The sequence below is a fragment of the Mytilus edulis genome, chromosome 11 (assembly GCF_963676685.1).
Source record: "Mytilus edulis chromosome 11, xbMytEdul2.2, whole genome shotgun sequence".
In the NCBI taxonomy this organism is placed as follows: domain Eukaryota; kingdom Metazoa; phylum Mollusca; class Bivalvia; order Mytilida; family Mytilidae; genus Mytilus; species Mytilus edulis.
Window position 1 is genome coordinate 64,692,194 of NC_092354.1, and position 60,948 is coordinate 64,753,141.

The following is a 60,948-nucleotide window of genomic DNA, read 5'->3' on the forward strand; positions in this document are numbered from 1 at the left end:
TGTTATTGATACAATTGCAAAATTCACTATACTCCTTAGGGCAGGAACCATAATCGTTGCTTTGTCCATCGTTAGGACTTATATTGTTCTGCCATCTTTTCATTGCTATTCCATACAATAAAACGTCCGATAATTGATCATATCCTTTTTCAGATGAAAAATATTTGTACATTTTCCTGGAAGCAAAGTCCTTTAACATTTCGAGCGATTCTGATAATCCATATTTATCAGCTTCAATTATACCTTCAATAACATATTCACTCTGGCATTTTCCATATGTTTTTTCTTTTATATGTGTCTGCCAAAAATGTGTCTGCTTTATTCAGCATTGTCTCTACTTAATATTCATGTGCTAATGGAATTATTATATGAACATTTTCGTCTGCAAATAAAACAAAGAAGATTTAAAGTTTTATCTTAAATAGAACCATTTATTGATAGAGTGTAACTTACTGGCTGTTTCTGAATTCGCCTGTTAAAGAATCGAGTTAACCTGTATTGGAACCGTGACTCGAAGAGTCAAGGCCAATAAAGCTGATCGAGAATCTATAACAAGGTCAATGCAGAAATATAAATTGATCACAATTTTATTGAATAATTAAAATTCTTTGAATATAATAAGAAACTTACGTGAAGATGATACAGAAATTCATAACTAAATTTAGTCTTTTTGCAGTCCCAATAGATTTTTGTCAACCGTGATGTAACACAGTGTAATTCATGATATCTCGCTATCAACAGAATCAAAAAGTAATAATAGATTTTTTACCAGAAAAGACTTTGAACTATTCCTGTTTCTAGACATTGAGAAGGTTTGGTACCATTAAAATGTTTAATCCCGCTGCAAATGTTTGCACCTGTCCTAAGTCATGAATTTGATGTACAATAGTTGTCGTTTGTTTATGTAATTTATACGTGTTTCTCGTTTCTCGTTTTTTTATATAGATTAGACCGTTGGTTTTCCCGTTTGAATGGTTTTACACTAGTAATTTTGGGGCTCTTCATAGCTTGTTGTTCGATGTGAGCCAAGGCTCCGTGTTGAAGGCCGTACCTTGACCTATAATTGTTTACTTTTATAAATTGTTATTTGGTTGAAGAGTTATCTCATTGGCACTCATACCACATCTTCCTATATCCATGACAAAACGTGAAACATCATTCAACCTTTTATTGTGTTATTTTAAGTTTTAAAAAAATGTGTATTTTATGCAGACTGATACGTCCTAGGTTAAGTTAGATAAGTCGTAAGAAAATTCAAACTGGAGTGTACGCCCAGTATAACCCCATGGGCTATACGGCCTTTTCCATATTGGACCGGTCAAATAAACGATATTTACTCTGACTTGATTTATTGATAGGGCAATGTCATCGGTATTGCACATTACTTTGAGAACGGATTTATTCATATTATTTAGGAGATAACCGCACTGTATTATAATCTCTGACGGCATCGATTTGTGATTTGATGGTCGCAAATTTAGTTTACTGTAACGCATTAGCGAAGTACGTAAACGGGTATTTACGAAAATCAAATCACCAGTTGAAGCCGTGAGATCTTATAATCCTGAAAACCTGTTATTTCCGTTCTTATGACACTGACAGAAAGCAACGTGTAATCATACATATTTTGTTTAATCATTATCGTACTGTTTTTATTTATTTAAAGGAAGGAGTAGTATGAAAAGAAAATTATTTCAAAATTATTTCAATCTATTTGACCTTGAAATTGTAAAAATGTATTTAAGTATTCAAAAATGCTTTGAACTGTATTAATAAATAAACAGGTACATTTTATCTTTACACGTTAGGGCAGAAAGTTCTCTCGTGTTGTATGAGCAATAGTTTTCCCCAAAAGATAATACATACACATTGGAATCTTCGAAAAAGAAAGTGTAGTAAAAAAAGAGAGAAAAAAAACTTGGGTACTCTAGTAAAAATATTAAAGAATTATTACTTGTCCAGTTCCAATAAGGAAGCTACAAAGTGTGTTTTTTCTATTTTGCACTAACAGTAAGAGCCTTGGAGCCCTAACGTCAATATGTAATACAAAATGCTGAAACATAGTTACTAATGTCCATCAGATTAATGTGCTGTGAAAATTTGATGGCTATCATTTAGAAGGTTTTGTCCATTTTTGTAACAAGCGGATCAAAAAATCGTCATTCTCAAATTCCAGATAAGCACCTCTGAATCATTCATTCAATAAAGTGTGTTTTAATCGCACTTGACTTCGTACATGTTTCTGTTCAAAACTAGCTAGTATTTTTTATTAAAACTTGTCGCTTGCAAACGATTTGTTCACCTCAAAACAGGTATAAATGTTGTCTAATACATCCGGCTATAGTCTGTGATATACGATGTACACCATGTTCGCATTAATGCGTATTTGCAATGCATTAATTGTGTAAGGAACTTGCATGAGTGTATCGACTGACAAGGTATTTAAGGTTCATCATAACAAGTGGACAAATATGGCCGTATTTGCACCCAAAAAACTACTCTGTGTACAGACTTACCTGTGCAGTTTTGAAAGTGTTATGGCCTGGCATCCACAAGATAAATAAAAGTTAAACTTATTTTACATTTCAGAAAGATAAAATCGTTTTTGGATTTTGATGGGCATTTTTTTTATCCTTCCTGCGGAGTTTTCTTTTTTTTATAAAAGTCCAAAGTTTGGGTAGGGTTACCCTTCCATCCCCTTTCTTTAATTCATAAACAATACCGACGGCAAAGCTTTTGTCCATACAAGGTAAAAGTGATAGGCAATTACCAAAACTTGCCTGGACCTAAAGACCCGGGTGGATAAAGATACGGAACTTTTTTGATTGAAGTCCAAAGTTGGAATAGGGTGACCATCCCCCTTCTGTGATTCATAACAAAAAATCTCTACGGCAAATCTTTTGTCCACACTAGGTTCAAATGATAGGCAATTGCCCAAGGTAACCTGGACCTAGAGACCAAGGTGGGTAAAATTACGGAAATTACGTAACTTTTTTGATTGAGGTCAAAAGTTTTGGTAGGTTGACCCTACCAACCCCCTTCTTTAATTAAAAAAAAGTCCCTATGGCAAAGCATTTATCCACACTAGGTAACAATGAAAAATGATAGGCAATTAACCAAAATTGCCTGAACCAAAAGACCCAGGTGGATAAAGATACAGGAGGTTTTTTTTTTTTATTGAAGTCCAAAGTTAGAGTAGGGTGACCCTTCCATCCCTCTCCTTTAATTCTTAAAAAAAATCCATACGGCAAAGCTTTTGTCCACACAAGGTAAAAAAAGATAGGCAATTACCCAAAGTTGCCTGGACCCAAAGACCCGGGTGGATAAAAATACGGAACTTTTTTGATTGAAGTCAAAACTTTTGGTAGGGGTAACCCTACCAACCCCCTTCTTTAATTCATCAAAAGAGTCCCTATGGCAAAGCATTTTTCCACACTAGGTAACAATGTTAGGCAGTTGCCAAAGGTTGCCTGGACCCAAAGACCCAGGTGGATAAAGATATGGAACTTTTTTTTTATTGAGGTCCAAAGTTGGGGTAAGGTGACTCTTCCATCTCCCTTCTTTAATTCATAAAAAAAATCTTCGCGAGCCTGCCATACGGCAGGGGGTATGGGGCCGCTCAAGGCCCCCAGAAGCTCTGGGGTTCATAGCGTTAAAATCCTGCATTCTGGGCGTTTCCTGGAACTAAAAATCGTTTTTGAAAAGCCGCATTTTTTTACTCGACAATTTGAAAAAAAATATATATATTAATGTCTGTGTCTTGCGGATATTATAGTTTGTTTACCATTTTTGTGTCATTTACAAAGCATGCAATTATTGCGCAAAATTCATGATTTGTAAGAAATTTCTGTCAGTTTATTTGATATAAAATCTTAATATTTTTTTCAAAATAAAACAATTAAAATGCAGCTAACAACTATTGAACAGAACTCAGGAACGTGTCTACTGTCAAAATAATACGCGAATCCTCAGACATTGGAGTAGACTGCAGCCAGCCCAGAAACAACGATGTAAACCGGTTCAGAGGAATGTTAACCCTCAGTCTAGACTCCATAACACACAAAAGAACTAAAATTGAAAACAATACGAGAAAAAAAGGCCATAGGTTTCTTGCTACAAGTAAGAACAGGCGCAAAATTTCTGTGGAGTTAATGTGAACTTTTAAGACAACCACTTCGTCAGTAGGGGGATGTCTTGGCCTTGTAAGTTATATGTTTTTGAAAATTGTCAAGACGAAATACTTAAATAAAGGGCGCACTACGTTTGCGCGCATTTGGGGATTAAAATGTTTTACGTTTGCGCGCAGCTTTTGATTACATTTGCGCGCATTCATTTTACAGGTAAACTCTGGTAAAAAAATAAATAAAAATAAATTATACCTGTTTTTTTTAAATTTTCATAATAAATATGACTATCAACTGTACACTTTTCGTGGATTTAAATAGGAACATTATGGACCACTAAAGGAAATTTATACTGTTTTGCTTAACATGATATCTTCATACTGTACAGACAGGAACATTATGCTAAAACAAAGGATCGTAAAAATTGACTTTGAAATTGCAATGCACAATGCATTTCTTGATCCTACAACAGTTGGTGATTGTTTTGCAGGGGAAATGTATGAAGATAAACCAAATGATCTGCATTGTGTGAAGTTTGCAGATTATTTAGTCGAAACTTACATTACACCAGAATCCATATTTCCCCCAATGCATCACTACCATCAGCAAACAGCCATGAATCATTTCATGTTCACTGTAATGAGCAATTCTACTCTGCACATCCATGTTTTTTTAATAAATAAATAAATATTATTACCTGCATTTTACCTCAGTTTACCTGAGTTTATCTGTCAAAAATGTTAATGATCTGCACGCAAATGTAATCAAAAGCTGCGCGCAAATGTAATGGTGATTCGCGCAAAAGTAATGCACCGTAAATAAATCACTATGTTCTTGATATAATTTTCATCTTGTTTATGTGTATTGTGTACGATTTTGTCATATGCACATTACCTAGAGAGCCTGTCGCAATTACTGTGATGTTTTGGACAGCGGTTGTCAGGCAAGAAGGACCTGCGTAACCATTCTGGAGTACCTGATGTCACACCAATTCATTCAGGTTCCGTGTTTACAGTTTTCATTTTTGAATGGTTTTGTTTGTCCTTGGGTGTTTTATTTGTTCCCTGGTTTGTCTTTTGTCCTTCGATCGCGATTCTATGTAAATAAATACAATGCATTTTCTACAGAAATTCTTCACCATTCCTTTAGTTTTTTCTAAATTATTGTAATAAAAAATGGAAAGCGTAAATCGACCGTCTCGCGAAAGCTATACACATGTGAAATAATTGTGATTTATGCTTGGGGTTTATGTTACGGAAGGTTCCTTAAAGAAAGGCACACTGCTGAAAGGAGTAGGAAGGTGTCTCGAACATAACCAATCCCGACTTTTAAAGACAATTATGGAGTCCTTATAAAGGATATATCCCCCTTTTACAATACTGTATTTAACATTATATAAATAACCTCACCTCCGATTTCAATTGACATTATGCTTATTTTGAACTTGACTGGTATTGCTTTATTAAAAAAAAACGAGTGAAATCATTACATTGATCAGTTAACTGGTGAACCTAAGAATATGGCTTGTATAAAAAAATAATATGTCCAGTTGTTTTGATTGCTATGAGGCTTGTTTGTGCATCATCTGGAATTAAAACTTGCGACAATGCACCAAAAGTAAAAACTGCCAGCTTCTTCGACCGTGGAATTGTTTCCAAGCTTTAGCGTTAAGCTTGAAGTACTAGCAAAATTTAATGGCGATTGTTGCTGGCTATAGTATTCTTTAGATTATCCATCATGGCATTTCAGTGTATTCAGTCTGTGTCAGATTAAAGCACGAACCAATAGCCCAACATTATTCTCAACAGCATCCCAAAACAATCCCGATTAACTAATAATTAATTGCTAATCAATAAACCGATACTAATACAGTACTGCGGTTACGTACAGTACACACAGAGAGGATGTAATCTCAAACTCCCAACACTAATTCTGGTGTAACACAGTGTCATACTGTGAAACACAGATTTCCCCTTCCAAAAACACCAAGTAATTACTCCCATCTGGGAGGGTTTTATGACCTGTTGATTGCAGGTAAAAGTAATAAAAATCATCAAAGCATGACTGCATGGTCATGACAGTGACACATAATTACATGTCAACTATTCTCTCACTTCTTCCTATTTCAATCATTTCCTATTTAGTTTTATTTCTGAAATCTATAGAAAAGGTTAATGAAATGATTTTAAAAAATTATATACAAAAAGTATTTTTAGATTGGAAAATTATTTACATTCTTTGATAATCTCATAATTAAGAATGGCAACTTGATATTTACAATAAGTTGTATTTATAGTCAGTTTAAACATATAGATATTAATATATAATACATGGTTTAAAAATAATAGTAATGATACAAAAAAAATGAAAATAATAAAATAATGTAGATTAATTTCATACATATCATATTTATATAATCTTCATTTATTATTTAAATTTATCAAAATAAAATTCAATTAAAATATATGTCTTTATTTTATATTAATTTTACTCCACTTACAGGTGATATTTTGTTTGTTTTAATTATGTTTCTTAGGTATGAAAAATCAACACTGTCAGAACAAATGCTTAATACTTTTAATAAATGAAGTTGTGCAGGATTCTTTAATAAAATCAGAATATAATATATATATCTCTGATAAAATTTAACAAATCTCACACTTTTCATCATTTTTGTGACTGTCATTTTAATGACAGGAAAAATAAGAAATGTTTATTGTAGTCAACAACTAGTCAGTCTAGTGGCACACTTCAAAGGTAAACGTAGCAATAAAAATCATGGTGTTGGGAGAAACCACACCAAGGTAATAAACAATTAAGGAGTTTTAGGGAGGAATTACTACAAGTTTCTCCGAATTTCTTCCCAAAATTTGTAGAGTGTTGCTGGAGTTTCCTGGTGTGACACCAAGTTTTTACACAGAGCAGGGAGTATGAGATTACATCCTCTCTGTGTGTACTGTACGTTCACATTGCTCTGTATTTTAATGTTGAGAGATGGTTTTTTTTTAAAGAAAATAGTCAAAGATAAATGTAAAACGTTTATTGTACGGAAGTTTGCATAATATTCTAACATTTTTTTTTTATATTTTTATATTTTTTGGTACGGTTTTCCGCCAGTACCTGCAGTAAAAATTGGTACGGTCTGAACCGTACCAACCGTACCGTGTGCTACGCCAGTGAGGTAACAATGTTAGGCAGTTGCCAAAGGTTGCCTGGACCAAAAGACCCAGGTGGATAAAGATACGGAACTTTTTTTTTATTGAGGTCCAAAGTTGGGGTAGGGTGACTCTTCCATCTACCTTCTTTAATTCATAAAAAAAATCCCTACGGCAAAGCTTTTGTCCACACAAGGAAAAAAACGATGGTAATTACCCAAATTGCCGGGACCAAAAGACCCAGGTGGACAAAGATACAGGACTTTTTTTTTTATTGATGTCCAAAGTTGGGGTAGGGTGACCCTTCCAAACCCTTCTTTAATTCATAAAAAAATACCTACGGCAAAGCTTTTGTCCACACAACGTAAAAGTGATAGGCAATTAACCGAAATTGCCTGGACCAAAAGATCCAGGTGGATAAAGATGCGGAACTTGTTTGATTGAGGTCCAAAATTGGAATAGGGTGACCTGCCTTTCCCCTTCTGTAATTCATAAAAAAAAAAACATACGGCAAAGCTTTTGTCCACACTAGGTACAAATGATAGGCAATTTCCCAAGGTTACCTGGACCTAAAGACCAAGGTGGGTAAAATTACGGAACTTTTTTGATTGAGGTCAAAAGTTTTGGCAGGTTGCCCTAGCAACCCCCTTCTTTAATTCATAAAAATATTCCCTTTGGCAAAGCATTTATCCACACTAGGTAACAATGATAGGCAGTTGCCCAAGGTTGTCTGGACCAGAAGACTAAGGTAGATAAAGTTACAGTACGTAACTTCTTTGATTGTGGTAAAGTTGAGATAGGGTGATACTGCCATCCCCCTTCTTTAATTCATAAAAAAATAATTCTCTACGACAAAGCTTTTGTCCACACAAGGTAAATATAATAGGATATTTTACAAGGTTGCCTGGTCCTAAAGACTCAGGTCGGTAAAGTTACGGAATTCGTTTGATTGAGGTCCAAAGTTAGGGTAGGATGACTCTATCATCCTTCTTCTTTAATTTATAAAAAAAGCTTTTTTCCACAATAGGTACAAATGATACGTAATGGCCCAAGTTTGCCTGGACCCAAAGACCCGGGTGGGTATCAATTTACGGAACTTTTTTGATTGAGATCCTAAGTTGGGGTAGGGTGACCCTAGCCTGCCACCCCCTTCTTTAATTCATAAAAAAAAACCTACTTCAAAGCTTTTGTCCACACTAGGTACAAATGAAAAGAAATTTCACAAGGTTGCATAGACCCAAAGACGCAGCTAGGTGGATAAAGTTATGGATTTTTTTAGGTCTAAAGATGGGTAGGGTACCTACCATTCCCCTTTCTTTTATTCATAAAAAAATACCCCTACTGCAAAGCTTTTGTCCACAGTAAGTACAAATGACAGGCAGTTGCCTAAGTTTGCCTGGACCCAAAATCCCAGGTGGGACGTTACGGAACTTTTTTGATTGAGGTCCACTGTTGAGGTAGGGTGACCCTTTTTTCTAAAAGCCGACACCTCCAAATGAATAGATCATAGACGGTCGCTCAAAATACAGCGGCAACTATTACATACATTATTTTATGCATGCTGAATAAAATGTTTATGGTTTGCGTTTATATGATATGAGATACAAAACCAGAACGATGAGTTGAATGTTAACGTTTACTTCAATTGGCCTTTTTTAATCAATCCTGTACCGGCGAAGTCGAAGGGAACTTTATGATTGCACTCTGTCCGCCGTCTGTCTGTCTGTCCATCTGTCAGTCCGGAAAATTAGTTTTCCATATTTTTGTCTTCGTGCTTGAATATTTTAATTTGATATTTGGTATTTAATGGTTTATCATGACAAGAAACAAATTAAGTACGAAATTTCGTACGAAGGTAGCATTTAAAAAAATCCCCACGTGGACTAAAACCACTGTCAAACTATAATTTGGCGCGACCGGCGGTACCCAAATTGCATTTTAGTTTGGGTTTATTTGTAACACAATTGTGTTTCACATCATTAATTATCAAGGAGTTATAATCAGGAAATTTATTAAAAAGGAATTAAACAACTCAATGACAATCATGTACGCTTTGGACACTTAATAACGATCTGTACGAATATTATAGACATATACCCTACAGCCAATAAATGACCATGTCTACTGTGAAATAACATGTATCCTTCATGGGTTAATTGCATAGTTTGACAATTAACCACAGACAGTATTATTTAACATCCAGACTGCTACGTAACCGGCCATCAGCTATGGGCCGTTGTTAATGGACTACTGGACTAAATAAGATCCAGCTTTGGACTTGAAGGACAGATTGGTACGACAGATTGGTACCGGAGATTCCGCAAAGGTCTCCCCCCTCGTGGGTAGGCTGAAACTCATGCGCTTAATATCCGAACGTACTCCATCAGTATTGAACAGTTATATTACTATACGATCACGTGCCCTTGTGAGATATTGAACATTCGAACTATTCAACTTTTAAGACAGTTTGTGAACATTCGAACATTTGAACTTTAGAATCTTCTTGACTTTGTAATTACTTAATAAAATATATTTTTACTGTTAATGACTTCGTTACAAGTCGTAAATTTGGTGCCGTTTGACCACGATCGACTTGGTTTGTTTAAAATAACGCGAAGGAATATAAAAGGTAAGAACTCAGTTACTTTCATTTTTCTTAAGGGAAAATCAAGATATTTCTATGTCAGTACAAAAAAAAGAAAAGGCTTTTCAAGGGATGGCACACATATTAAGCAAAGTTTTTAATTTTGTAGGGATTGAGGCCGTACTTTTAAAAGGCTTAAAATCTGATGTTTGTTCACGAGATGTGGTTGGCACGATTTTTGTTATTAGGTATTTTTAGGTACTTTATATATAGGTCAATTTAAAAATTATGAATACACATATATTTTCATGATAAGAATGAAATGTTATTTTTGGTGTATTTTTTATTTGCTGTTATTGAATTCAATAGATATCATAGGATAAATGATTTTTAAAAAGAGTAAAATGTATTTTTTTTTTTAGAAAGTTAGAAGCTAGTTTTTCGTTTAGAGTAATATGTAAAAAAAAAAACAATATCATTTTTTGGAGGTATTTTGGATTTTTGTTTTGATCATATTATGAGTTATTTTTTTGAAGATACATTCAATTATTCTAGAAAATATGCATTTTACGTAAAATTAGTAGAGCACCGGTGTAAATGAAGGTTGGATTAGAACCTTTGGTAGATGAAGTTGAGGGTACATTGAGGATACATTGTTTGCGTTTTATTGCCATTGACGATTATGGGTTTTACGCAGTTGGATAGTGTTTACGCACATTTGTTTAGAGAAAACAAATAGTCTATAATTTTAGATTCCAACCCCTTCTTCGGATGATTAACATAAGTGATATTAAGTTATTAAATGGTGCAAGTTGTTTATGGTGTTAGATTACGCCATATTTACATATTGTTAATAGATTAAGAGAAGTATCTTCATAAAGTAGCACATTAAAGAAAAACATGGATATGTTTGCCCTTAGGGATTTACTAGTATTGTTGTAGTAGACTGATATTTGTAAAGAAAAAAAAAGAGACATATGAACTTCAGAACTTAATGACAAAATTTAAGTGAAATAGATAATTGATATTAAAGAAAAAAAATGAAATTGAAAAGTAAACAGTTATGAGGATTATTGTCAGAAATTAAAATAAGAATAAGGAAATAATTAATCAAGGAGTTGAAAAAAAAATCTTAACGATGTGTTTTGTTCATAAGTAGGCATAGATTTTGTTTTAATTGTTTTAGTTTTTAAGAGGTTAGTTAAGTTTTAAAGGTATATAATATTTTTAAACTCAGATCTCAACATATACCCTAACACTAAGTCGTATTGAAATGTATAAAAGGGATAGGCAGTAGGTTTGAAATTTTAAAACAAATGAAAAATAGATATATAAAAAAGAAAGGAAATAGTAAGATAAGGAAACTATATACTAATTTTAGAAAAATGTAATACATTACAGATAACGACATTTTTTCGCAATAAGGTGTTTTTGTTCTCAAATATGAAATGTAGAGTCAGTAACAAATTGCGCAAGAGGTAGTTAAAATTTTATTAATGGAATCTTAAACGTTGTTATTTTTTTGGTCTATATTTAACGTTAAGATTAATTAATGAAGCAAAAAATTAAAACTGTAAAGTATTACAATTGAGAACAAAGTAACACATATAATATTTAGTATATATTATTTGTTATAGGTGTAGGGGTTATAGAAAAGGATCAAATTATATTTTGTTTTTAATTTGTGAATTTTTAAAGTCTATTTTTTTATGTCTTGTGTTAATAAACATATCTTTTATTTATTATGTAGGATTTTTAAAAATTGTAGAAGTTGTATACGGCAGATTCCCCCTTTTATTTTATTTTTGTTTTAACGGATAATTCGATATACAAAAAGAACGTATTGTATTTATTTATATGTAGAAATTGTTTTACAAAATATTGCTAGGCTTGGATAATCCTGCGAACTCAAGGCGAGTGAACAAACTATCAATAATGTGATAGATGATAAATAAAAAAAAAAAAAAATAAGGGGAAGTAAACAAGTTTTAGTTTGTCCAAATTGAGATAAATTTATCAGTGGGGCTTAGGTGCGATCTTCATTGGAATAGCCATATTTTTGTACTGTTAATTGATTAAGAATATATCTTGGTTAGCCAAAAAGAATGTTGTGAGTTCTGGTTCTAATGCCACGAACAATTGGGTAAAAACAAATGGTGTCTTCGCAATTGGTTGGAATAGATGTTACTGATAATAGAGAGATGTCTTCTTCCCCGCCATTGGTCAAGAACAAAACTTAACCGAATGCCGATGTTAACAGCCTCTTAAGAAGTACGAGCCAACCAGCTAGATGCGTCAAATACTACGTAATGGAGATGATGATGACGACACTTGTACAAAGATGTGCTCCCTTTCCAGCAGTTGATGAACTTTATACTATGATGGTGACGGAAATAAAACATGAACTATGTATATCGAACTATTTAACTGATGATTCAAATGAACTATGTGTAAATATATCCAGCTATTGGACTTGGTGAATGTAATGAACTTATTATATCCAGATATTGGACTTATGGAACTTTATAAACTTTAGATGTGTGGTGATGGTTACCGGAAACTTTGCAATGAACTATCACAATAACCTACAGGAAGAAAAACTACCGTATTTTATTGAACTTTTGTTTTATTTTGGAGGAAATTCAAATGTAACACAATTGTGTTTCACATCATTAATTATCAAGGAGTATTAATTAGGAAATGTATTAAAAAGGAATTAAACAACTCAATGACAATCATGTACGCTTTGGACACTTAATAACGATCTGTACGAATATTATAGACATATACCCTACAGCCAATAAATGACCATGTCTACTGTGAAATAACATGTATCCTTCATGGGTTAATTGCATAGTTTGACAATTAACCACAGACAGTATTATTTAACATCCAGACTGCTACGTAACCGGCCATCAGCTATGGGCCGTTGTTAATGGACTACTGGACTATATAAGATCCAGCTTTGGACTTGAAGAAGGACAGATTGGTACGACAGATTGGTACCGGAGATTCCGCAAAGGTCTCCCCTCCCCCTCGTGGGTAGGCTGAAACGCATGCGCTTAATATCCGAACGTACTCCATCAGTATTGAACAGTTATATTACTATACGATCACGTGCCCGTGTGAGATATTGAACATTCGAACTATTCAACTTTTAAGACAGTTTGTGAACATTCGAACATTTGAACTTTAGAATCTTCTTGACTTTGTAATTACTTAATAAAATATATTTTTACTGTTAATGACTTCGTTACATATATTTTGTAGATTTATCCTTGTTTACTACATAATTACACCAATTTGATTTCGATGATCTATATTGAATCATAGAAAAATGACCGGGGTTGAACCGCCATCCATACGATCCAGGATTCCTTTATGCCGAGGAGTACCCGAATAGCATTCATAAAAAATGAAAACAGATGTTTTGTTCCATTTTTTAAACTATTTAGAAAAAAATTGAAACAAGTCCATGCTTACAAAATGTACAATACGTTTATCATGTTTATCCGATGCAGGCCGGAATGTTTTAAGGGATGTGGTGGGCCTGAGAACTCAGTGTATACTGTGACTCCAGATAATTCAATTGTTTTAAAATATATACTCTATTTAAAATGATATGTTACTGCAAAAAAAATGTGTCTAATTGGCTTTTATTATATTTGAACTTCTCCTTTTTTTCTACTTTTTTAAGATAAATACTTTCCCAAACATTTGTATATAACTTTTTTTATCATTGGATGGAATTTCGTCAAGTTGTAATTTTATTAATTGTAAACATCCCTATTTCATTAAAATTAAAATGTTTTTAATTAAAAACAAGTTTTTGATGCCAAAAGTTGGACCTGAACGGAGAAATGAAAAGACCTGAAGGGACCTGAAAAGATGGGCGCATTGCATTTGCGCCAATTTTTGAAAATTTCAATCTTTCATTTGCGCCACAAGTTTATAATTCATTTGCGCCCCAAAAAAAACCCACTTCATTTACGGGTAATTCAGGCAAGCAATAACGGAAGCGTTAAATACTCATTTCTCTAAAGGGTTTGTCTTTACAGTATTTCTCTGGATAATGGGGAGTTCAATGCCACACTCATTTCTGAAGCTGAGAGTCACTTAGGTTTATAATTATATAGTGTTCACATATTCGAGGTGTCATGATGGACATTTTCAATTTAGACATAAAACATGAGAATTAAGTGTGTAATATTTGATGACCACACTTTTAGTTTATTGTCAGATCATACGTTCTGAAAAATGGAGACCAAGTCGTTTATTGGTACCACAAATAAATAAAACATTGCAAAGCCAGCATAACAACTGAAATGGACTGCAGTCCATGAAAGAACGGACTACTAAAGTATCTTTTTTATCAATATGGTATGCACTTGAGAGGAGGAATTTTCCAGATATGAATACATCAGGGCCGTCGCTTACAAGTTTGGTGCCAGGGTAGACATATGCATATAACTTTACAACTTTACAATAGTTGTATCATGCTTAGAATAACTCCAGTGTAAACTGTTTTCTTTCGTGTTTCATATTAGGTGTTATGATCACGTTTATTTATATAACAGAACTGTGTTTCATTAAGGTTTTTACATTACATGTGTGGTTTAAAGTCGACTGATTTCTGAGAAATATATTTAATTGTGCAAACAAAAACTTTTATTATGAAAAGTCTTTTTTTAAATATATATGTTTTATACTTTTTTCCTGTATTTACCTGTAATATTGGCGCAATTAAAAGGTTTTATTTTGGCGCAAATGAAAGATTGTTTGTGGCGCAAATGATATGCCAATTGGCGCAAAAGCAAAGCACCGGAAAATCTATGGTCGGACTAATTCTAACTTCAATCACTTTTTCAATATTCAGTGGATATCTTTCAACTTTTGATTGTGTGAAACAAAAAAAGTTCAAGATAATGATAATATAAAAAATATATACATAAAATGTCAGAACTCGGACATGAACGGAAAATATAAAATCTGAACGAGCCAAAAATTCCGCTAATAATTTTTTAAATCGATAATAATAAAGATAGAAAAAAAAATATGGTTGTAAACTTTTCATGTTCGATGCCATTTGGTCTCTTGTGGAGATCTGTCTCCTTGGGATCACACCACATCTTCTTTCTAATTTTTATTGACGGATACAATGCCAAAGATGATAATCAAAACTCGCATGCCAAAACCTATAAGTCAAAGAGACATGATTATATACCATAGAAATAAATAATTCAGAAAAAGGTTTGGTGCCTTTAAACTATGATAACCCCGTCACAATCTTTGTATACGTGTCCTGCACTTTGAGACAAACGTCGGACCTGCTGAATTAAAACTGAAGAATGAATCTGGATATATAATAGTTAATTCAACATAGCTTATAAAACATTTGCATTTAATTTCATTCAAGAAGAGTCAAAAGCAACTTGTGATAAAAATATTTAAGTTTAACGATTAGCATTAAAAGTTTTTAGTTGAATTTGTTTAGTTACTGCGTCTGAGTTTGATTAATAAATTTTGAAGTTTTGTAACATGATATAGTGATAATCCAATTAAAAGATTAAAGTGAAATGTTTATTTAGACTAATGATCCAATTATCACCTTATATCAATAGGTATCGGGACCGTTCACCCTAATAACATGTTCGCCCTAGGTCCGTTCGCTCCGAGTTCGTTCGCCCAGAGTCCATTTGCCCTACTATAAAAATATTAATATTCAGGGTATTGAAGTTGAATAAACTTATTCAGATATTTCTATGGTATAAATATCATGTATATTCTTGAAATTTATGGAAACATTGAAATATTTAAAAGTTTATGGCTTGTTTATGATCATTAATTGTTCAATGACAAAATAATTCGGATAACTGATTATTGTGAAACTTGTCTTTTGATGGATTAATAATAAAAAAACCCGTTTTATTTTGATAAAATATTCAGCTTGAAATTAATAAAACCAATGATGTACAAACTGTAAATTATGAAACGGATTTACAAGTTCATTTATTTATACTGCATACATGTATTTTGTTAACAAATATCAATAAAGATAAATACATTGTATTCCAGTATTCTACTCTGCAAATCAAAGGGAAAATGATAAATTGATTGCGGCAATATAGCTAAATATTCTGTCAATTTTTTAACAAACTTTAACATATTTTGTTCAAATACTTAAAATAATGCGACTAGACAACAATTAGAAAAAAATAATAATCAGGGCGAATGGACCCTGGGCGAACATGTATCAGGGCGAACAGGTACTAGGGCGAACATGAATCAGGGCGAACGGACCCGGATTCCTATCAATACAAGGTGTGAATTACAACCAGCACACGTTAAAACATTCCAATCGACGAACACGCGTCTTTAAATTACATATGATTTATGAGGAAGCAATACTATTATTTTCATTTTATAAATAAAACAATTAAAGACCTGCTTTAATATTTAATAATGCAAGTTGAATAGTTTGAATAAATTTAACGCACAATCTTCTTTTTTTTTTACTTTAGATCCAGGATTCATCATCAACTAGGAATTTTTTTATTCAAATATGTTCCTGTATAAATATAAATTCATTCGTTCTCTTCAATAGACGCTTGTCTAAAATAAAAACAAATAGAAATAAAATCCAATGTTGTGCGAGTTTAAATACATCTAACAGTTACCCCTATAATCCATTCATGTCTTTTATAATATTATCATTATATTGATATTTTTGTTTCACAAAATCAAAAGTTGAAAGATATCCATTGAATATTAAAAAAGTTATTGAAGCTAGTCCGACCATAGATTTTCAGGTCCCTTCGGGTCTTTTCAATTTTCCGTTCAGGTCCAACTTTTGGCATCAAAAACTTATTTTTAATTCAAACATTTTAATTTTAATTCAATTCAATTCAATTTTCAATTCAAAGTTTTATTGCCATATAAACTTTACAGTTTGTGACATAAATAACAACAACAAAAACAAATAAAGACACTTGGGCTAACTAAGTAACTCAATATATATACACAAATTCAGGTAAATATTAAAGGGTCCCCTGTCCTCAGTTCCATTGATTTTTTTTTTATAAAGGATCCTAGTTTATTCACTTGTGTTGGTGTTGATGGGTTAAGTAAATATATAACTTTGTCATTGTCAGTGAGATTAGCAAATGAATTACTTTCTCTGTAAATGTAATTTAAATATGTTAATCTAATATTTGTATTATGAGAACAATTTATTAAGAAATGTTTCTCATCATCTAGTACTTTGCATTTTTTGCAAAGTCTCTCTTCGCGAGGAATTTTAAAATATCTCCCTTTTTCAATTAATAATGAATGGTCACTGATTCTAAGTTTTGTAATTAATTTTCTAAATTCAAAGTTTGGGTTAGAGAGGTAGGGTTTGATCAGTAGATTTGGCCGCTCAAGTCCTTTATAAAAATTTAATTTACTTTTATCATCAATAGATTTCAACTTATCCATCAACAGGTTGTTGTAGTATGCGTTTATTTGGGGTTTAATATAGCTTTTAATATTTTTTAATTGTTTTAAATTATCACAGGTTTTTAGTCTATCTATATCAATATTAGATTCAGAAAGAATATCTTTTGCAAAAGTGAACCATGAATAGGTGCCACTAGAATCCAAAAATTCTAAAGAAATTGGGATGTTTACAACTAATAAAATTCCATCTTGAAGAAATTCCATTAAATAATAAAAAAGTTATTGCAATTTGAATAATTTTAGTCGTATATTTTCAGGTCTTTTCAGGTCTTTTCAGGTCCACTTTCAGGTCTTTAGTGTAACCCTGCTAGTCAGAATACTTCTAGATTCTACCATAATCATAACTAGACTGGTTCTCTGTCCTTTATCTGTTTTGGCTGTGAGACGGCCAGGCTGGGAGACTGGATAGGCAAATGCTCACATTAAATCTGTACCGATACAGTGTGTTAAATGTCTTCCTTTTTACACCATAACCCATGGTGGTGCTCCTACTAAAGGAGGGAGATACGGAACATACATACATTCATACATACCCGTATGTTGCAAGGGAGAGGACCAGCCTAAATGTCGGACGATAGGTGTTTTTTCAGGTGAGATTAATGTCGCAAACGATCTGAAGGTTTTATTTTTATCGTTATAGCTAAACTAACACTTCCCAACAAACTAATAATCCGATTGACGAGAAAATCGTTTAATTGCTGTTGTAGATTTCTTCCAAAATTGACTTCCGGTAGGATTTGTAGACTACTGACTAGTGAATAATTTGTAGAAACATTCGAATTTTGAAAATTGCTGTAGATTGGTGGTTTTTATAGCATAATTAATGTCTGCAAGATTACCTATTTAAGTGATGTTAATTGCAGGCACTGTCTGAGACGGTGACAGTTCCTGGTTGGATCTGTGTTATCAATCTCAGGGTTATTCGGTCATTCAGGCCTCTACATTATCATTTTTTCTAACTTGTCCCTTGCAAGAAAATGAACTTGTCCCAACTCTTAACTCACTTGTCCGAATTCATAATTAATAAAATGCTCCACAGGGCACAGCTTGATACGACTGCAGAGGTCGAACCCTGAACAGTTTGGGCAAGTATGGACACAACATTCAAGCTTGATACATCTCTGAATTTGGATTGTGATTAAAAATTTGACACAGCATAGGTTTCTGACACAGAATGAATGTGGTCTAAGAACTTTTTTGAAATTTGAAAATGGGACAATACTGTGCAATTGAATATTTCTTGCTATTGCGCAATACTGTGCAATTGAAGATTTCTTGCTATTACGCAATACTAGGCAATTGAAAATTTCTTGCTATTGCACAATACTTAATATAATAATTTTCACATCCTGTTTGGTGTGTAACGCCTGCCATATCATTATTATTTGCTTTTAAATATAAATCAGAAATAACCAACTTAAAATGGAAAATTTGAAAGAAAAAAAAAGGAAAAAAGAAGAAAATCCCCCCCCCCCCCCCCAATTTTTTGAACCCCCTTATGATTCATCAACCCAAACTTAATCCCAGCCTTCCCTTTGTGGTATATGGTAACTTGCAGTACAATTTCAGAGAGATCCATACACTTGATCACAAGTTATTGTCTGAAAACTAGAAACGTTTTGGCCCCAAATTCCTAATTATTTAGGGCAATTACCCCCAAACTCAAACCCAGCTTTCCCTTTGTGATATGGAACCTTGTAGTACAATTTCAGAAAGAACCATACACTTACACACAAGTTATTGTCATGAAACTAGAAAAATGCTTGTTTTTTGCCCCTTTTTTGGCCCCCAATTCCTAAAATTTTGAGGCAATTACCCCCAAAATCGATCTCAGCCTTCCCTTTGTGACATGGAACCTTGTGGAACATTGTCAGAGAGATCCATACACTAACACACAAGTTATTGTCTAGAAGTTACAAAAATGCTTATTTTTGGCCCCTTTTTGGCCCCTAATTCCTTAACTGTTGGTACATGTACCATAATCCCCGAAATCAATCCCAACCTTCCTTTTGTGGTATTGAACCTTATGGTAAAATTTCACTTAAACTAAAGTTATAGTGCGAAAACTAATGTGTTTTCGGATGACCACGACGAAGTCATACCAATGTATGACAACAAAAAATGTTTGCGGTCGTATAAAAATCTTACATATTGAAGATATGCAATAATAACACTTGCGCTTTGATTGTACCTAATAAAGGGAGCATTTTGTTATGTTATATGAATACCACATCAAAAACCATTTTATTATTTCAGACTGAAAGATTATTTGCAAGACAGCTGAGTTCTCTGACTCAATGTCACAATCATGTGTCGATCATTAAATCATCATTTCTTCCCAAACCACTAGGTTTTCCTATGGACCTATTCATTCTGTAGTAGTGGTATGGGTTAAACCAAGGATGTAAATGCACATGGCCACCTTGTTTATAATTAAACCTTTTTAATTCATTGATGGTGTCAAAACAAGCTTTTACAATTTATTTTGATTTGTATATATACATTGATATCATATGATCATGAAGTACATAAAACATTTCACTGAAAAAATCAGCCTTTTTAGATTTTATTCATACCTGCCAACTGTCACTATTTCCGGGGGATTTCCCTCATGAAAGCTCCCAAATGGAAATTTTGAAAGAGCAATTTTGTCCATAATTTTAAACAAAACAGTAAATTGTACAATGACTATAGGCATTACAAAGTATGAAGAAGCCAAAAAACATCACAAAGATGCATTTGTATGCCCCCTTGAAGGTTTTTTAGGACTGTAAGAGCAATCTTGCACGCAAAACCCCCATGGGCATTTTGAAAAGTTGACAGGTATGTTTATTTAATTTTTACATCTTAACCTATTATTTTTATATATAGATCTTATTAAATAAAACCTCTTTTAATCTATTGTTATGCATGAAAACAAAATCAAATGAAACATACTTTAATTTAAAATTTAAAAGTTGAGGTTAAACTCTATATATATGGAGGTGCTCCTAATTCAAAGAGGCTTATAATAAGAAGCATTAACATTGGTTTCTTTCCCCCTTACTTATATTCCCCTGGTCAATGGCTGCCAGCTGTTCAAAATACGTTCGATCAAAGATATTATACAAGTATTTTATGTCTATGGTTCAATCAATGAATATTCATTTCATTTTGTATGATCAATAAAACAATCATTCATATTTTTGGGAATGTATAAGTCTTGAATTTGATCTATTTAACATTTGACCTCGATTTTTCACTTGTCCCATCGGACAAGTAGTATGGTGAATCTACTTGCCCGACGCCTGTGTCCACTTGTCCCGCACAATCGGACAAACAGTAATGTCGAGCCCTGTCATTTACAAGGGTTATTCAGACATTACAGTTTATTCGGTCATTTACAAGGGTTATTCAGACATTACAAACCAACCATACAAGACCTGTATAGCCAGTCAAGGTAGTTAAAAACTTCCATTTGTTAGACATTGATTACAAGTGTTATTCAGATCGTAACTGGAGAGTATGATACTGGAGCGTATGATTCTTCTTGCAAAATTGCATGTCTCCACCGTCACTCTAACCCGGAACCTCTGTTACAAGGTAGAGCGTTAACCAAATCATCTAAAGAAGAACTTCCTTTATAGCTCAACCGCTTATGTAAGTTACGGCTGACTCAGTATCTACTAAATTTTCTAAGGGAAGCAATCCTGTTACAGTCACAGGATTATTACGGTGTTTTTTGGTCATTTGTGTTACCCTATACTGGATAACAGTAAAACATTTCACTATTGAGAACAGCTAGTCTACACGTCCATTAGAATTATTAACAGTTGTGTCTATCCTCTAGGAAAGGCTCTCCAGACAGCAACCATTTGTCATATATGATTTGATTGGGGGGGGGGGGGTGGGGGGTGTATGTATGAATCAAAACTGGGCCAGTCCTGTTCGTCCTGCTTCCTGTTTTCCCTAATACATGTACCCCCAGGGTCCAATCACCCTAATTTTTTTGTATTGCATTGTTCATGTTGTTATTTAATTCAGAATGTTCATTATTTGAACAGAGAATGTTTATGTTTGTTAAAAAATTGCTAAATTATATTAATTTGTTTTAATGCAACAAAACAAATAATAGCCTTTGCTCTTGTCCTTTATCTATTGCTTTATTTTATATGTCTAGCCCAAAGGGTCAATCAAGAACTAATGATTTTTTTCACCATCTATTGAACATGTTGAACATGTTGAAAACAATCTTTTTTGTTGAGCCTTGAAGGCTTCAACTTTTGTCGAAAAAGCAAGATATACAATGTAGCGTTCCTTTATTCTATGGTTGTCAGCAGTGGCTTCCATAAATATTCACTGCATGATTAAAGTTTTTGAAATTTTAATAACTTTCTTAAACTATCCAGTGGATTTCAAGGAGTTGTTAATTACTGTGTCATTTAGTCTCTTGTGGAGAGTTGTCTCATTGGCAATCATCCCACATCTTCTTTTTTATATATGTACAATGTACATGTACTTGTACAACAGTCAGACCTTCAGCTGTTGTCTACTCTATGGTCGGGTTGTTGTCGCTTTGACACATTCCCCATTTCCTTTCTCAATTTTATTCCCAATTTACAATCAATTACTTGTATTTAAGTGTATGGATTTCTATAATTTTTTATCCAAAAGGTCAATTCCACTATATAGAAAGGTTGGGATTGATTTTGGGGGTTATGGTCTCAACAGTTTAGGAATTAGGGGCCAAAAAGGGGGCCCCAAATAATATTTTTTGTAGTTTTCTAACAATAACTTATGTTTAAGTGTATCAATCTCTCTGAAATTAAAACCACAAGTTTCCATACCATGAAGGGATGGTAAGTATTTACTTTGGGGGGTTATGGCTCAAAATGTTTTGGAATTAGGGACAGAAAAGGGGAAAAACAAGGTATTCCTTGTCAATGGACAATTAAGACAATTTAAAAGCAGTGTAAGGGAGGTAATTCTAAAACATTTAACATACAATGTTGGGTATGTTCAGATTTACCTTCCTTACGCTACTTGTATATTATGTATAAAGAAATGTCGGGTTTTAGACTACATGTGTAATAGACTAATTGCCAAAAAAAAGGGGGGTAGTAGTTTTCAATTTTTCTTTTCAAATTTCTCAAATTCCAAAGTTAAAAGAAGAAATTTTCAATTGCACAATATTGTGCAATAGATTTGAAAGATCTTGACATTTGTTTTGTGTCAGAAACTCATATAAGTTCAAAAATTTGATTGCAATCCAAATTCAGAGGTGTATCAAACTACAATGTTGTGTCCATAATTGCCCATATTGTTCAGGGTCTCGACTTCTAAAGTCGTATAAAGCTACACCTTGCGAAGCACTTGGTTTATCATTTTCAAGTACCACAGTTTTCAAAAAAGCCAAGGACATGTTATCAAGTCATTGTCATTTGTTGCTGTAATGACAGTATTCATTTCATATTTATGATTTTTTTCCCCATTTATTGTTATGTGTATTCAATGCCTTCATGTGTAGGTTTTACACTGGTCATTTTGTGGCCCTTTGATATTTTTGAGTACTATGTGGTGTAAGTACATAAACTTGATAAACCATGTGGCCAGGTATTTTCACAAGTGGGGATCCACTAACTGCCTAGGACATGCAAGAGTGGGCCACTCTGGTCAGTCATGCTTTAGTGATTCCCTTTAAAATCAACCAACCCAGAAAAGGGTCCCCCTCTAAATCCACCTCTGTTACATGCTTTTAAACTTCAGTCTGTCAACTCTAACGCACACATTTTTATATGTAGTAGACTTGTGTGATTATAGTGTGCTTAATTGCAAATTAAATTTTCATCTTTTATAGAACAATATAAAGAAAAGATTTAAAACAATTCAGAGCAGATTGATATACTTTACAGAAATGGAATTTGATCATGTTGATATGGCCACTAAAAGTAAGTTATTTAAAAAGAGTTTTGTTTGTATCATGTTTATTGATATTCATGATTCAATCTCATTTATAATAGTATATATGACAATGTTCAGGTAGATCAGCATGTGGAAAACAGATGGTGTTGACCTGTTAATGTAATGTAACATGTGTAAATACAGCATTTAGTATTCAAACAGGCATGGCAGTATAGCTATATCATTATATTTTTGTCAAGAAATATAGGCATTGGAAAAATGTCAAGAGATCTTACACATGCAATTTACTGAATGTTTTCACAAATTTGTCCTGTTAATATTTGCAATAATCAAACAACATGAACAAAATATATTGTTTCTACATCAGACTGCTTTTAAAAATGTTAAGTGTATTTTCTATGACATAGCATGGCATCAGGCCATCTAGTCATAAAGATATTTATTCAACACCAAATCATAATTGATCATGAATGTTGCATATACATTTGTGTAGCTTGGTTACTTTGTCATTGACCAAGTCTAAACTGCAACTTTCAAACCTATGATTATGTTAGATAAAAACCAATTTTATACATAAATGTGCATACTGAACAATTTCGTGTTAGAGGGATCTGAATACACAACGATACAGCACAAACAACACCATGAACATGTGAACAACATTTTCGAAAAGACCCAAAAAGTAAAAAGTATATACTGAAACAAACCTCATGTGACTATGGTGGAACAGCAGATGTTCCTAAACCCTGCTGAATGCCATCGGCGATTACAAAATAAATGTATCACAAGATGTACATAATAAAATAGTAAAAAATAAATATACATTGTATATAAGCATGATAAATATAATTCCTCTAAACAACAGCCCAACAATGTTAGATATCTCAATTTTTTGTTCTTCCCTTGCCTAAATTGGAACTCATGCTACTAAGATATTGTGGCACCAAAAATCTGACAAAAATTCCAAATCATGACAAGCAAACATCCTTAAAAGCATTGGCTTATTGATTTAACATGGTTTATCCAAATTGTATTAATGGAATAAGAAAATTAGTTATCAAGGTAATACATATATGGACCATAATTTGGTATTCGGCCTTTGGTTTCTTTTTGTATCCTTTTTTATAAGTTCTAAAACTTTAACTTTTATTCTGTGGGTTGTGTTGGTGTTAGAATAATATGAATGGAACAATTAAATTTTTCGAGAAAAAATTAATACATTTTGATTCACCGTTTACGTGACAGGAAACCAAACAGGAAACCAATCTTTATTTTCTTTATTTTGCACAATTTATTTCAAAAGACATAATTGAACACCATTACTAGTGTTACTTGCTTCATGTTAATATTTAAAATCTATTTTCAATGTTAAATTAAAGTTTTTTTAAAACGTGACAGGAAACCATAAGAAACCGAAAGCATTTTTTTAGTTTTATTTTATTGCAAAATCTGCTTAAAATAATCTGAACAGTATACTTTTTCTTGAAATCCATCTTAAATGTCATGAATGTAACAGTATTATAAAACTCCTAAATATGTGCTTGTTTTGAAAACAATTAGTACAATTTATTCAGAAATTTCCATATTTTCTTCATTGATACAGGATACCATAATCGTTGTATCTTGATGTTTTAGCCAAAAAAATATATTTATATTTGGTTTTGAAATTCCAGTTATATACAATTTATTCCAAATCATTGGCAATGTAAAATTCTTTAAATCCAGTAAAGAAAAAATTTTAACTTGGAATTAAAATCTTTAAAATAGGCACCATGTGATATTTGAGACCTGTACACCATCTACATGGTTTCCACATTTTAACCTACTTTAGTGGGCTAAAATCAATAAAGTACTTCCTTTCAAGTCATGCCTGGTAAAAGTTTACTTTTCCTTTGACAAGTTTATTGTGTTTCTGAAAAGTGTTTGCAGAACATGAATAAAAAAAAATTATTAAAAATTGTGACAAAGATACCAACTTTGTACATCCAAGTGTAACGGTATATTAACATGTATTTTTTTTTATTAATTATCTTTATTCACCTAAAATATCCAGTAATATTTACTGCTGAAGCAAAATCAATCCCACGAACATCGGCACCATGATAAGAGACGTAATTTTGATTGAATTTTCCAAGGACCCTTTACATCGTTATTGGGAAACGAAGTGTGTAAGTATGTTGGTCAAATCTGAAATCGATTTTGTCAAGTCATGGGCATTTATTTTCTCACAAGATCGTATGTAACATTATCATGATTATGCAAATAGGAAAAATAATAGACCCCCGGCGCAATCTCTTTGAAAATTGTATTTTCCTTTTTTAAACAAGACGAAACAAGTTTACAGATTATGTTTGCTAACATCCCGTTGGAAACAAAAACAATGTTTAGACCTAGTATACCGTATGTCCGGCGGTAAGGGCGTGATCACATGTTAGTCACATGTTTCACGTATGACCGGAAATGATTAGAACTTAACGACAGAAACAATTTTAATAAATAACTGGACTTCTGTTTTATGTGAAATGTAACGCATAACGATAACGTCATTTTCTAACTTAATTATTACGAAGATCAAAACAAGAATGTAAATCATCTCTGATTTACCTGTTTGAACATCTCGCGAGAGTTCATATTTGCATATTGTTTTTAAGAATTGTATTACAACAAAGCAGATTATATCATCTAAAATTTGCGTTACGAAATCAGACACCAAAGTCACGCCAGTGTTCTTACACCTGTTACAGAAATACTTATAGTTCTCGGCATTTTCTTCTGACTATTCTTATTGGTCGATGTTCTTTGTTATTTGAAAGTAAAAGTTACGAATTTGCCGGTGACGATTATCTATAAATCAGTCAGCGTTATGCACTTCGGAAGCGAAAAATAACGCGAGAAACGACACAAAAATACGGTTGCATAATCTTTGAAATTTGTTAATTTCATTTTTTTTTCTAGGAAAGAGTAGCATACACTTGTATGTTGATAAAAAATAATGGCATCTTTAGATGTAGTTACAACTTTTCTTACAGTAATTCACAATTTTATCATTTTTCTATAGTTATAGGAAACGAGCTCAATAGCAAATTATGGTCCATATAATAAACTAAGGTACCATAGCTACTGTGCAAAGTTTCAAGAATTCCTAAGTGCCCAGTAAAGATAAAATAATCATGATATATTTAACTGATAATAAACATATATTATTACAGAGTAAGGAAAAAAAGTAGACAACTCATGAAAGTGTCTAAAATAAGGCATGCATGTTATTTTTCTCTGATAACTTGTTTAAGTTACATCCTTGACGTGTGTGTTGTTCACATTTTGCAAATATCATTTTCTTTATTTCAAGATAGGCATCTATTTTTGATATTCAATCACAATCCAAATTTACATTAGAGCTGTTTGAAGCTTAAATGATATGTCCATGCTTGCTCAACTATACATGGTTAGATCTCTACAGGAAAATCCGGTTTGCTGTCACACTACAAACTTGGCAGAGATATTTAACTACAAAAGAGGGACGAAAGATACCAAAGGGACAGTCAAAATCATAAATCTAAAACAAACTTACAACGCCATAGCGAAAAATGAAAAAGACAAAAAGATAAACAATATTACACATGACCCAACATAGAAAACTAAAGAATAAACAACACGAACCCCACCAAAAACTAGGGGTGATCTCCGGTGCTTCGGAAGGGTAAGCAGATCCTGCTCCACATGTGGCACCCGTCGTGTTGCTTATGTGATAAAAAAAATCCGGTAAATAGTCTAATTCGGTAGGTCACTTTTATGAAAGGGAAGGGGATTGTAGTTACGACTTAAGGAACATATCCGATATCCTTTTTGAAACGGTTATTCCATAACAGTCAACCAACTTGTGATGGCGTCCTTAAAATTTACGAAGGGATGATTTCAACTTCACCATTTGGATTTCTTACAAGATCCTCAATACCATGGCCAATAACTTATTATATAAGTAATAATCATGGCCAATTCATCCTTTTCCTTAAGGCTGTGCATGGAGGAAACAGTATTCTTGTGTTTTCAACCACTACATCCCTTCCATTAAGACCTTTTATCTTGTCTAACGCTAACTGGCTGTCAATAATTTTTGTAATTGCTATTTGATTCATATTTCATTGATGGTTTCCATATCTACACTGTAGCGCAGGGGACATTAAGTTTTACCCTTGTCCTTCTGTACCTCTGTATATCCTAACATTTGTTTCTTTTTTCTATCTTTAGTTTGCATCAATTAAACGTTATGAAACTTCCAGAAAATGCTTATTATCACGAAACATAGACATGATAGATAACATTTAAATTTGTGTAGCGTTAATTTTACCATGTTAACTATTCTCTGAGTTATGCTCTTTAAGGAAAATTGCTGAATTTTTCATTTCTGTTTTTCAATTTTGCCTCAACCAGATGTTATGAAATTCATTCACAATGCTTATTTATATCACAAATCACAAATTAAGTTTGATATTGGGTAGCGTCACTTTTACTGTTTTTAAGCTTTGCTCATTTACAAATGGAAAAATTGTTGATGGAGTTTGAATTTTGGATGTTTTTGTCGCTTCACTTAGGCCAAATAAAAATATATGTGTGGTTCCAGTAACCCGACCGACCCTAGTTAAAACCCCCCGACCCTAGAACTTTTTTTTTCATTTCTGAAAAATAAATTTTCAAACGATCAAATTTTGAGGATTGTGAATTAAAATAATTAAATTCATAGATTTCTGTCATCTGAATTTCCATCACAAGTATCTGTTATGGCTAAAATGCAACAGAATGCAACAAAATTAACTAAAAACGTATCATGACTGTTTATTTTACAACCAAACACATGTAAAAACGGCGGACTTCCGGTTGGGGCGTGTACAATACCGGAAACAATTTCGGTAAACACACGTTTTTTTTCCGGATTTTGACATTCAAAAATAAAAATTTAAAAAAAAAAAAAAAATTTGCCGACCTACCGACCCTATTTTTGAAAAGTATGTAACTGGAACCACACATATATTTTTATTTGGCCTTATACTGTTATTGAGTTTTGCTCTTTTACAAGTGGTAAAATTGCTCGTTTTTTGGTTTTTTTTACTCACGTTTGCCTCATGCTTATGTAATGAAACTTGTCACATTGTTTATTACAACAAAACTCAGATCAAGTACAAATTTGGAGATCCCATTTGAACCATTTTTATACGACCGCAAAAATTGAAAATTTTTGGTCGTAAATTGGTATCACGTTGGCTGCGTCGTCGTTGTCGTCGTCGTCCGAATACTTTTGGTTTTCTCACTCTAACTTTAGTTGAAGTCATTAGAAATCTATGAAATTTAAACGCAAGGTTTATGACCATAAAAGGAAGTTTGGGATTATTTTTGAAAGCTTTGTTCCAAACAGTTTGGGAATTAGGGGACAAAAAAAGGGCCGAAATAAGCATTTTCATGGTTTTCGCACTATAACTTTAGTTTAAGTCAATGGGAAACTATGACATTTTGACACAAGGTTTATCATGTTTATGACCACAAAAGGAAGGTTGGGATTGATTTTGGGAATTTTAGTTCCAACTGTTTAGGAATAAGGGGCCCAAAGGGTCCCAAATTACACTTTGTTTGATTTCATCAAAAATTGAATAATTGGGGTTCTTTGATATGCTGAATCTTACTGTGTATGAAGATTCTTAATGTTTGGTCCCGTTTTCAAATTGGTCTACATTAAGGTCCAAAGGGTCCAAAATAAAACTTAGTTTTATTTAATAAAAATTGAATCCATGGAGTTCTTTGATATGCTAAATCTAAAAATGTACTTAGATTTTTTATTATTGACCCAGTTTTCAAGCTGGACCAAATCTGGGTCCAAAATTAAACTTTGTTTAATTTCATCACAAATTGAATAATTGGGGTTCTTTGATATGCTGAATCTTACTGGGTATAAAGATTCTTAATTTTTGGTCCCGTTTTTAAATTGGTCTACATTTAGGTTCAAAGGGTCCAAAGTTAAACTTAGTTTGCTTTTAACAAAAATTAAATCCATGTGGTAATTATAGTCATTATAATGACACATTTCATACACTTTAATATAAATTTATGTGTTAAAAAGTAAATATTTGAAAATATTTCTCTTTCATATTCAAACAATTGTGAACAGATTATTTGTGACTTGTTGTACTGTGACTTGTTGTCCTACCAAATTTGTGACTTTATGTCCTGTGACATTTGTCCTGTGACTTTTTGTTCGTTTACTTAAAAACATCAGTATATTTTGTAAAGGGAAATAAAGATAAAAGTTATATCATGAATGTTGGTCATGATTTGTAAAACTCAGACCTGTCAAGTAAATTTAAGACACAATTCAAAATGTTTAGAATATATGTCAAGCTATCCTAAGAAAAAAAAGAATGTTGAGAATATGTTAAGAAATTTCAAGACACTGTATTCAAATGTCAAGAATTTGTCATTTTGTTTTTAATTAAGACCATATTCAGAATGTTGAGAATATGTTTAGAAAATTTCATACAAATTTGATATAAAGGAGAATTTGTCCAGAAAAATTAAGACACAAGTCATACATTTTGAGAATGTCAAGTAACAGTTCATGCAAATCAAGACAAAAACTGGTCTTTTCAGACTGTTTGACTTTGGTAGTATAATATACCATATAATATGGATCTAGATCTGTGTCATTCAGTGATATGGTAATTCAAAAGATTACCATAGGCAAGAACATATTTTCTTTACAAGCAGCTGCATTGTATTATAACTTGAGACTTTTTTCTTTCCTCATTTAGCTTGTTCCAGCAACAAACATGACAAGCATGACAAAACCTGGGATCTATTAGGTATTTATTATTATCATGGTATTTTATTTTCATTCTACATGTTATATGACAGATGTATGATGAACATGATGAATAATGTATTTTTTTAAATGTTTTTTTATGTTTGTGACACTGTGCCACTGTGCCACTGTGCCACTGTATACAAATTAATGCAAGCTTGTTTTTAATAATCATACACATATCACCTGAGGTTTCCAAAATATTGTATAGAAACAAAAAATAAAAATCAATGTGCTTTTTATTAACATCCAAAACATATATTAATAACCTAGATGTTTTTCCACCATGTCTACTGCAATGAAATGTAGAATTAATTTCCTACTACTGTCAAGTTCAATGAAAAATTATTCCTATTTTAATTTTTACAGTACTATGAAAATCTTGCACATCTAAGCTCTTGTTTAAACTTTCATATAATTTTATGATACTGTTGAAATTTTTGTTGCACCTACTGAAAAAAAAATTTATATTGTAGATTTGAATTCTGAAGAAGACGTTGAGGATAAAGTTGTATATCAAGAAATTCATAAGCATGATAAAAGCCGCATGTACCAAAAAGGTTTGTGTCTAAGTAAAAAAAAAAGTTTCAACATAGTTTTTTGTATCATGTCAGTACTTTAAGTATGTGGTACAATGCGGACTATCAATAAAGACTTAGAGTTCTCCTAAAAATTGGCGTTCCTTATTAATATCCCTATAAAAAGATCATATATCTCCAAACCACATACAATTTTTGAGTCTAGTGTATGCTGGAATTTGTGTTAAATCTGTTGGATTTTTTGTCATATTTCTTGGTATTTTGTTGTCTTTCTGTTATCTTCTCATATTTTGAACTGGATTTTCGAAGGAATTATTGGTTATCCATTTGGGGATGTACCGTAGGTCAATGGGCATATGGGCTGCAGGCAAATACAGGGTTCAATTATCGCTAAGTATTTTTGAAGGCGATTCCAGGGACTCGTCATTTTTAGGCATGATGAGTCCAACAGAAAGAAGAAAATATTTTATTGCAATATAATGTAATATTATAGTCTCCTTTTCTCATTTTCCTAACAGAGCAATGAAATGACATTAAATTCAGATTACTTTTAAACTTTTGCTATAAAATGATGATATATGTGTTTAACTGTCATTGACTGTGTTCAGTTTATACAAAATATTTCAATCTTGATGCATCTTTGGACTCACCAGTTTTAAAAATGCTGAGTCCAGATAGATTTTGATGAGTCCAGGACTCATGAACTCACCTTAGTGAGAACCCTAAAACAGACTATCCATTCACCTTAACACAGGAAATCATGTAGATAATTTTTCTCGTTTGAATTGTTTTACATTGTCTTATCTGGGCCTTTTATAGCTGACTATGCGGTATGGGCTTTGCTCATTGTTGAAGGCCGTACGGTGACCTACGGTTGTTAATGTTTGTGTCGTTTTGGTCTTCTTGTGGGTAGTTGTCTCATTGGCAATTATATCACATCATCTTTTTTATATTTGGTGGAAGAAGGCTTCATACAAGTCTTCTGAAAGCCTTTACTCCTGGCTGTAAAATCATGGAACCGTTACCAGGTTGTATGTGGTATCCCTTTCTGTGTATAACAATTTCATAACAACATCTGTGCAATTTCTTGACACTGATTTTTACACAAAATTAAGCTTCTGCAAAATTCAATTTGTAAATTAGGCTTGAAAAACAATCGATAACGTTAGTGTTATAGTTTAATCATGTTTCAATGTAAATATATATAAAATTGAGAATGAAAATGGGGAATGTGCCAAAGAGACAACAACTGACCATATAGCAGACAACAGCAGAAGATCATCAATGAAACGAGAAATTCCCGTACCCAGAGGCGTCCTTCAGCTGGCTCCTAAACAAATATATATACTTGTTCAGTCATAATGAACGCCATACTCAACTCCTAATTGTACACGAAAAACTAAAAGTTAAAAAAATACAAGACAAACAAAGGCTCCTGACTTGGGACAGGCGCAAAAATGTGGCGGGGTAAAACATGTTTGTGAGATCTCAATCCTCCCCTTTACCTGAAGTAAATTTAAGGATTTATTGATTTCTTATTGATTGATATTAACTTGAGACCCAGGCCGAAATTAATATCTGCTTTTCAAAAGTCAATAAATTATATGAACTTTTGAAATTTTCTTTCATGGTAGAATTTTTTGTCATCATGTTATATAGACCATATATACACTACCATTGCTTTGATTAAGAAAGGAGAAGGTCCGGTAAGGGCCGATTTTTTTTGCCTCAAATGTTAGGTTCAACTCATGAAAGATCTTGCACAGTTTTCAAACACTAAAGTGTCTATTTCAATTGATTCAATTAGTTCATGTGAGAGATTTTAAATTTGCCGCATCCCTGTTCATCCTCAATCTTTATATATGTTATGCATTATCAAATACAACTTCCATTTCAATACTATGAATGAACACCAATGGGGCCGCTTTCATTTAAGATGGAAACCGTCTAAAATTAAACTAGAATGCTATAATTGTGAAGATTTCAGTGATTAAGCATGACTTAATGATGCTAGTACCCGATATATGTGCATTGTATTGTCAAAAACAGCCTATATTTATGTAGCAAAAGCATTGTACTTTCCAGTAAATAGCTAAAAGATTACATTTTCACAATTTTGTAAAATTGCTATATTTTGGGGCCAAAAGGGTGGTCTTACTAAACCTACCCCTTTCTGAAGGAGTTTAAATTGACTTGTCATAGACCTACTGCATCTACTGCTGGTGATGTTATTTAACTTGGTTCAGATTTATATCCAACAAATACATAACGTCATAAGAACTCACAATCCCCTTTAACCTTTTATAGAAATGATAAGAGTCCTAATTAATAAGAAGACTTTTATATTGTATAAATTGTATGTTGTTTTTAATTTCAGAAGTTAATTTGACTGCTGAATCAGATTCATTTGTTAGCAAGAAAGATCCATCTGTGAATGTTGTGGCCAATGTAAAAGAGGATGTGTGGAAGCAAGAAGATGAAATGGGTTTGTGTAAAGGTAATAAAATGAAGTCAAATATAATTTTCAGATCATGTGTGTATTTTGACCATGTGATACTATACTGATCACCAAATAATGTTCTGATAAAATCTTTCCTTGTTGAAATACGCCATATACATGTGTAAATATTTTTGTACATAAAAAGAATATATAAGATTGAATTTTAAGATAAAAGGGGATAAAATTGGTTTATGTATGACAATATATTTGAATGGTATAGTGCTATCATGTTGCCATCATTGATTGAAGTCACATTTGGTTTAGGGTGAAGCTGAGAAACACCCTTTTATTTCAAAAATTATTGCTTACTTATAATTAACACAAATTCCTAATAAACATTTCAAAGACATGCATGGATGATACAAGTTTGTACAATTCTTGAGCATAATATGAAGATGAAAATTTTAAAATCATTAATGTAGTCTGAGCTTTTTGTACAGAAAATAAGTCAATTCTGTCAAAGTCAAATATATACAATTACTGACTTTTTATGAAGTAAATTTAAGGTTTTATTGATTTCTCAAAGACTAATATTTACTTGAGGCACAGGCCTAGATTAATATCTGCTTTTTAAAAGTCAATCCACCACTTATTTACTGAAATAAAAGACTTGAAATGTATATACAATCATTGACAATGACATTAACCAAAACTTATTTTACATTAATTATACATGTAAAAGCATGAGAATTTATCATGTTTATCATTCAAAAATCACTTTTCTTCATGAATCTGGTGAATATGCTTGTTTTTTCTCAAAGTCCAAATTACATAGAAAAAAAACCTAAATAATACTGATATGGAATCACAAGTACTTGTATCAAAATAAATTGAAGGATAAGTTCTGGTTATAAACCTACAATGATATACAAACCATTTCATATGTACATACTACTAGTATATATTTATTTCTAACACATCTGCCATGGGGCTGTTTTGGAAAATAGTTATGACCAAAATTACATCATTAACTACATTTACTGAAAATAAGAATAGGAAACAAGAACAAGGGGCATGTAGTCTTTTGAACATTTCTTATAATTATGTTTTACAATTCTTTGTAGCTTTCTAATAAACTATATAATGTTTTGAAATTTTCTTTCATGGTAGAACCTTTTGTCATCATGTTATATAAAGCATACACTACCATTGCTTTGATTTAGAAATTTCTGCAGGAGTTTAAATTGACTTGTCATAGACCTACTGCATCTACTGCTGGTGATGTTAACTTGGTTCAGATTTATATCCAACAAATACATAACGTCATAAGAACTCACAATCCCCTTTAACCTTTTATAGAAATGATAAGAGTCCTAATTAATAAGAAGACTTTTATATTGTATAAATTATATGTTGTTTTTAATTTCAGAAGTTAATTTGACTGCTGAATCAGATTCATTTGTTAGCAAGAAAGATCCATCTGTGAATGTTGTGGCCAATGTAAAAGAGGATGTGTGGAAGCAAGAAGATGAAATGGGTTTGTGTAAAGGTAATAAAATGAAGTCAAATATAATTTTCAGATCATGTGTGTATTTTGACCATGTGATACTATACTGATCACCAAATAATGTTCTGATAAAATCTTTCCTTGTTGAAATACGCCATAACAACAACAACAACAACAACAATACTTTATTTTAAGAGGGTTACACAGTTAGCTATATTACTAATCTTCCCTGAGGCCCTCATCATAAGAAATCAAACAAAATGCAAACATATACATTGCATACATTAGTATAAAAAGTCAAGTATGATAATAATGTTTAATGCAACTTGATAAAATGTGATGAAAAAAAATAAACATGATGACATGATCAGTTTTTAATATTATTGATATAGCTAGGTTGATTTCAATAAACGATCTGTTATTTTGTATTTGAAAGAATTAAAATTTGTAATATTTCTTAACGGTATTGGCAAATTATTCCACAAGAATGGTCCAGAATACATAAAAGATTTTTTGAACAATTCTGTTTTTGGTTTAGGGAGTATGAGGTTTCCTTGAACAGCATTTCTCAAGGGGTATGGATTTCTGTCTGAAACATAATGAAACTTGTTAGTAAGATATGATGGGGCATCATTTTTAATGCACTTAAATGTCATCACTAACTTATGATATTTTATTCTCTGTTCAACTGTCATCCAGTTTAAATGTTTGAATAAGGGTGCAGAAGGAGCGAATGGGTCTGTTTCTAGTATTAATCTAGCAGCCCTCTTTTGTAATTTTAATATCCTTTTTAAACCCTCACTGCTACAACTACTCCACACTATACAACAATAATCAATTAGTGGCAAGATATAACCATTATAGAATAATTTTCTGCAGTCTAGATTTAGAAATTTTTTAATCTTTAATAGTAGATATAGTCTAGATGATATTTTTGAGCAGATCACATCAATTTGGTTTGTCCGTGTGAGGGAAGGGTCAATTTTAATGCCTAAAAGACTTTCACATGTGGAAGATTGTATCACTTGATTGTTAATAGTTAAACAACTCTCATTGTAATGTGGCATTGCTCTTTGCTTCGTTCCAATAATCATATATTTTGTTTTATTTTTATTGATGAACATATTGTTATCATTGCACCATTCCTCTACACCATGTAAATCTTCTTGTACCTTTGACTGTAGAGTTTGATAACAATTACCAGAAAGATGTAAAGTTGAATCATCGGCATATAAATCAGTGCAACAATTTTGCATATAAATAGGAAGATCGTTTATGTATAATATAAACAGAAGGGGGCCTAATATGGAGCCTTGGGGGACACCATACTTGATATAAAGTTTTTCAGAATGAGCATTTCCAATTTGTACTTGTTGAGTTCTTTCATTCAAATATGATTTAAAAAAAGAAACAGCAGTATTATCAAATCCATAAATTTCAAGTTTTTTACAGAGAATATCATGATCTACTACATCAAAAGCTTTCTTAAAATCCAACAGGACTGCTAAGTTGATATTACCATCATTCATATCCTGTATCCATTTATCTATGATATTGATAAGGGCAGTTTGGCAAGAGTGTTCTTGTCGAAACCCAGACTGTGCTGGGTGTAAAAGATCTAATCTTTTTAGGTAGTCATACAAATGTTTTGAAACATGCTTTTCTAAAAGTTTTGATAAAACGGGAAGTACAGAAATTGGTCTATAATTTGTTGCCATGAATTTTTCACCAGCTTTAAAAACAGGGGTTACTCTTGCATTCTTCAGAACACTGGGTAATGTACTTGTATCTATTATTCTGTTAAAAATGTAAGTTAAAGATGACATTATGAAAGGAGCACTCAATTTTAAAATTTTTGGTCCTATGTTATCAGATCTGGTGGATTTATTAATGTCAAGTTTGATCATTTCATTAAATAGACCATTTATTGTGACTGGTGGAATTGAAAATTTTACTTGTTCTGACTTAGTAAATTTCTTTTGTACAAATTGATTTAATTTTGCATAATCATGAGTTTTGCTCATACATCTGTCAGTCCTCAGGTTTTCAACACAAGATGTAAAAAACTTATTAAAAACGTTACAAATGTCACTGACATTATTAGTTTTAACACCATCTTCATTTAAAAGTTCATATGGCTTTTCTTGTTGGGATGGGTTAAGACTTCGAATACATTTCCACAAATCTTTAGAAGCTTTTGAATCTTTTACCATCTTTGAATAAAAATTTCTTTTTGATTCATCGATTATGTGTTTTGTCCTGTTTCGCCAAAATTTGAACTCGGACCACATTCCTAATTTATGGTATTTGTCTCTCATTTTTCTGGCATATGCAATTTCATTATTGAACCATATACATGTGTAAATATTTTTGTACATAAAAAGAATATAAGATTGAATTTTAAGATAAAAGGGGATAAAATTGGTTTATGTATGACAATAAATTTGAATGGTATAGTGCTATCATGTTGCCATCATTGATTGAAGTCACATTTGGTTTAGGGTGAAGCTGAGAAACACCCTTTTATTTCAAAAATTATTGCTTACTTATAATTAACACAAATTCCTAATAAACATTTCAAAGACATGCATGGATGATACAAGTTTGTACAATTCTTGAGCATAATATGAAGATGAAAATTTTAAAATCATTAATGTAGTCTGAGCTTTTTGTACAGAAAATAAGTCAATTCTGTCAAAGTCAAATATATACAATTACTGACTTTTTATGAAGTAAATTTAAGGTTTTATTGATTTCTCAAAGACTAATATTTACTTGAGGCACAGGCCTAGATTAATATCTGCTTTTTAAAAGTCAATCCACCACTTATTTACTGAAATAAAAGACTTGAAATGTATATACAATCATTGACAATGACATTAACCAAAACTTATTTTACATTAATTATACATGTAAAAGCATGAGAATTTATCATGTTTATCATTCAAAAATCACTTTTCTTCATGAATCTGGTGAATATGCTTGTTTTTTCTCAAAGTCCAAATTACATAGAAAAAAAACCTAAATAATACTGATATGGAATCACAAGTACTGTTATCAAAACAAATTGAAGGATAAGTTCTGGTTATAAACCTACAATGATATACAAACCATTTCACATGTACATACTACTAGTATATATTTATTCCTAACACATCTGCCATGGGGCTGTTTTGGAAAATAGTTATGACCAAAATTACATCATTAACTACATTTACTGAAAATAAGAATAGGAAACAAGAACAAGGGGCATGTAGTCTTTTGAACATTTCTTATAATTATGTTTTACAATTCTTTGTAGCTTTCTAATAAACTATATAATGTTTTGAAATTTTCTTTCATGGTAGAACCTTTTGTCATCATGTTATATAAAGCATACACTACCATTGCTTTGATTTAGAAATTTCTGCAGGAGTTTAAATTGACTTGTCATAGACCTACTGCATCTACTGCTGGAGATGTTAACTTGGTTCAGATTTATATCCAACAAATACATAACGTCATAAGAACTCACAATCCCCTTTAACCTTTTATAGAAATGATAAGAGTCCTAGTTAATAAGAAGACTTTTATATTGTATAAATTGTATGTTGTTTTTAATTTCAGAAGTTAATTTGACTGCTGAATCAGATTCATTTGTTAGCAAGACAAATCCATCTGTGAATGTTGTGGCCAATGCAAAAGAGGATGTGTGGAAGCAAGAAGATGAAATGGGTTTGTGTACAGGTAACACAATGAAGTCAAATATAATTTTCAGACCATGTGTGTATTTTGACCATGTGATACAATACTGATCACCAAATAATGTTCTGATAAAATCTTTCCTTGTTGAAATACGCCATATATATGTAAGACTCAGATCGACGTCCAGTCTCTAATCGACATCCGTTCATCAAATCGACGTCCAAATGTGACGTCAGAATGAAATGACATTCCAAATCGACGGCCAATTTTATGCCCGTCTAATCGACGTCCATTTTTTTGGGGCATTTTCTAATTGACGTCCGATTATGAGCTTCTCTAATCAACGTCCGTTTTGACACAGAATACAAAACTAAACTGAACAGAATGCAGCTGAAACATTTAGACCTTTAAACATATCATATTATGTGAGAGTGAGACAAATAAGATCTAGCAGAAAAACTAAGTCCAGTTATAAGTAAAATATGGAATAAATAAGAAATGTGTGGTTTTTTTTTTAATTATTATACTAGACTAAGTATGGAAACAGGTTGTGATTTCAATTTTTCAAAGATTGGTATGATTTTCAAAGGGACAACTATACACCAGAGTTCAAATAAAATGGATGTAAGCAATTATAAACCATACAGCTTTCAACAATGATAAAAACCCATACCGCAAAGGCTATGAAAGGCCACGACATAAATAAGTTAAACAATTAAAATAAGAAAATTAACGGTCTTATTTATTAAAAACAATTCTGAAAAACAAATATGACAGATATAAACCATCGAAAACCATGTACTCCAGGCCCATACAGAATATGTCGGGGGTTATACATGTGTGTGAGCACTTAACCTAGAACAGTGGTTTTAAAGCATAACATAAAAACATAATGCCAATTATCTTGCGCTAACGTTTCATTCCTGGTGTAAAACACAGAGATTTATTAAAATAAAAACCTGAATTATAATACTCTCAAAATACTTGACTGTGCTTCTTCATTTATGACACACGCTCCTTGGTGTGGATCAATTGGATTAACTTTTTATCAAGACAAACTTTAATATGCATGATACCTATTTCAGATTGAAAAATAAATTATGTACATGTATAAGTGTAAACAATTGATATAAAAAAGATGATGTGGTATGATTGCCAATGAGACAACTCTCCACAACTATAGGTCACCATACGGCCTTCAGCAATGCGCAAAGCCCATATCCCATAGTCAGTTATAAAAAGCCCTGAAATGACAATGTAAAACAATTCAAACGAAAAAAACAAAAGCCTCATCTGTGACCAATAATTTATTATTTATTGATATTGGACATTGATTTTATGACGAGAACAATCGGGTGTATTTTTGGCAAGTAATGCCGTCACATTAGACGTAGATTAGAGTATAAAAAGATTGGATAACGATTTGAGAATGTGACGTCAGATTTGGACGTCGATTTGATAAACAGACGTCGATGTGAGGAACGGACAACAATTAGAGGCCGGACGTCGATCTGAGTCTAACATATATGTGTAAATATTTTTGTAAATAAAAAGAATATGAGATTGAATTTTAAAATAAAATGTGATAATATTGGTTAATATATGACAATAAATTTGAATGGTATAGTGCTATCATGTTGCCATCATTGATTGAAGTCACATTTGGTTTAGGGTGAAGCTGAGAAACACCCTTTTATTTCAAAAATTATTGCTTACTTATAATTAACACAAATTCCTAATAAACATTTCAAAGACATGCATAGATGATACAAATGTGTACCATTATTGAGCATAATATGAAGATGAAAATTTTGAATCATAAATGAAGTCTAAGCTTTTTGTACAAAAAATAAGTAAAAACTCTGTCAGTGACAAAAGTCACCAATTAATAAGAATACTTTTATATTGTATAAATTGTATGTTGGTTTTAATTTCAGAAGTTAATTTGACTGCTGAATCAGATTCATTTGTTAGCAAGAAAAATCCATCTGTGGATGTTGTTGCCAATATAAAAGATGATGTGTGGAAGCAAGAAGATGAAATGAGTTTATGTAAAGGTAACAAACTAAAGTCAAATATAATTTTCAGATCATGTGTGTATTTTGACCATGTGATTCAATGGGCCATTCCAGTTCATTTCGTATAGGTTGGGATGGATGGGGAGATATATTTTATACTTGTCAGAAAAAATATCATGAAAAACAACCTATCAGATTTAAAAATGAAAACCTATAGGATTTAGAGTTTTTGTTCATATTGGGATGATAAGCTTTCATGGGAAAAATGACCAATCAGAATTTTTACTGCAAGGATTGTACCCATTAGAATTTTAAATACAATACCAGATAATGTTTGATAAGAAACTGTCTATATACCAAAGCACCCCTAAGATATGACATATGCATTTTTGTAACCCCTAAGATGAAATAATTTTTACCTTGGAAACTATTTACTGCTGCAAGACTCTCAGAAGGTTTTTGCGTATAAGTGTATGTGTCAGAAGAAGAAGAAAACCAAAATTCACCCCTAAGATGTATAAACTTTGCACCCCTCAGAATGGACCATCCATCCCCCTTATCAGACTTTAACTGGAATGGCCTAATAATGAACATGTGATACAATACTGATTCCCAAATAATGTTATTCTAAGGTCTTTCCTTATTGAAATACACCATATACATGTATAAAGATTTTTATGCCCCACCTACCATAGAAGAGGGGCATTCTTTTTTCTTGTCTGTGCGTCCTTTTGTTCGTTTGAAACCCAGTACACATGTGCCTTACGATATGATCTTTCTAGTTATTTGCCAAGTTAGGGCTTGTACACCAATTTCACGCTTCACTGTACATAGAAAATATAATGCAAATTTCAGGTTAAAGTTTTTGGCCAAGGCAGTTTTAGATGAAGTTGAAGTCCAATCAACTTGAAACTTAGTATACATGTTCCCTGTGATATGATCTTTCTAATATAAATGCCAAAAAAGAGTCTCTGCCCCAGTTTCAGGGTCCATTTAACACAGAAAATGATATTGTGAGTGGGGCATACGTGTACTTGTTTTTGAATAAAAAAAATATGAGAGTGAATTTTAAAGTTAAATATGATAAAATAGGTTTATATATGACAATAATTTGAATGGTATAATGCTAACATGTTGCCATCATTGTTTGAAAACATATTTGGTTTAGGTTATAGCTGAGAAACCTCCTCTTATTTGAAAAACCATTGATTACCTATAATTAACACAAATTCCAATTAAACATTTAAAAGATATGCATGGATGATACAAATTTGTACAATTGTTGAGCATAATATGACAATTAAAAGTGTAGTGTGTCCTTTTTTTTACAGAAAATAAATCAATTCTGTTAGTGACAAAAGTCAATTATATACAAATAATTTGACTTTTTATGAAGTAGATTAATGGTTTTATTACTTTCTGAAAGACTGCTATTCTTTGGGTTTTTTCACGATATGAACTTTTTTTCATCAGACCATACACTACCACTAAATTACTGCAGTAGTTTTAACTGACTTATCATAAACCTGCTACACCTACTGCAGGGGTTGTTCAACTTGTTTCAGATTATTATACCACAAATATATAACTTGATACTAGTTTAACTCCCTTTTACCCTTTTATAGAAATGATTGAGAGTTTTAATTAATAAGAAGAGTTTTATATTGTATAACTAGTATATTTTTTAAAATTTCAGAAGTCATTTTGACTGGAAGATCAATTTCATTTGTTAGCAATGACCAGCTAAAGTCTAAATATGGTGATGACCAGCTGAATTCTACACATGGCGATGACCAGATACAGTCTACACATGGTGATGACCAGATACAGTCTACACATGGTGATGACCAGATACAGTCTACGTATGGTGATGACCAGATACAGTCTAAACAAGGTGATGACCAGATACAGTCTACACATGGTGATGACCAGCTGAATTCTACACATGGCGATGACCTGATGCAGTCTACACATGGCGATGACCAGATGCAGTCTACACATGGCGATGACCAGATGCAGTCTACACATGGCGATGACCAGATGCAGTCTACACAAGGTGATGACCAGATACAGTCTACACATGGTGATGACCAGATGCAGTCTACACATGGTGATGACCAGAGGCAGTCTACACATGGCGATGACCAGATACAGTCTACACATGGTGATGACCAGATGCAGTCTACACATGGTGATGACCAGATGCAGTCTATTCATGGTAATGACAATCTTAGGTCTACACATTGTGATGACAATATTAAGTCGAAGCATGGTGATGACAATCTTAAGTCTACACATGGTGATGACCAGATGCAGTCTACACATGGTAATGACAATCTTAGGTTTACACATTGTGATGACAATATTAAGTCTACGCATGGTGATGACAATCTTAAGTCTACACATGGTGATGACCAGATGCAGTCTACACATGGTAATGACAATCTTAGGTCTACACATTATGATGACAATATTAAGTCTACACATGGTGATGACAATCTCAAGTCTAAACATAGTGATGACCAGTTGCAGTCTACACATGGTGATGAACAGCTGAAGTCTACACTTGGCGATGACCAGATGCAGTCTACACATGGTAATGAACAGATGCAGTCTACACATGGCGATGACCAGATGCAGTCTACACATGGTAATGACCAGATGCAGTCTATTCATGGTAATGACCAGATGCAGTCTACACATGGTAATGACCAGATGCAGTCTATTCATGGTGATGGTAATCTTAAGTCTACATCTGGTGATGACAATCTCAAGTCTACACATGGTGAAGACCAGATGCAGTCTAAACATGGTAATGACCAGATGCAGTCTACAGATAGTGACCAGATACAGTCTACACATGGTGATGACCAGATGCAGTCTACAGATGGTGATGACCAGATGCAGTCTACATATGGTGATTACCAGATACAGACTATCCATGGTAATGAAAATCTTAAGTCTATACATTGTGATGACAATATTAAGTCTACACATGGTGATGACAATCTCAAGTTTACACATGGTGATGACCAGATACGGTCTCCATATGGTGATGACCAAATACAATCTACACATGGTGATGACCAGATACAGTCTACATATGGTGATGACCAAATACAATCTACACATGGTGATGACCAGATACAGTCTACATATGGTGATGACCAAATACAATCTACACATGGTGATGACCAGATACAGTCTACACATGGTGATGACCAGATGCAGTCTACACATGGTGATGACCAGATGCAGTCAATCCATGGAGATGACAATATTAAGTCTACACATTGTGATGACAATCTTAAGTCTACGCATGGTGATGACAATCTCAGGTCTACAAATGATGATGACCAAATGCAGTCTTCAGATATTGATGACCAGATACAGTCTACACATGGTGATGACCAGATGCATTCTACAGATGGTAACGACCAAATGAAGTCTACACATGGTGATGACCAGACACAGTCTATCCATGGTAATGAAAATCTCAAGTCTACACATTGTGATGACAATATTAAGTCTTCACATGGTGATTATAATCTCAAGTCTAAACATGACCAGATACACGATGGTGATGACCAGATACAGTCTAAACATGGTGATGACCAGATACAGTCTACAAATGGTGATGACCAGATGCAGTCTAAACATGGTGATGACCAGATACAGTCTACAGATGGTGATGCCCAGATGCAGTCTAAACATGGTGATGACTATCTTAAGTCTACACATGGTGTTGACCAAATACAGTCTACATATTTTGATGACCAGATGCAGTCTACACATAGTGATGACCAGATTAAGTCTACACATAGTAAAGACCAAATGCAGTCCACAATTGGTAATGACTAGCAAAAGGGTCAAGTGAACCTTTCTCATCACTTATCATTTGCTTATTGTTTGTTGTTGTCTGTTAACTTTTACAAAAATCTTCTCCTGAAACTACTAGGAAAACTTTAAACAAACTGGGCCACAGTCCTTTTTGGGGTATCTATTTTAAAAGATGGACCTTGTTCAACTATTTTAAACACTACCCAGTCAACACTAAGGTGAGTTTGAACAGTACTGCTTGTGTGAGTTCACTCAACTTCAATCTAAAAGGTTTTTTGTAATTTGTTTATTTTTGACAATCTTAAAGTTGGTTATTCTTGTTATTAATATAATATATATTATCTCATACAGGATTTTCCTATACTTAGCTAATATGAAGATTTAACTATGCTTTTTTTTTAAATATAAAAAATATGTGTCCCTGTGCTATTATTCAAGCTATAAGTGGTGCAAAATTGTCCAAATTGCATAGGTTGTTCCTGAAAAAACATTCATTTTTTCTAATACAAAGAAATCTATGAAATAGAATATCGTAATAAAATATGATAGGAAAGGCTTTATAATATGCTTTAAGAAAGTAAAAATTAAAAAAAAGGGATGTCACCCAGGGCTTCCAAAACGGTCATATATTACGGACATTTGTATAATGTCCGGTAAAAGTCCGGCTGGGCAAAGCATGAAACGGTCATATACTTTTTAGTTCAAAGCTTTTTCGGTCATTTTAACATAATTCACGATCTTTTTGACCCAACCTTTTGCCTTTAACATCCACACATTTCCGGTCATAAAAGTGACATGATGATTTAATTACTATCAAAACAACCCCTAATTCAATACTTTCTAATTTTAATTAAGGCTAATTAGTTGTTGGACAGCTGAAATCTACCTGTTCAGGTGACAGGTAAACTATTTTCTGTTCCGGACATCGTATAAATTGATCAGTCTATTCACAATTGTTTTCTTACGGTTTGTATCTAATCGATTTAGTCCAAAAGATTAAAATCATAAGAAATTAGTTTATCAACATGATTTGATGAAAAATTTAAAAAGGATTTAAATGAAAAATAGTCAGAACTACCTTGTATAAACTAGAACACGTGTGCGCATGTGCACAGGTGGGAAATTTTGATTATGCATCCTACTTTTTTTACAAAAATGCTAAAATTATCATTGATACCTGTATCTAACGTTCATTTCAAGTATTTTGTTGAAGAAATAACATAGATAGAGCTTTTTACTCAAGTCATGCTTTGTAAGCGTACACAGATTTTACGTATCCGTTTATGGTCCATGTTCTACCATTGTCAAGTCAACATCCGGTTTTAGAAAAATGTGATTTAAAAACGAATGTAAAGTTTTTGACAATGTTATATTGCACAAATAAAGAGTCTAAGGCAGATATGAGCACGCTGATGTGCATACTTTGAATGATGCACTGCCAATTTAACAGTTTACATCGGAACATCAAATTCATATCAAAGTTAAAAATCGATTTTTTTTTTTTATCTAATATCAATCATTGGAATGGCTATCTGATTACCATATTTGCCTATTGTGACTATAAAATAATGCAATAAATCACTTATTGTTTCTTTATACAAATAAACAGTCAGGAATTTGCCCCAAAGTTAGTCCTCAGGTGCAAAAAACGTCAATTTTGACGTTTTTTCCTTCTTTTTCTAAACCTGTAAGTCCGACAGATGCTAATAGATGCATCCATCTGTAGTTTTCATGTAGGGTGGACACTACTGAACACTTTTATCACAACAGTTGTTAGGTCAGAGTCAAACTAATCTGGGTTCATCAGTGTAAAGAAGGTCATTCACCAAATTTTTGATTTTTTCCGATTTTGAACTTTAACTGGCTATCTGATTACCATATTTGCCTATTGTGACTATAAAATAATGCAATAAATCACTTATTGTTTCTTTCTTGGACTTGCAACTGGAAGTAGTCGTTTCGACAGCATATTTTTAATAATAAACACGATCAGTGGTTACATTTCTTTAGGTTAACAGTATTTGTCAAGTTTTCAGTCCTCTTAACTCCGTGTTTCAGACATTGAAGGTAAGCCCACCCCTCCAATCTAAAATTTTAAAGTTTTTGAGCTCAAAATGAATATTAAAAGTGAGAAACATGACAATCAATAGTGTCAGATTTAGGAAACGTGCATACACTACGAATTAAATGGCATTACGATGACCTCTAAATGTATGGAGTGCCGTTAATGCCAAAATAACAGTGATCTGGGTAGGGCCGTACTATTACGGCCCCCACACGACAAGGGTTAAGATCTTTGACCACATTTTTTTGTGTTAGACACCTTATCTTGTCAAAATTTGATCACAATCCAAATTAAGACCCTCTTTTTGTGTTTTTAAGAACTTAAATTAAAGACCGATAGGCAAAAGTTTCCATTTTTGTATTTTTTTGTAGATGTGTTCTTATTTACTATATAGTTTCACCAACTTCTTTATAAATAAATATGAAAATATATAAAAAATGGATTGAACTGACCTCTAAATGACCAATGATTCTGTAATGAGGAGTACTAAGATTTTTATACTCAAAGATATTTAGGTACTGTCATGTTACATAATGAAATTTTCACAAAAGTCCTAACAAAATTGATTTGAACATCCTGTAATAAATGAGGCAGATAACACATTTAATTATAAGCTAATAGTAAGTTTTTATTTTTACTTTCTAGGTATGATATGTTTGAACTTGCTTTGGAGAGCTTTGTATAATTTGCCAAGTGCTTCAACACTAGGTATGTATATATAGCTACACTTATTTGTGCTGCAAACAAGAAAATACCATTGTTAGGTTGACATTGAAATTCATTTTGGCATCAACAATGAATATTTCCCTTTAAGAATTCACTGATGAAAGTTCATGTTCAGGTCAAATTTGAGTTATCTAAAAACGTAACCAACAGATTAACAGAAAATGAAAGGGTTGTTGATATCAAAACATGACTGAATGATTATGTTTTACATCTCTTTTTACAATAAGAACAAATGCACGACAACACAGATTGGTGATAGATCTGAATTAGTATTTCCATTAGCCAACATTTTAAGTGTTTGTATTGTTGTCTGATGAAGTCACACAGTCCATAAAGACGTTGATTTATGTCACCAAATAATCTAATATACATGCATTACCTATGCCCCATGGACCCCCATTTATTTTACCCTCTTTTGTGTTTTCTTAAGTCCATAAATTAAAAATAAATAGATGAGCAAAATTTCCCATTCTGTGTTTTTTTTGTAGATGTATCCTCATTTTCTATATAGTTTCACCAATTTAATTTTGAACCAATATAGAGATATAGAAAATTTGATTGAACTGAACTCCTATTGACTCATGTTTCTATAAGGAGGGGTACTAAAATTTTGATACTCAAAGCTATGTTGGAACTGCCATGTTTTATTGTGAATTTTTCACAAAAGTCCCTAACAAAATTGTTTTGAACATCCTGTAATAAATGAGGCAGATAACACATGTTATTATAAGCTAATAGTAAGTTTCAATTTTTTTTCTAGGTATGAGTTTAGTACTGGGGCTGCTTCTTAATTCCATGTTTTCTTTGTCAAATGCTACAAAACCAGGTATGTATACAATTGCTACACTTTTTATACGACCGCAAAATTTGAAAAATTTTTCGTCGTATATTGCTATCACGTTGGCGTCGGCGTCGGCGTCGTCGTCCGAATACTTTTAGTTTTCGCACTCTAACTTTAGTAAAAGTGAATGGAAATCTATGAAATTTTAACACAAGGTTTATGACCACAAAAGGAAGGTTGGTATTGATTTTGGGAGTTTTGGTTCTAACATTTTAGGAATTAGGGGCCAAAAAGGGCCCAAATAAGCATTTTCTTGGTTTTCGCACTATAACTTTAGTTTAAGTTAATAGAAATCTATGAAATTTTGACACAAGGTTTATGACCACAAAAGAACGGTTGTGATTGATTTTGGGAGTTTTGGTTTCAACAGTTTAGGAATTAGGGGCCAAAAGGGCCCAAATAAGCATTATTCTTGGTTTTCGCACAATAACTTTAGTTTAAGTAAATAGAAATCAATGAAATTTAAACACAATATTAATGACTACAAAAGGAAGGTTGGTATTGATTTTGGGAGTTTAGGTCATAACAGTTTAGGAATTAGGGGCCAAAAAGGGCCCAAATAAGCATTATTCTTGGTTTTCGCACCATAACGTTAGTATAAGTAAATAGAAATCTATGAAATTTAAACACAAGGTTTATGAACATAAAAGGAAGGTTGGTATTGATTTTGGGAGTTTTGGTCCCAACAGAATAAGGGGCCCAAAGGGTCCAAAATTAAACTTTGTTTGATTTCATCAAAATTGAATAATTGGGGTTCTTTGATATGCCGAATCTAACTGTCATGACTGTGTATGTAGATTCTTAACTTTTGGTCTGTTTTCAAATTGGTCTACATTAAGGTCCAAAGGGTCCAAAATAAACTTAGTTTGATTTTGACAAAAAATCAATCAGTTAGGTTCTTTGATATACTGAATCTAAAAATGTACTTAGATTCTTGATTATTGGCCCAGTTTTCAAGTTGGTCCAAATCGGGGTCCAAAATTAAACTTTGTTTGATTTCATCAAAAATTGAATAAATGGGGTTCTTTGATATACCAAATCTAACTGTGTATGTAGATTCTTCATTTTTGGTCCTGTTTTCAAATTGGTCTACACTAAAGTCCAAAGGGTCCAAAATTAAACTTAGTCTGATTTTAACAAAAATTGAAATCTTTGATATGCTGAATCCAAAAATGTACTTAGATTTTTTATTATGGGCCCAGTTTTCAAGTTGGTCCAAATCAGGATCTAAAATTATTATATTAAGTATTGTGCAATAGCAAGTCTTTTCAATTGCACAGTATTGCGCAATGGCAAGAAATATCTAATTGCACAATATTGTGAAATAGCAAATTTTTTTTTAATTAGAGTTATCTTTCTTTGTCCAGAATAGTAAGCAAGAAATATCTAATTGCAAAATATTTGCGTCCGTCGTCGTCCGTCGTCTGTCGTCGTCTGTCGTCGTAAACTATTTCAAGAATCTTCTCCTCTGAAACTACTAGGCCAAATACTTCCAAACTTTAACTGAATGTTCCTTAGGGTATCTAGTTTATAAATTGTATCAGAAGTTTTGATCTATCAACAAACATGGTCGCCATTGCTAAAAATAGAACATAGGGGTCAAATGCAGTTTTTGGCTTATATCTCAAAAAACGAAAGCATTTAGAGCAAATCTGACATGGGGTAAAAATGTTCATTAGGTCAAGATCTATCAGCCCTGAAATTTTCAGATGAATCAAACAACCCATTGTTGGGTTGCTGCCACTTAATTGGTACTTTTAAGGAAATTTTTGCAGTTTTTGGTCATTATCTTGAATATTATTATAGATAAAGATAAACTGTAAACAGCAAAAATGATCAGCAAAATAAGATCTACAAATAAGTTAATATGACCAAAATTGTCAATTGACCCCTTTAGGAGTTAGTGCCCTTTATAGTCAATTTTTAACCATTTTTCGTTAATCTTAATTAACTTTTACAAAAATCTTCTCCTCTGAAACTACTAGGCCAAATACTTTCAAACTTTAATTGAATGTTCCTTAGGGTATCTAGTTTATAAATTGTATCCGAAGTTTTGATGTCGCCATTGCTAAAAATAGAATATAGGGGTCAAATGCAGTTTTTGGCTTATATCTCAAAAACAAAAGCATTAAGAGCAAATCTGACATGGGGTTTAAATGTTCATTAGGTGGAGATCTATCAGCCCTGAAATTTTCAGATGAATCAAACAACCCATTGTTGGGTTGCTGCCACTTAATTGGTAATTTTAAGGAAATTTTGCAGTTTTTGGTCATTATCTTGAATATTATTATAGATAAAGATAAACTGTAAACAGCAAAAATGATCAGCAAAGTAAGATCTACAAACAAGTCAATATGACCAAAATTGTTAATTGACCCCTTAAGGGGTTATTGTCCTTTAATGACAATTTTTCACAATTTGTTCATCATATTTGCTAACTTTAAAAAATCTTCTCCTCTGAAACTACTAAATGGATTTGGATGAAACTTAGCATGATTGTTCCATAGATTATCCTGCACAAAGTTTGTGCTTCGATTTTTGATCCGTCAAAAAACATGGCCGCCGTTACTTAAAATAGAACATAGGGGTCAAATGCAGTTTTTGGCTTATATCTAAAAAACGAAAGCATTTAGAGCAAATCTGACATGGGGTAAAAATGTTCATTAGGTCAATATCTATCAGCCCTGAAATTTTCAGTTGAATCAAACAACCCATTGTTGGGTTGCTGCCACTTAATTAGTAATTTTAAGGAAATTTTGCAGTTTTTGGTCATTATCTTGAATATTATTATAGATAAAGATAAACTGTAAACAGCAAAAATGATCAGCAAAGTAAGATCTACAAACAAGTCAATATGACCAAAATTGTTAATTGACCCCTTAAGGGGTTATTGTCCTTTAATGACAATTTTTCACAATTTGTTCATCATATTTGTTAACTTTAAAAAATCTTCTCCTCTGAAACTACTGAATGGATTTGGATGAAACTTAGCATGATTGTTCCATAGATTATCCTGCACAAAGTTTGTGCTTCGATTTTTGATCCGTCAAAAAACATGGCCGCCGTTACTTAAAATAGAACATAGGGGTCAAATGCAGTTTTTGGCTTATATCTCAAAAACGAAAGCATTTAGAGCAAATCTGACATGGGGTAAAAATGTTCATTAGGTCAATATCTATCAGCCCTGAAATTTTCAGATGAATCAAACAACCCATTGTTGGGTTGCTGCCACTTAATTGGTAATTTTAAGGAAATTTTGCAGTTTTTGGTCATTATCTTGAATATTATTATAGATAAAGATAAACTGTAAACAGCAAAAATGATCAGCAAAGTAAGATCTACAAATAAGTTAATATAACCAAAATTGTCAATTGACCCCTTAAGGGGTTATTGTCCTTTAATGACAATTTTTCACAATTTGTTCATCATATTTGCTAACTTTAAAAAATTTTCTCCTCTAAAACACTCAACTAAATTCAACCAAACTTCAACTGAATGATCAGTAGGGTGTATAAAATAAAGTTTGTGTTTTATTTTCTATTTCGTCAAAAAACATGGCCGTCATGGCTAAAAATAGAACATAGGATAAAATGCAGTTTTTGGCTTATATCTCAAAAACTCCAGCATTTAGAGCAAATAAGACAAGAAGTTAAAGTATTTATTAGGTCAAGGTCTACCTGTCCTGAAATTTTCAGCCGAATTGGGTAATTGGTTTTTCAGGTATAATGCCCCTGAATTGATGATTTTAAAGAAATTTTGCAGTTTTTGGTTATTACCTTGAATATTAATATAGATACAGATAAACTGTTTATAGCAAAAATGTTAAGCAAAGTAAGATCTACAAATAAGTCAATTTGACCAAAATTGTCAATTGACCCCTTAAGGAGTAATTGCCCTTTAAAGGTTTTTTTTTACAATTTGTTCATCATGTTGACTTACTTTAAAAAATCTTCTCCTTTGAAACTGCTGTATCAATTTCAGCCAAACTTAGGCTAAATGAGTTTCAGAGTATCTAGTATAAATTTTATATTTTATTTTCCTGTATGTCAAGAAACATAGCTCCTATGGCTAAAATAGAACAGGAGAATTTTTTTATTTTTTTTTGCTTTTGAAAAAAATAGGACGATTCAAAGAACATTTAAATAAATTGAAAAGCCAAAATAATCATTGATGAGATATTTAACCAAAAAAATTAAGGTGAGCAATTCAGGCTCTTAAGAGCCTCTTGTTTTTTATCAGGGTCTATAAATAGTTATAGGACTACTTTCACGCATGCGTAGCACAAAGTACAGGAAGCACCTGTTTAACTCGTGAAGACAATTTGAACGTTTTAAATAAAGTTCTATATAATATTTTTTAAATGGAAATTGTCGAAAGTTTTTGATAGCAATTTATATCAATTGTGACGAAAATGCATTCAAATGAAGAATCTACGACAAACAAACTTCAAATTGTGATCGTTTGAGAAATAATGAAATTCAAATGTGAATTGTCCGGTGGTAACAAATTATTTTGATCAAATGACGAAATTGTTGAAGTGCCAACTGACTGATTTTTCCTGGGGAAATAATTATAATGGACAATTATGAGATTTATTATAATTAACAGATTAGTGACCCATCGGATGGTGAAAAGCAGATTAGTTGTAATCACAACTTGTAACACCTATTGAAAATGTTAATTACCTGGGGATCATAAACTTGTCAAAAACATAAAGACAGGTAGATTTATAGTATTTTAATGAGAAAATATTTTTACACTTTCTAAATTTAAGTGACGAAATTAATTTGAAAAACTTTCCTCAATGTGAAAACCCTTTCGTAAATTACGAAAATGATGAGCGCTTGCAAAATCACTGATAAATGCCTGACAACACAGATCGGTGATAGACCTAAATTAGTATTTCCATTATCTAGTTTTTTAGCTCACCTGGCCTAAAAGGCCACATGAGCTTTTCTCATCACTTGGCGTCCGTCGTCGTCGTCGTCGTCTGTCGTCGTTAACAATTTTTCAAACATCTTCTCTGAAAATACTGAATGGATTTGAATGAAACTTAGCATGATTGTTCCTTAGATTATCCTGCACACAGTGTGTGCTTCGATTTTTGATCCGTCAAAAAACATGGCCGCTGTTACTTAAAATAGAACATAGGGGTCAAATGCAGTTTTTGGCTTATATCTAAAAAACGAAAGCATTTAGAGCAAATCTGACATGGGGTAAAAATGTTCATTAGGTCAATATCTATCAGCCCTGAAATTTTCAGATGAATCAAACAACCCATTGTTGGGTTGCTGCCACTTAATTAGTAATTTTAAGGAAATTTTGCAGTTTTTGGTCATTATCTTGAATATTATTATAGATAAAGATAAACTGTAAACAGCAAAAATGATCAGCAAAGTAAGATCTACAAACAAGTCAATATGACCAAAATTGTTAATTGACCCCTTAAGGGGTTATTGTCCTTTAATGACAATTTTTCACAATTTGTTCATCATATTTGCTAACTTTAAAAAATCTTCTCCTCTGAAACTACTGAATGGATTTGGATGAAACTTAGCATGATTGTTCCATAGATTATCCTGCACAAAGTTTGTGCTTCGATTTTTGATCCGTCAAAAAACATGGCCGCCGTTACTTAAAATAGAACATAGGGGTCAAATGCAGTTTTTGGCTTATATCTCAACAACGAAAGCATTTAGAGCAAATCTGACATGGGGTAAAAATGTTCATTAGGTCAATATCTATCAGCCCTGAAATTTTCAGATGAATCAAACAACCCATTGTTGGGTTGCTGCCACTTAATTGGTAATTTTAAGGAAATTTTGCAGTTTTTGGTCATTATCTTGAATATTATTATAGATAAAGATAAACTGTGATCAGCAAAGTAAGATCTACAAATAAGTCAATATGACCAAAATTGTCAATTGACCCCTTAAGGGGTTATTGTCCTTTAATGACAATTTTTCACAATTTGTTCATCATATTTGCTAACTTTGAAAAATCTTCTCCTCTGAAACTACTGAATGGATTTGGATGAAACTTAGCATGATTGTTCCTTAGATTATCCTGCACAAAGTTTGTGCTTCGATTTTTGATCCGTCAAAAAACATGGCCGCCGTTACTTAAAATAGAACATAGGGGTCAAATGCAGTTTTTGGCTTATATCTCAAAAACGAAAGCATTAAGAGCAAATCTGACATGGGGTAAAAATGTTCATTAGGTCAATATCTATCAGCCCTGAAATTTTCAGATGAATCAAACAACCCATTGTTGGGTTGCTGCCACTTAATTGGTAATTTTAAGGAAATTTTGCAGTTATTGGTCATTATCTTGAATATTATTATAGATACAGATAAACTGTAAACAGCAAAAATGATCAGCAAAGTTAGATCTACAAATAAGTTAATATGACCAAAATTGTCAATTGACCCCTTAAGGGGTTATTGTCCTTTAATGACAATTTTTCACAATTTGTTCATCATATTTGCTAACTTTAAAAAATCTTCTCCTCTAAAACTACTCAACCAAATTCAACCAAACTTCAACTGAATGATCAGTAGGGTGTATAAAATAAAGTTTGTGCTTTATTTTTTATTTCGTCAAAAAACATGGCCGTCATGGCTAAAAATAGAACACAGGGTAAAATGCAGTTTTTGGCTTATATCTCAAAAACTGCAGCATTTAGAGCAAATAAGACAAGAAGTTAAAGTATTTATTAGGTCAAGGTTCACCTGTCCTGAAATTTTCAGCCGAATTGGGTAACTGGTTTTTCAGGTATAATGCCCCTGAATTGATGATTTTAAAAAAAATTTGCAGTTTTTGGTTATTATCTTGAATATTATTATAGATACAGATAAACTGTTAATAGCAAAAATGTTAAGCAAAGTAAGATCTACAAATAAGTCAATTTGACCAAAATTGTCAATTGACCCCTTAAGGAGTTATTGCCCTTTAAAGGCTTTTTTCACAATTTGTTCATCATGTTGACTTACTTTAAAAAATCTTCTCCTTTGAAACTGCTGTATCAATTTCAGCCAAACTTAGGCTAAATGAGTTTCAGAGTATCTAGTATAAATTTTATATTTTATTTCCTTGTATGTCAAGAAACATAGCTCCTATGGCTAAAATAGAACATAGGAGAAAATGATTTTTTTTTTGCTTTTGAAGAAAATAGGACGATTCAAAGAACATTTAAATAAATTGAAAAGCCAAAATAATCATTGATGAGAGATTTAACCAAAAAAATTAAGGTGAGCGATTCAGGCTCTTGAGAGCCTCTTGTTCTGTGTTTGTATTAATTAATTAACTTTACCTTAGCTTCTAAATAGGCGTCAAAGCAAATTGTTTTGAACATCCTTCAGGGAGACGGATTTATAAAAGTTTTTCCAAACTTGTTTCCGAATCCCATATTTGAACTTTATGTAACATTGTAATATTTGTCTTGACATTTTTCATTAATAAATACTGTTTAAACTAAAGCAAAAATTTTTTATCCTTCTGGAAATCGATAATTTTGTCTGCAACTTTGTTGGGGTTCATGTTTGCCATTTGTTATTCCTAAAGTTCTTAAAGAAATGTCATATATATTTACATTGAAAACATGTATAAGATAATAATGATGCTTACTGACTACATTTTTTGCTTGTTTTAGATGGTGACTGTTTACAGACATCTGTAAGTGGGTTTGTGAGAAATGGAGAAGATTTGGTCTTGCATTGCAAGTGTAGTTGTTCATGTACACCCAGTTGGAGATGGTCAGGAGGTCCAAATAATGTTGATTTGACCAATAATCAGCAGGTACTTTCATCAAACATTGAAAAAATCATCATTACTGAAAATCCTCCAGGTGTACATGATTATTCAATGACACTGAAGACAAAGGAGACTGATTTTTTTGGGTCTAACTTTACCTGCCATAATGGTTTTGCTACAAAGAAAATAAATAGATCTGTGTGTAAGTTGCTTTTAATTCCCTAGTTAAAACATTCATATAGAAATTTAGATACAATATGCTCTTCCATTAAAAGGAAATTCTCAAAAAACGTAAAAGGATTCTGTATAAATATTATTAAAAAAGTGGGAGTATACTGATAGGCCTCTACTAGTATCTGTCCCTGCATCTGTCAGTCTATCAGTCTGTCCGTTCCATAAATATTTTTTATGACATTTTTTCAGGAACTACACTACAATGATTTCTGAAATTTTGTTTTGGGGTTGACATAAGTCAGCTATATCATGTGATGCGTTTTCAGGTTCATCACTCAACAACTTCCTGTTTACCGAACACTTGAATCATTGTACAAATAACATCCAAGTTGAAAAATTTTCGTCACATTTTCTCAGGAACTACTTTACAAGGATTTCTGAAATTTGCTTTCAGGGTTTATATAAGTAAGCTAACCTGCAAGGTGCATTTTCAGATCCATCACTCTTCAACTTCCTGTTTACTGTCATGTTTTTAGGCGGAGGCATCATCTTCTTCTCACATTTTCTACTTGTTATGTTTTATTCTCCTGGATAATGAGCAAAACTGATTTGAAAATGCAACCACCGTAACTGAACAAGTGCGTATTGTGACTGCATCTTGACAAAACTCATGTGATAGTTAAGATTTCACCCTTATATATCACAAAGTACCAAATAAGCAGGACATACCTTTGTCACCTTTCAGAAAAGAGAAATGCCTGTTATCCATCTTGTCTGCTTATCATATAACATGAGGGTTGTCAATTTTAGAAACATAGAAATCTTTGCAAAAATAATGTGACATCCTGCCTATTTTCCTAATAGATAGGGTGGGTGATTCAGTAGAACCTCTAAAGGAATAGGAAAATCTTGTTTTTGTCTGGCCTTGATAGAGTCAAAAAACAAGACTTAGGTATACAGTTTCAGATGGCAGGAGTACTAGTGTCAATGTTCAATATATTAATTTATGATTAGGTCAGTTGTAGTTAACCTCTAATAGTAGGTCAATGACATTTGATATGCAGTTGTATTAGCACTAGCACATCTCATTTCCATGGAGATTATTTTACTACAACCCCTTACTCATGGTCTGTTGACTTTGAAACTTTTACTTAGTGTACATGTATTAGGTCATATAGTGTGGAACTACTAGTAGTAGGTTTATAAGCATTTTCAATGTAGATTATTTGGTCCTGCTCCGTCAGTCATGGCTCTATTGACTTTGAAAGTTTTGCTAAGTTAACTTGTAGTTGTTTGTGATTAGTGTCAAGTGGTAAATGTTAGTCTGGCAGGGTTTAAACCTTCATGTTACAGACTTTCAACATGAATTCTATGAGAAGAAAGACAGGTGAGACATTTCAGTGCGTGTTAAAACTGCTATTACAAAACAAATATATTACACACACTTTTGCAGTATCAATATAATAATAAATGATGTATTTATTTTCAGTACTACAACACATATCTCTCCAGTCTACAGTTACCTCAACCATGTCATCACCTGAACAAACAAAGAGCTCAACCATGTTAACACATCAACAAACAAGGACCACAACCATGTCAACACTTAAACCAACAATGACAAGTTATAATAGTGAGTCTGAATGTTAGAAGTTATGTTCAATACCCCTTTTCCATACCTAACATTAGCATGATTAGCAATTGTTTTTAAAGTTGAATAATTCCCATTTCAAATCTGTCAAGGGTATAACTATATAGAGTGACTTTAAGAGAAAATATCATACATCTGATAATATGAATAATTTCAGGACTTGTCTATCCTTTAAATTTGAGCAGTAAATTAATACATAGCCTTCATAACTAATTTTCCATAATTAGCTGTTAAAGCAATGCTTTAATAGTTGATGCATGCATGCATATAAATTACTATTAAAGACACTTGGGAATAATCTGGAAGCTTGTTCCATGCTCTAATTTTTTTTACAATGAATTAATTGAGCATGATATACTGTCATGACTGTAAACCAACTTATTTTTAGCAGATACTTTATTTCACATTTAGTCCTTTCTTGTCCTTTTCCCCAGCAATGTTATTTTGTGATTCTTAAAGGACAAGGTTCACTTATGGCACAAAATGGCCTTAAATATCAACTATTATAAAACACCAAAAAGGTCACAATTTGGTTCGTAAATGGGTCTATTTCAAAAGTCTTAATGCTAAATACATCAGTTCTTTTCATAAAAGTACATAAATATTTTCCAAAGAAAGCGCATTTCTGGTCATTTTGTCAAAATATGAGGATTTTGTGCTATTTTCAGACCTAAAAACTATAGAAACACCTTGGCCGTCACCAACGATTCAGAATGTGTTGTAACCAAAAGATTCCAATTTTTACATAGAATTCAGCGATATAAAAAAAAAAATTGGATCGTGGATGGTGGCCAAGGTAAATGATGCCAAAAACTATCAAAATTCTGGTAAAAAAGTACAAAAATTATGTTTAGCTAAGGGGTCATAGCTTCATAAATTTTTAAGGGAAGTGCCAAGAAATATATTTTTGTCTTAATAGTATTATGACAATTATTTCTTTGTGAAACTTGTAATATTTTGGCCCGATTTAAAAAAAACATAAAAAAATTAGGGCCAATTTGAACCCTTTGTGAACCTTCTCCTTTATTAAATGTAGATAAATAAGGAGAAATCAAAATTGCACACTCCTGCCGATTTATTTTTGTTTTATTTTTCTACTTGCCAAAGTTTCGAAAATACATCGCTTGCGAAAATTAGTTGATTAGTTGAACAGTATGTTTTTATGAGTTTAATTAATTTGAGCATTGACTATATATATCTAATTGTTATATTTCATTTATCTTTGCTGTAAATAAGATCTTGTACATGTGATATTTATGGTAAATAATTGTCTGTGCTGATAAAAGATAGAGATTATGAAGTTAATTATTATCTTTGTATATTTTTAAAGGTAAACTGAATGATGGAACGATTGCAGCAATAGTTATTGGATCTGTTCTAGGGGTAGTAGTAGTTGGAGTGGCTGTATTCTTAGTTAGAAGGAAATGTAATCCACCAAAGAAGGAAAATACAGAAGCAGCAATTTCTATGAATTCATCACCTTAAGAGTAATATTTGTACTCCTGTTTTGATAGATTTTGTGTGTTTTTTTTTTAAATGTAAACTATGAATTATATGGGGACGTAGTCCCCAATAACAGTAGAAAATTCAATAAAAAAAAAATACGGGAAAATTTCCCGAATTTTTCATTGTACTAATGAACTCAAAATTGTTCAAATCTTTTTTTGTCGCCTTTTTGAAATCCCGGACCTGCGCAGAAATCTACAATGTACTTCCTTTTTCCGGTTTTGTTTGTATGAATCTTTGAGTAAAATATATATTTATCAGTCTAGTATAAATAGGGAGGAACGCAATACCAATTTCATTTTTAATAATTCCTTCATATGAAAAAACGTTACCTGATGATAGCGTTTCTTTGTTTACATCGCATATGACATCATAACTTAAATAACGTCACAACTAAAATCCCTAACAACAGAACCAAAATCGGAAACTTTACGGTATTTCCGTTTCTTTTTTTTAACAAATATTTAAGTTACAAAAAAATAATTCATACAGACTTCGTCCCCATTAACAGGTAATGCCTGCCTCATATTACTTAACAAAGTACATACCACATTATATCATGTCTTTGAATTTCAAATTTTGACATGTTTCTGAAATCTTAGAATCCAATCGTCTGAAAAATAAAAAAAAATTTTTACATCTCAAAATCATTCTTTATTTTAATAGATCATTTCTTAAAAATTTCCAAAAAATATATTAGTTTACTGTAACTATAAATGATAAGATGTGGTGTGTAATGTTTAGTATAGTGAAATGTATTTTTTTTAAATTGATTTTACTTAATTTTGTTATGTTTAAATAAACATGTTGTAGAGGCATTAATTGTCCATTTTATTCATAGTTTTGGGACATGTTTAGGATATCAGATAGACCTTACGCAAAACATTTTTTTTTTTACAGGCATTAATATTTATTTTTAAATTCATCATATTAAAAAATATTTTATGGGTACAGATTGACTCATCTCTAAGAATAAATTTTGAAAATACCTGTAAGGCTTTTTTACATTTTTTTGCAGTTTTTAATCAAATCCAATAATTGAATGTCTATATTGTAAAACTTAATTCAATAATACAAATACTAGTGTACCCCAGGCTAATTTCTGTGATATGATCATGATGATCAGAGCAAAGTTGTTATTTGGTAAATTTACTACACATTGTAGTGTTCTAAAAAAATTAAGCTGCCAAAAAAGTGACTGTATCATTGCTTCTCCTTTAAAACCAAATGTTAGATTAATAAGATTTATATATGTAATCATGTTAGGAAAATATTAAATGATAACTAATAAGACCTTTTTCCATTTGAGCATTGCAAATTGGTCTTTGTAGGTGAAAAAAACTACATGCATATTCAATCTTCAACCATTAAAAGTAAAATGTGAAAAGTTGACCTGGAAATATTTGTTCTACTTTTGAATAGCAATTTCATGAATAAATTTCATGCTCACTGTTTCAAAAAGTTTGTAAATTTGCTTTAAAAATAGAAGGAAATTCAGTATTGACTTCTAATTGATCATCAGTGTGTGATTATATACTGTGAAAGTACTTTAATTCGTGGTATTATTTTTTGTGGTTTTAGCAATATCTACATGTTTGTAGGTTTTTAAATTCCTGGATTTTATTTTTTCTAAAAAAAAAAAAAAAATTAAAAATTAAAGCCTTAAGAAACGAATGTTACAAATAGTCTGATTATGAGGAAATTGCAAAGTAAACATTGACCCGTGTAGATTGACTTGGCATTATTCAATTTATTCCCTAGACCATATCAGTAGTCAAACCTGATCATTTCTGATGAGGATCTTTCCATGTCTTGATTTGGACAATAGTTGTTTTATTTTGTTGGACACTTAAATTCGTGGATAAAGTCATCCACAAAAACCACGAAAATTGGTACCCCACAAATAAAAGTACTTTCACAGTAATAAATATATTTGAATCTTAAACTGTCAAGAGCATTTTCCATGTGCAAGTATCAGTATTTACAGCCAAGTCAGGCCTACACTGTCTCAGTGTTGTTGTATTATTTTTACTTCATTTTTAAGATCTTTTACATATTTTATATTTTTATACTAGAACAGTTGTGATCATGTAAAAT

The 60,948-nt window shown here is 32.2% G+C and overlaps 1 protein-coding gene across 1 annotated transcript; it reads left to right on the forward strand.

Moving 5' to 3' along the window:
- Nucleotides 1-23,188: 23,188 nt before the first annotated feature.
- LOC139496067 (dentin sialophosphoprotein-like) lies at nt 23,189-60,505 on the forward strand. Its single transcript, XM_071284503.1, has 13 exons — nt 23,189-23,287; nt 30,059-30,109; nt 30,585-30,668; nt 33,025-33,144; nt 34,517-34,636; nt 38,201-38,320; nt 40,216-40,335; nt 41,993-44,146; nt 46,847-46,909; nt 47,688-47,753; nt 55,420-55,722; nt 57,184-57,327; nt 58,676-60,505. Exons 1-13 carry the CDS (start codon nt 23,254-23,256, stop codon nt 58,828-58,830), a joined length of 3,534 nt encoding a protein of 1,177 aa, XP_071140604.1. The 5' UTR covers nt 23,189-23,253; the 3' UTR covers nt 58,831-60,505.
- The last annotated feature ends 443 nt before the right edge of the window (nt 60,506-60,948 follow it).

Bases quoted from the DNA above. Each gene is read 5' to 3' on its own strand.
- LOC139496067 (XM_071284503.1), top strand. From the start codon at position 23,254: ATGGAATTTGATCATGTTGATATGGCCACTAAAA. The intron at 30,110-30,584 runs GTATTTATTATT...TTTATATTGTAG, and splicing joins CAAAACCTGGGATCTATTAG to ATTTGAATTCTGAAGAAGAC. The intron at 44,147-46,846 runs GTAATGACTAGC...TTTACTTTCTAG, and splicing joins CCAAATGCAGTCCACAATTG to GTATGATATGTTTGAACTTG.